Here is a 72,089-nt window from a genome sequence, read left to right on the forward strand (position 1 = left end):
TCCACACATCTACACAGGACAGCAGTGAAAGTATGGACACTTTTGTAATGGGTTTAAGGAAAAGAGCAAAATATTGTGATTTCGATAGATATTCAACGGATGAAGCAATAAAGTCCCAAACCATTGCTGGCTGCGCATCGTATGAGTTCAGAAAGAAACTACTTCAAAAAAGCAGGACACTAGAAGAGATATTGCAACTCGCACAAGCAGAACCTCAATCTCGCAGGAGGCAGTCGCCTGCAGCATCCAGACACCAACCGCAAAGCTCACCTCGCGACACGCCACGAGAGGAGAGAAGGCGGGAAGAGAGAAGAGACTACTCGAGCCGCACTAGCACCAGACATGATTCGCAAAGGAGACACTCCAGACAGAAGATCCGATATCTAGAAAATTCGCCTCGCAGAAGACAGGAATCACACTCATCCTCATCCAGCGGGGACAGGAAAAGGGGATATGTACATGCAATTGGAAACAGCATAGCCGCAGAATACAGTCCCACCCTGCTACTACAAATTAATGGGCAAAACAAAGAATTTCTAATTGACACGGGAGCAAAGGTAAATGTCATAAATGATGAGACTTATAAACTACTCAACTACAAGAAGTCACTGAAAGAAGCAGACACATTAATATATCCCTACGGCTCCAACAAGCCTCTCAACTGCCAAGGGGTGTTCACGGCACACTGTCAGTACAAAGACAAAAATCAAAAGATCAAAATATACGTCATAAAAGGGGGCGTGCCAGGCGGCAGCTTTCTGAGCTTCAAGTCTGCGATCCAAATGGGACTCATTCAAATCATGTATCAAATAATGTCGGCATACACGACCAGCCCGAAGGACATGATGAAAAAAATGTTTCCCTCTCTATTCAGGGGGCTGGTAAAATTAAAGGACAAACAAGTAAAGCTGCACATCAATCCCCAGATACCTCCGATAGCACAACACTACAGGGGCATACCTCTCAACATACAAAGACACGTGGAGGACGAGATTCAGTCATTATTACAGCAGGACATCATAGAGCCAGCATCGGGACCAACTCCCTGGGTGTCTCCCATTGTACCCGTACCGAAAAAGGACAACAAGGATAGCATTCGCATTTGCGTGGACATGAGGGCCCCAAATGTGGCCATAGAGCGGGAACGACACCTTGCCCCAAGAATGACTGATATGATGCACCTACTGCACGGATCCAAGGTGTTCTCGAAATTAGACTTAAATAAGGGATATCACCAACTAGAGCTACACCCTGCTTCAAGATATATCACCACTTTTTCAACCCACCTGGGTTTGTTCAGGTATAAAAGGCTCAATTTTGGGGTATCTTCGGCTACCGAAATTTTCCAAAATGAGATACATCAAGTGATAAGACACATCCCCAACTGTTTAAACTACTGGGACGACACATTAATTTTCGGCACCACACAAGACAGCCATGATGATACTCTGAGGAGAGTCTGCATGGCACTAGAAAATGCCCACCTCGCACTCAACCCGGACAAATGTGAGATCAGCAAATCCACTCTCAAATTCTTCGGACATATCTTCTCAAAAGATGGCCTGAAACCAGATCCGGAAAAGGTTCAAGTGCTGGTAGAGACTCCCACACCCACATCAGTTTCAGCAGTGCGCTCATTCCTGGGAATGGCGAGCTACTGCACTCGATATATACAAGATTTCACCTCTGTGAGCACGCCTCTTCGATTGCTAACTGGGAAGCATCAAGAATTCCAGTGGTCAGATACCTGTGAACAAGCATTTCAAGAAATCAAGAAAAGAATTGCAACGGCTTCATGCATGGCATACTACGACCCTGACCTTGACACGGAACTCACAGTAGACGCCAGCCCAGTTGGACTAGGAGAAATCCTAGCACAATCCAGGCGCAGTGCACCACCTGACTCTCCGAAGAGAATTGTAGCTTATGCAAGCCGCAGTCTCTCCAACACAGAATGTGCATACTCCCAACCCGAAAAAGAGAGCTTAGCGGTAGTATGGGCGTGTGAGCACTATCATCTATTTCTGTATGGACGACCGTTTACCATAGTTACGGATCACCAGGCTCTCACCACCATTTATCGAAAACCGACAGCCAAAATGCCACCACGAATCGCCAGATGGGGTTTAAGGTTACAAGAATACTCATTCAAGATAATCCATCGACCAGGCAAAGACAACAATCCCGCAGATTTTCTATCACGCTATCCACTTCCAGCTCAAGATGAGCGCCAATCACACAAAGCAAACCAATATCTACGGTACCTAGTCAGCAGTGCGCTACCCAAATCCATCACCAGAGCACAGCTGCTAGAAGCGACCCAAAAGGACATACTACTCCAGACAGTACAATCCTGCCTGAAGTCGAACCAATGGCAGAACAGACCAAAAGGGGAACCTTCCCTGTCCACGGAGGAGGAACAACACTTTTGCACATTCCAACTCGTCCGACATACCCTATCCACATCACCCGAAGGCCTGCTATTGAAAGAAAACAGAATAGTAATTCCGGCAACCCTGCAAGACCAGGTACTAGATATCGCTCATGCCGGACACAGAGGAATAGTGTCAACCAAGAGACAACTAAGAACGAAGGTATGGTTCCCATCCATAGACGAACGGGTGGAACAACTACTAAGGAAATGCTTACCCTGTCAGGAGGTGGCTCCGCGCACATTCCCCGAGCCACTTAAAACATCTGAGATGCCTCTGCAGGTGTGGGATGAGGTAGCAGTGGATATGTTTGGGCTGCTGGCAAACAGCAAATATGTGCTGGTGATCATCGATGAAATGTCGCGATTCCCAGAAGTACATTTGATTCACTCGACCAGTGCTCAAGCCGTCATACCTGCGCTTGACAAAACATTTGCTGACTACGGCATCCCCTCACGAGTCAAATCTGATAACAGGCTTCCCTTCACGAGCCATGACTTTGCTATGTTCGCAGAACACCTAGGTTTCCAACATCACAAGTTCACACCACTGTGGCCACAGGCAAATGGAATGGTGGAACGTTTCATGGGAACCCTTAAACGCACGCTCCAGATCTGTTCCATCACAAATGGGTCATTCATGCAAGCCATCTGCACGTTACTACGAGAATATCGGAATACACTGCATAGCTCAACCGGCGAATGCCCATCAATGCTAATGTTCGGACGTGTCAACAAGGCTTCCCCACTATGCACGAACCAAGGATGATTCCACGCACATACAGAATGCCAGAAGTAAGGACCAAGACAGCAAGGACAAAATGAAGGAATACGCAGATGCCAGAAGAAGGGCCAGACCTAGCACCATTCGCATTGGTGACCAGGTATTAGTACGACAAAACCAAGTCACTAAGGACATGTCTGCCTTCAAGCCAGACCCCATGACAGTGACTCACATCCAAGGGTCGATGGTAACGGCTGCTAGCCCCCATGGCACAATCACCAGGAATTCATCCTTTTACAAGGCTTTCAACAGCAGGGACACCCCTGTCAGCACCTCAATGACACTGACAGATGATTCGTCAGATAAGGACTCTGAATATCATGAACAGGAAAGAGACGCTGATGATAGTGGCAGTGACAGTGACGGCACTCCAGTGAAACTGGTCCCACCGGCGCGCAGCCCATCCAAGGGGGTCATCCGCAGACCCACGAGATGGATTGAAGAGTTCGATTGAACAGTGTTGAAGTATTTGTTCAAGGAGAGGGGAGATGTAATGTCCTACTTTTATTATCATTGTATTTGTTCAGAGGAGCAGTCCTCTGTTTATTGCAATTGCTTGTGGGCTGCGTCCCACGTGATTAAGGAGGCGGGGTTACTGCCAATTAGGCAGTTCACGTTTGATTAAAGACCCGTTAACACGCACCTGCCTTCGGTCCTGATTGATTGATTGCATTTATTATTGATCACGATTACATGCGATTGTATGCTGCTCTACAAAAGGTATTCAGTGAATATTCAACTAGGAGGAGGGCTGCCGCCCGGGGTGGAGCGCAGCTGTAGGACCAAGCAAGTCGCACCTTGCGGCCCAGCTGTGGACGCTCCCCGTGACAACATCAGACCGGCACTGGTGCCTCATGTGCCTGCTAGCAGCCTGTTGGCGTGCGCCTGCTGTGTCCCTGCATTTTGTTGGTGTCATCACGGCTGCTGAGGCCCCGGGGACTACAACATTTTGCTAAAGGACATCACAGTCAAGTGGCCCCCTGGTCTCTGCAAGAAAAACAGCAGCTGATTCAGCCCGGCTTAATCGGAGCCTGGGAAGCCCTTCAGCAAAGGCCACAGAGTCCTGGAAGCCACTGAAGCCAGGACCCCAGCGTATGATCAGGAGCAGCTCCAGACAGTGAGGCTGGAACCACCACTACCTACACTGACGCTGGTGAGCAAACAGCCAGCAGCTTCCCCTCTGCGGGAAGTCCTCTTACCCTCAGGCCCACACCTACAGAGGCAACCAGGGGGTAGGGGAGCCTTTCCCTTTAAAAAAAAAAAGAAAACTGGGACTAGACAAAGGATCCCAGTCAGCACTGCATAGACCGGTGAATAGTCGGCCCGAAGGTCCATAGCCAAGACTGAGATCCTGGTATAGCAACAACCAGCTGCTTCTGCCCCAGGCTAGCGGGAGCCAGGAAATACCCCTTGCACAGTACCTTGCAAACGCTAGAGGCCAATGCACCCACGCCTACCGCCTGCGTGGAAGGACATCCTCAAGTAACGCAGGCTGAATCTAGTGCCACCTACACTGCAACTGGCGCGGGGCAGAGGAGATCAGGAGGAACCTATGCCACTACAGCAGCCGTAGCCCCAATAAATAGTAACAAAGGGCCTTGCCGGCGTGGATATCGGGGCCCGGGGGCTGGTAGGGACACTGTTAGGCAGAATCCAGGGCAGTTCCCTTAGGGAGAACTACCCCAGATTAGGACTACAGGTGAGAGCAATAAATCCCCTTTGGTATCAGTCTGTACCACAAAGATTTAGTTGATAGCTGTGGCTGAGCAGTCAGACTTATCTCAAGAGGGAGATGCGCAGTATTCAGGGTTGACACAATAGGTAATACAGTACTATGGAGCAAGGAAACACTTACCAAAGTTTTGTATTAAAAAGAGAATATATATTTATTTCATACACGTCTAGGTCAACACATAGATCACAGTTAATAAAGTAAGTTAAGTTTAGTCAAAAGAAAAGCATATACAACTCCCTATTCAATTGTAGACAAGTTTGCGGTATAGTGAAAACTGAGCAAAATGGCACAGTGAAAACCTCTAACAATTCAACGAAAGGGAGGGAAAGTACAAGTTAAGTCGAAATATCCTCAGACACCCCCTAGCAACACTTCCCTGAAGTTTGGTGAACAAGTAATGCTCAGTAACACTTTAACCAAAAGATAAGTGAATGAAAACTGAGCAAAATGGCACTCCACAGGTTAAAACAGTAGGAAGGAAGAGGGGTTTAGAAGATTTCAGTGCATCAACACATTTCTCATTGAAAACTAATCTAGTGAGAGCAGATCTAACAAATCAGCCAAAGTCAATAGGCCTGAGCCAGAGTCAGTGGTACAGGACCAAGAGTTTAGGAGCAAAAATGTTCTTGTAGCTGCAGTCAAGTCTTTAGTAGAAACCTTTTGAAGAGGTAGATGCAAGGCGAAAGACAATGTTAAAAGAGAGGGCGGCTGACCCCACAAGTAGTTAAAGGATTTCAAACACCTTTAGGGCTACCACGGAGAAAGGGCGGCCTGGCAGAACAATGTACCTTAAACGTGGAGAAGTGGCTCCTGCGGTGGCGGTTGTTCCTGGTAGTTCCTGCAGGTCGAGGGATCCAACAGAGGAAGAGAGGCTCTCGTCGTGGAGGAAGGTTCGAGTCACTGCACTACTGAGGGATGAAACCAGCTGCGGTGCTGCCAAACGAAGTTTAAAAGGTACGCTCCTTTTAATCGCGGTCCGGGTCGATAGCTGCCTTCCTGTCCGGTCTCCAAGTGTGGGGCACTGTCGATTCGACCAAGGCAGGTCCGAGGATGCGATGGGCGAGCTGGTTGACCCCCACCAGCTCAAGGGAAGGAGGCACTTTGCTGAAGATCTCCTCTCGTCGTGTGGAATAAAAGTGGTGAGACGATCCGACAGGGCTTCACCGGTGGTGTAGATGCTGAAGATGTCTCTGGCTTCTCTGCCCTTCAGTTCCGTAGTTCCAGTGGCTACGTCTTGCTCTACCAGTCCTCAGGACCCTGCTTTTATGCAGAAAGAGACCCATTGATACAGCCTAGCTGTCACTCACACAGTGGAGTGGTCATCTTGGCGGGAGACCCTCCAGCCTATCAGGTTAGAGTGCGACCTGAGTGGCTGTGGCAACTCTGTCCAAGGGTTCTACTCCCCCTCCCAACCAACAGACCCACCCTAGACTCAGTGGCTCCGAAAGGAGGGCTTCTCGGCAGAAGCCTGCCAAAAGGACAAACAAAGGATCCCCGACCTGGGTTAGGAAAATGGAGTAAGACTCGAGAAAGAAGTTTTATCAAAGTTCTGGCAAATAAAACCTACCGGAGTAAAGTTAATAATAAAATAGACCGGCGGTATGTTAGAGGCTGTCAGTAAAAGTGGTAGCCTCGAACAATGGGAAAATCCCATAGAGAAATGTTTGCGGTCGAATATAAAAGGTAGTAACCACTGGCACCAGCCAGGAACTTTGTAGAGGGGTACTTTAAGGTACCCTCTCGAAAATGAACATAGGGGAAAAACAATTAACCCCTTCCAGTACTTCCATATTAAGATGGGGTGTACTGGTTAAGTTCATAAAAATTGACTAGTAAAGTCAATGGGGACCTTACATGCCCTCGGGGACAGTAGTCATTCAGGGTATGGAGTCTATGTTTGGGGTCGCTACGACACCCCTGTGTCACGGCACAGAGGGTGCTGTGTGACACATGTGCATAAAGATGGTTCCTATGGGTGAGAGAAAAGATCCCATAGGCATTAAAAACAAAAATAGCCTAGAACACACATAGCAAAAATGCCTAAGAGTGGGAAAAAGAGTCTCACTCTTAGCAGGTAAAAATAAATAAACCCTTCAAGTCCAGCAAAGCTGCTGGGGGACTCTATAGGTAAGGGAAATTAGCCATGAAATGAGAATTCTCCCTAACGGACACCTCGGGCCTCACTGTCATGATGCCTACCCCCGGAGCACCAGGCCAGGCCCAGCACCCCCGGGAGCAGGCATCATGCCCCCGGGTAAAAGCCCAGCGGCCCCTTATAGGGGCTCTTTGGACTCTGTCCTGGCGCCTTTGGCGCCAGGCTCATGTTGGACATCAGTCCTGGCGCCATAGGCACCAGGCTCATAAAGGAAAGTGTTTGGTGCACTTACCTGATGCAGACCATGCTGCATACTCACCTGATGCAGACCATGCTGCATGAAGACCCAAGCCAAATGAGGCTTAGGAGGGACTATTTTACTGAAGGGACTATTTTGTTACTTGGGTGGGGCTGTGGAAGAATACTTACCTAGGATTTCTTCCAAGGCTATTTAAGCCACGCCCGGACACGTGCTTCGCGTTGTTCTACATCCCAGCAGCTGAACGCTCACCGTGTCTGCTCCTGCACCTGGACACCAGCCATGCCCGCCTCGAACCTGGAACACCTGTAAGGAAAGAAGAGAAGAGAAAGGTGAAAACCAAGAACTTATTCAAACGTCTTACCTGCATCCGGAATCTTCACGCCAGCATTCTTGAAGAAAGACTTCCATTTAAAAGCATTGCGTTGCTCGCTGCAGCGCCGCGCTTCACTCACCTGTCCTCGAGACATCTCCCGGCTCCATCGCGGCTGTCAGCACCGGTCGCCACATCTCTGCACCTAGGGGAGAGAAGAAGAGACAAAAGGTGAGCAGAGGGAACACAGGAGGAAAGCCGAATTTTCAGCCATAATACTTACCGGCTTTTCTTGGTGAACCATTCCACATTTCGGGTCGGCGCCGCTTCGTTGGCAGGTACCGCACCCCGGCCCCTATGGGGAAAGGACAAAAGACATTACTGGGGAATTATAAAGACATTTAGAGGGGTCGCCCATATCACTAACTCACCTGATTTTATCATCGGCAATTTAACCCCTCAACGCATCGCCTTCGTTCTGCACCTGAAATAAAGGACAGATCACAGGTTAGGAAGACAACATAAAAAGAGGCTCACACTTGAACTTTTGAATCTTCATACTTACGGCGTATCGCTCAGAAAAGTCAAGTGGATTTTGCTAGCGCCATTCTGAAAACCAGTGAAGTAACTGGACGAACGCGCGCCCCTGCACCAGAAGCAGGATGGAGAGTTCATCCTTCCAGACCATAAGGTGAGCTTAAACCGGGGCTTTTGGAGGAAGTCAGAGAAGAACGAAGGGGCAAAGGGGGGAGCAAGCACACTATTCTGCAGACAGTTAATCCCCTTTCTCATCTGCAGAAGGATATTCCTACGGGCCAGACAAGCAAGATTTGGGGGTCCTGTTCAATCGGTGGTCCGAGTTCTGCGCATCACGCTTGAAGAGGCCACAGCAACCCAGACTAGACCAGCACCTCCGTGGGAGCCAGGTGAGCGTTACACTCACTCCTGTGGCTTCAGCCTGGCAGGAAGGACACAGAACCTTTGGGCCCATAGCTGGACGCATGTCCAAGGACTAAGGAGCGTTCCCCCCAAGAACTTGGCTACTAAGAGAAGGGGTACCAAGCCAATTCAGCGTACTCCCCTGGGAAGCGCACAGCGGAACAGCGAAGGTGGTGATATATGGCTAAGGGCAATCGGCAGCAATCCTGATTGCCTTTCTCCCAGAAAGAGGGTCTAAGCAGGGGAACGAGAAGATGTTGGCTCCCCGCGACAACCCTGACAGACCACCCCTCCCGGGACAGCATGAGGCCCCCAGGAAGTCGACAGGTGGAACCCCAACGTGGGAGCTCAGTCTGGTGCTGGCGGAAATGCACTCAGGGTTTGCGTCCATTAATATGAAATTGGGCGGAGTGGCATATAAGGTCGATCGTATGCAGGAGCGAATCGAGAAGGAGAGTGGATGGATATCCGAGGTGGAGCACCGAGTGGGGTCCCTGGAGGATTCCAGTGAGGAAGTAACACAAGCAATCCGCTCGCTCCAGAGGGAAGTCGCAGCCATCAGGAATAAAAATGAAGATCTGGAGGTGAGATCCCGGAGGAACAACATCCGTGTGGTGGGAGTCCCTGAGTCTATCCTGCAGAAAATCCTGGTGGTGTTTATGGAAACATGTATAAAGGACGTTCTGCAAGCACCCCCAGTGTCACAACAGTTTTTGGTGGAGAGGGCGCCTAGTGTGTCGCAGGCGGCCCTCAAGCCGGGCCAAAGCCCTTGTCTGATTATAGCTCGCCTATTGAACTACAGAGACCGGGATGCAATTTTTCTCAGAACTCAGGAGTTAGGAGACCTCACCTATGAGAATGCCAAGATCTCCTTCTATCTGGACTTCACCCCATCTGTCCAGAAGGCTTGCCTCTCTTTCTTGGTGGCAAAACGTGCCCTACATGATCGCGAACTTCAGTTTGCCATGCTATATCTGTCCAAATAGTGTGTGCAACATGGTGGCCAAACACACTTCTTTACGGATCCTGGGTAAGTACAAGACTTCCTTGAGACGCTGCTGAAGTGATGGGAGTTGACGTGAGACAGGGCTACACACCCGCATGAGAGTAATAGTTTGGGGCTGAATATTGCTACTGATCAGGGCGGGTGGACGACCCCTGGCTGAATATAATTGTTAATAATCCTGGGCCCCTCAATGTCCAGCACACAATGTTTTCCCTGGTGGGTTATATATATTCTGGCCCATGTAACGAATTAGTACAGTTGCTATGCAGTGTTTTTTATGTGAGGGCCTCCCCCTGAGGTCGGAAGCGGCGGGCAGGTATTTGGGCAGGGGAGTCCAGCGCCCCCGGGTTGTGACCCAAGGTAACTTGCTGGTTGGGGATGGGAGAATAGGTGGGACAATTCACTGCTAGTTGGGGGAGGGCAGTGTGGGTGGAGGAGGGCATGAAGGGTGTTGTTATTTCAAAATGTTTCACGTCTCCTGCGCTAAGACAGTAACTGGTGCGCAGCGTGAATGAGCACGAGGGCAGGTCTGCGCTACTCAAAATGATTGCTGGCCTATGGCGAGCTGTAAGGTGATCAGCTGGAACGTACAGGGATTTAATAATCCACGGGATGCCCTTAAGGTGATCCAATATTGTGAGAGACACAGTGCCACAGTGGCCCTTCTACAAGTAACTCACTTAGTGGGAAGGGGAAATGAGGGGGTCGCCAGGTCCTGGGGGGAATGCAAACACTACACCTCCTATTCTACATACTCGGCTGGGGTCATGACACTAGTGCACAAGTCCCTCCGGTTTTGCACCATGGAAACCATGATTGATCCGAAGGAGAGATTTGTGATTGTCTTGGGATGCTGGGGATCAACACTGGTGACATTCGTTAATATGTATGGCCCCAACGTGGACGGCCCCTCTTTCTTTGAGTCCTTGCTAAGTAAATGTCACACGTACCTTCATACCAACATCGTATGGGCGGGAGATCTCAATAGGAGGATGTCTCGGGAGGATAGCTCAGCGGCAACGTGCTTGCTTTGGAAGCAAGATGACACGGAGCAACACGGGTCCGATCCCCGAGTCTGCGCTTAGAAACCTCTGGGTATTAAGCGTATTATAAATAACCTATCATATCATATCAATATCACCTTGGACCCGGAAAGGAATAGGTCAATTGGGGTTTCACACCCATGGTCCCGAGCAGCGGAAGCGGTGCAGAGATGCCTGCATAAGCAGGAGCTGGGGGATGCGTGGAGGCTGATACGACCGGAGGGGAGGAATACTTGTTCCATTCAGCGGTTCATGGTATCTCTACATGTCTGGACTGTATCCTGGCGAGCCCATCCCTTGTACACAGAACGAGCGACTGGGTACTTCTCACCAGACCGTTGTCTGACCACTCGCCCGTCCTCGGATCCTGAAGGTGACTCTCAACCCTTCTGGAGATTTAAAGCCACGGCATTGTTGGACGTAGTATTTATAACCAAGGTGTTTAGCCTGGTCAAGTCATACTTTCAGGAGAATTTGGGCACAGTCTCCACGATGAGCTCCGTCTGCGAGGCATTCAATGTGGTTTTGCTCGGAGGGTGCCTGTCCCTAGAGCTGAAAATGTTGAAAACGATACACAGACAGCTGTCTGAAACAGAGCTTGAAATTAAAGGGCACAAGGGTAGGTAGAGGAGATAGGTGGGGTTGACTCTAGAGCCAAATAGAGGGAAGCACTAGACTGCTTTATTCTGAGCGCGCTGTGAAATACATGGCGCGCCCAGCAATGGCCCGACGGTATAGGGAGGAGGGCAGGCCAGGCAGATTACTGGCAGCAATGATCAAACGCGAGAAAGGGAGTACGGATATTACAGCTGTGCGGACATCAGACAGCAAAATGGTTGCACAGCCAGAGGGCATACTAGATGCCTTCCGCCAGTACTATGAGCGTCTGTATGCATCTATAGGGTCGTTGCCGACAGCGGATTTAGTGGGACACGTAACAGAAGCGTCCCTTCCGGTACTACAGCAGGAAGCAGTGGCAGCACTAGCTGAACCTATTACGGTTAATGACATCTGCTTGCAATACAAAGCCTTAACCTCCGCCAAAGCTCCTGGCACAGACGGGATAACCACTGAATTCTACAAAGTGCTGGGCCCTGAGGTGGCTCAACGCCTGCTGACGGTGTGGGAGGAAGGAATGAAGGTTGGTCAGCTTCCCCTAACTACACATGAATCCGTGATCACGCTGATCCCGAAACCTGAGAAGGACCCCCTGGACTGTTCCTCGTATCACCCTATCTCCCTGCTGAACCTAAATACTAAAAAACGGATTGCTCCCGTACATCTCGAGCATTATCCACATAGACCAGTCGAGCTTCATACCCGGAAGGTCAACCAAGCTAAACCTGCGCATGTTGTTCTGAATCGTGGTCCAAATTGATCCTAAAGTACAGGTGGTTGTGGCGTTAATCGACATGGAGAAAGTGTTCAACTCCCTAGAGTGGAGCTAGCTTTTTGAGATGCTTAGACAGGTGCATTCCAGAGTACTACCTGATGGCGGTGTGTCTGCTGTACGCCGGAGCGAATCCTCAAATTGGGCTTGGCAGCAGGTGATCACAGGCTTTCTTCCTGGGCCGTGGAACTACACAGGGAAGTCCGCTTTCACCATTACTATTTTGAATCGCGATTGAGCCACTGACGGCCCGGCTGCAGACATTTCACAGGTCAAGATGCCTGGCGTTGGGCCCGGCGTTGGGTGGGGCTAGAGAGCTGGTGTCGATTTACGTGGATGATGCAATGCTATATCTCAAAGACCCCACGTCCAATTTGCAACTACTACCGCAAGAGGTTGCATTGTTTGGGCAGGCCTCAGGGCTGAGGATAAATTGGTAAAAGTCTATTTTATACCCACTAAACGAGGTCACAGTTAAGCCCCCTCGTACCGGAGGATACAGGTGGGAGCAGAAGTCAGTTGGGTATCTGGGAGTACAGGTCAGTCGCGATGCTCGAACGTTGCTAGAGGAAAACCATATAGCGTATCTGAACGCTCTGAGGTCCAAGGTGGAGAGGTGGTGTAAACTTCCCCTCTTGCTGCTAGGTCAGATAGCGATCGCTAAAATGGTGGTGGTCCCCAAGCTACTTTACATTTTCCAAAACATTCCGGTGTGGCCAGGAGTCAGTTATTTTGTGGAGTTGAAGGCCCAGCTGGTCAGGCTAGCCTGACATCCACAGAACCCACAAGTTAGCTGGGATACCCTTGTTCTCCCCTGGGAAAATGAAGGCGTCGCTGCACCCGACGTTGAGTTATACTTCCTAACAGCACAAATATCCTTTGCATCCTACTGGATGCCGGAGCCTCAATTTTATCCTCATATGCTCATAGAGAAGTGTTCAGTATGTCCGTTCACCTTTCAGGGAGTTCTTGTGTCTTGGAGAGTGCTGGAGAAATGCACATTTGACCCAGTGGCATGTACAGTACATGCATCTAACAGTGTCCTGAAGCTGCTGCGGGTCGATATCCCCTTCGACCCGGGCCTTCAGCTATGGAATATAGAGTGCCTGCCATCAACATGTGATGAAGCCATGGTGCCAGAGTGGCGGGGTGCATGGATTGAACTCTTGGCGGACCTATATCCGGGGGGAACATTCGTGTCCCAGGACCTATTTTTAGAAGAAATGGGAGCGGGGTTTCAGCGCAGATGGCAATATTTCAGAATTAGAGCTGCCTTTAGGGAGTGGTCTCCATCGTTCCCCAATATGCTGCCCGCATTCACATTGTTGAAATTCACAATGGGCTCCACGACCACGAGAGGAGTGGTCTCTACATTGTATGGGTTAATTTAAGGTGACTCCCCCCGGGAGACCCTCAAGTGTAAATGAAGATGGAAGGAGGATGCATGGGTTTCCTTCACGGACAAGCAATGGGCAATGCTCTGCAAGCGAACACATAGTGGGGCATTCAGCACTCGCATACAATTGATCCAATTCAAGACCTTGCACAGAGCGTACCTAACCTCAGCTAGTAGACACCGGTTTGATTGCACCAGGGTGGGTAGCTGCCCAGAATGTAATGCTGAACCAGCTGGCTTTTTCCATATGATGTGGGCATGCCCTAAGCTGAGAGACTTCTGGGAAGGGGTGGCCGGGGTTGTCTACAAAATGCTGGGGTGCACTGTACCATTTGACCTAATGTGCTGTATGTTTGGTTGGCTTCCTGGTATCCCTAAACTGCATTGAAAACTGCTCACGACATGTATGATAGTCGCTAGGCAATATATTCTGATGAAATGGACTGTCTCATCCCCCGCAGGGATAAGGACTTGGCTCACAGATTTGGTTTGGCTTAGCGACACTGATAAAGAATATGGATAGTTGTGTGGTCAGCAAAACAGACCGAAGAGTATGTGGGGCCTATTGGTGGCCTACCTGCTATCGCAATGCCCGGATTCGGACACCTAGGGTGCGGGCACAGAACCTTAGGTAGTGATTTAGTACCTAATCCAAGCGGAATTAACTATCACTGTGCATAAGTGGGATCTTTGCCAATGCCCTGCCCTTAAATGTCATTTGCTGTTGGATCAGCTGTCAGCCTGTTAACAATCTGCATATGTCTTGCTTCTGCTGTCGCACCTTAACCTGATATTGTATTGTTAAAATGCCTTGAGATGTGAATCAATCAATCAATGAAGTTTAAACAAAAAAGAAAGTTTCACATCTTTGTGAGCCAGTCTTCCACTTTCAGTTAATATTGTGTTTTCCAATACAATGCTAATGAATTTTTCCCTATAAGAAACATCTGTAGTATCACACCCTTCATGGACAGTTCAGACTGAGCCACATTCCCCTTTGTCAGTCCCACTAAGGCTAGTTCGATTGAGCAAGTGAGCTTTGTACCCGTCATATCTCCTTCTACGTTAGTGTGTTTTTCCCAGTATTTCCCAAGTTTGGGGCAGTGCCACATAAATATGGATATATGTCCCTTCTCTACACCCCCGCAAGCACAATCATCTTTCTTTTTTGTTTGTGTTTTTTCTGCTCCGTGTAATACCATCTTGCAATAAATGTATATGCCGCCTCTGTGTATTGATCACTTAGTGCCATTTATTTTAGTATTATGCCAGCTCAGACTCCAAGATTATAGTTTTTGTTCTAATTCCTTATGCTATAATTTTACATACGTGGGAAGAGCCTCATCTATACATGTACTTAAAATCCTATGAAGCTTAGATATTAAGCCCCCTGAGGATCCTGATTCAAATATAGTTTCAAAATGGCCTTTGTTAGTGCTACTTTACTATTTTTATGCAGAGCCCAATGCCTCAATTGTCAATACCAAGGCTTTCCTGTTTGTGTATTCCAAAGGTTTGTTTAAAATGTTCAGAATATTTAATTTCTTCCTCCTGGAACTAGTGGGTAAGAAATACACCCTCCTCTTGACCGTCTGTTAAAAGCATCTTCGTTATATGCTGGTGTAAAGTCAGATTAAGTTAAATTTTACAGGGCCAGGAAACGTCAATTTTTGTTTCACTCGTCCAAAGTACTCAAGTTTCATTTAAGAGTTGGAAGCTCGTACATAGCTCTCTGCCTATCTTTTTTGGGTAACCAAATCATATATCGTAATAGTCTCCCTACTATTTCCTCCTCGATTAATTTCCAGCTCTTTTCCCATACCATAATAGAGCATGAGTCTCCCAGCACTTAATTCCATGCATATGTCAACCCACACTTTAGGATAGTACAGTTTATATGGAACTACGTTGGATGACCCCAGGGTTATCCCAACATATTTTATACTTTGTCCCCTCCATTTGAAGGGCAAATCTTGGGATATTGTGTGTATCCGTTCCTTGTCTAACGTCAGATTTGACACCTCATAATTATAAACCATGATGGTTTTTCGAAGACATCCAACAGCGAGATCAATGGTGGGATCAATGGCAGTAAGGAGTAATTTGGGGAGCTCACATATTAAAAAATTAAACATAGACAGCCCCTTTGATCTTGTCATCTGCCTTCATTGATACGGCTTGTGGCTCCATGAGAATTTCATGCAATTTCATGCAATAAGGAAGGGCAGGTAACAATGGGCCTCATTACGAGTTTGCCGGTAAAAAAAGAAAATTACCGGCATGCCGGTGCTACTGTGTCCGTGTAGCACTGCTGCCGGAATCTACGGTAGATTCTGAATCAGCGTACACGCGCATTCTGGCATGCCGGAAAAAGTAGCACCGGCATGCCTGTAACGCCCCCAAAACCCTGATACCGGCATTGTTGCTGCCGCAGACACCGACTCCGGCACTGAGGAGTCTGTAATTACCGGCACTGGAAATAACGTAATTGCACCGCAACAGGAAATGCACTGGTGGCCATCATTAAAACACAATTCATTCCACACAAGTGTTACTCAAAACGCGAGCACCAACTGCCACAGAGGAACATGTCTCAAGGCAACCTGTTGCTCATCGCCGCAAATCCCGGTTCAGTGAACAGGAACTGAACATGCTGGCAGACACCCTTGTGGAGCATGCAGATGAGGTATATTGTGCAGATCTGCAGTGCCAAGCCCAAATACGGAAAAAGGCCATTTGAGAGGATGTGGCCCGCAAAGTCTCGGCAGGTTGGGACAACACCCCGGACCGTCGGAAGAGGTGGGACGACCTACGTCTCCGGGTCCACAACCTCCTTGCCACAGAGCACAGTCAGGGCCTGGCCACAGGTGGTAGAGCACCATCCCCATCAAACTGCAGGCGAGGGAGGAGATGTACAGCACCGTCCTGCACATGGAGGCCATAGAGGGAGTTGGAGATGCAGAGGCGGTAGCTGCGACATCCGATGATCCGTTTCACAATCAAACTTTACATGTCACACCGCTCCTGTGGCCTGCCCAAACACCCAAACCACTGAACACCAGTACCCCAGGCAACAGACACTGCACACTCAATGGCCGCATTACAAACATGCTCTCACACTGCATCCTCCCCACATTCATGTGTGCACCATACCATGCCCTCCACCATGTCCATGACAATGCACATGAATCAGAATGTACTAGCATTGTTGTCTGTCAGATGGATCTACACCCATTACTAATGCCCTGCCTCACTGTCCCCCACAGGCACATCATCTGACAGCGAAGGGGAACATTCTACCACACCCAGGTCCACTGGGGCACGGCGCCACCGCAGGAAATTCACCACCTCAAGCCAGGAGCCAAGCACATCCACCACAAGACCGGACCGTGCCACAACACCTTTGGGCCAGCCCCCCCACCCCACCAGCAGGAAACACCTGCAGCCCAGCAGCCCCAGCAGCAACCAACACCCTCTGCCAAGCAGCCCCAGCAGCCACCAACACCTGCTGCCAAGCAGCCCCGGCAGCCTCCAACACCTGCTGCCAAGCAGCCCAGGCAGCCTCCAACACCGGCTGCCAAGCAGCCCCGACAGCCTCCAACACCTGCTGCAAAGCAGCCTCGGCAGCCACCAACACCTGCCGCAAAGCAGCCCAACAGCAAGAAGAGCCTGTTTCCCCTGACCACAACCAGTGGGAAGAGCCTGTTAACCCGGACCCCAGCCAGCAGGAAGAGCCCGTCACCCCAGACCCCAGCCAGCAGGAAGAACCTGTCTCCCCCGACCCCAGCCAGCTGGAAGAGCCTGTCTCCCCGGCCCCAGCCAGCCAGATGAACCTGATACACCAACACAAGGGTCTGGAGCACACAGCATTGTGGAGGCCAGTGTACACGGCACACTGAGCGATGGTATCCATGAGCATGAACAGCTTTAACTCCCCCAGGCCCTCGGAGCCCACCACCCATGCCACTACCTGGACTCTGTCACATTCGAGATATTGAGGGGTGCCTCACCCAGATGGAGGAAAGGCAGCAGGCAATGCACACAGTACCTTATAGAGGCACAACTGACGTGGCAGACCATGCAGGACACCTCGCGTAACACGGCACAAATGCTGGGCAGGCCACAGAGGGGGTGTACCACCTGGCGAGGCATGTGAGAGAGGGGAATGGAGTAATGTCTACAATGGCGGAGTCAATCAATCTGTTGGTCAACGCTATAGTGGAACAACACCACATCACCACCCCACTCGGCCCATCCTCCAGCACAACACCAACCAGTTCTATTCAAAGTAGCCCTGTGCGTCGGTCACATGGCCTGCCAGAGGCTCACCCCCATCCACCAAAAAGGGGGTGTAAATAGACCAAGGTTCATGTGCATGTGGAGAGGGAGTAGTTGGGACAGGGTTGTGGGGGTAGTGGGGAGGGTGTGTGGGGGTAGTGAGGGAGGGGCTGCGGGAGTAATAGGGGAAGGAGAGTGGGTGTATTAGGGGAGGGTGTTGTGGGGGAGGGTGGGCGGGGGTGTTGGGAGAGGGGGTGATGTCAATACAACGGGATAGTAGTTTTAGGCAATGTAATTCACATCTGTACATAGTTATCCTTATGCAATACACCTGGTGTTTCAAACAAACATGACTGGACATTGCTTATTCAGTGAGCATTAATTTAATCATGTACAGTGTGATCCATGTCCGGTGCTCAGTGTGACCCATGCCCAGTGCTGTGTCCATCAGAAGTAGTGTTCAATTAATTCTTGCTGAGTGGCACGTCCATCATTGCAATTTTGGCGCAGAGCATTTCCTATATCTACTTCACCATCATCCTCATCCTCTGGTGGCATCATGTCCGTGTCAGGAGGCAGGGGGACGTTGTGCCGGATGCATATGATGTGCAGCATGATTTTGCCCACCTTCTCTGGCCCCTAAATGAGGGCTCCCCCTGATCTTCTGAGGCAGTGTAACCTGGCCTTCAACAGGCCAAATGTCTGCTCGATGGTGCAGTGAGTGCGTACATGTGCATGTTGTAGGCCTCTTCGTGCCTGTTGACTGGTTGTCTGATGGGCGGTCAGGAGCCATGCCATCAGGGGATACCCAGCATCACCCGCATGGGAGCAAGAGATAGTGTACTTGTGATTTATTTGGTCATCCCATGTTGGCCCAGGCTGCACAGTGTTCATTGGAAAAGTCAACTAAGCACAGGGTTTCAGAACTGTACATGGCATGTGTTATTGGCATTGAACCCGGTAAGTGCACTCAGGGCTGATGCATGGGTGTAGGGGTGTGGGGGGGATAGGTGTTGTTGCTGTCACATGGACCATTCACTGTGAAGCTGCACTCTCACAAATAAAGTACAGCTGACAACAATGGACTCAGATCTCATTTATGTGTTACCAATGAAAGGTCCATACAGTGGCAACGTACACATTTGCCTCATTTGCATTAGTAATACAGTGGTCTTCACGATATGCATTCTACATATATAGGTCTTCATGTACATATCCATCTACACCTTTACCCAAATGACTAGGTCAGATATCCATTGGTAGTATGTGTCGCAGGTGAAGGGTTACGTAACAAACATGACTGGACATTGCTTATTCAGTGTGCGTGTATTTAATCACGTACAGTGTCCAGTGCTCAGTGTGATCATGTCCAGTGCTCAGTGTGATCCATGTCCAGTGCTCAGTGTGACCCATGTCCAGTGCTGTGTCTCTAACAGTCCATCAGAAGTAGTGTTCTATTAATTCATAGCGAGTGGCACGTCCATCCATCAGGTCCATCCCATCCCACGGTTTCTTATGCTGATGACACCAAACTCATTTTCAGGCTTCCCTCAGACACCTCTTCTCCTTCCCTCATCTCCAATTGCCTAATTGCTATTCAAAATTGGTGTTCAACCAACGATCTTTGTCTAAATGCCAACAAGACTGAGATCCTCCTCATTGGGACACCTTCACCATCCTTTCCCCTCACTCTCTGTCCAGTCTCCGTTGGGCCGCTTCCTACCCCTACCTGCGAGGCTACGAATCTCAGGGTCATCTTTGACTCCACACTTTCCTTCTCCGCACACATCTCTGACATCTCTAAAATGTCAAACTTCTTACTGCACCTCCTTAGAGGTACTCTGCCTTTCCTCTCCTTCCCTCAGAAGATCACTGTCTCCCAACCTCTGGTTCTCTCTAGGTTGGACTATTTTAACAGCCTCTTTCTTAATCTACCTGCTTCCACTCTCAACCCTTTACAACAAATTCAGAACAGGACTGCGAGACTTGTCCTTGGCCTCAAGCCCTGCGATCATATCTCTCCAGCTCTGAAATCCCTCCGTTGGCTCCCAGTGTTTGCAAGGATTACATTTTAAACCCTCTGCATTGTCCACAAGGCCTTCTGAGGCCTGGGTCCAAAATACCTTCAACTATCCCTCCGTAAATACCTCCCCTCGCGAGCCCTTTACTCCTCTACTTCTACCTCCCTTAGGGTCAGTCATTTCTCAAAGAAACAAGCTGGGGGGAGATCTCTGTTTTCGGCTGGGGCCTCCCTTTGGAACAGCCTTCTGGCCACCTTGAAACTTGAGGAGAACCATCTCCGGTTCCGGAAGCACCTCAAGACCTTCCTCTTCCTTTCTGCCTTTGCCCCTCTTCTCCCCTGCTGATCTGTTTTCTCTATTGGCACCATGCACCTGGCCACACTCTGTCCTTTGGGCCCAGGTACCTGCTCACCCTGCCTCCCTCCTACACTGCCTCTGGGCAACCCCTTGCACTAGGTTCTGTATCTGTACCCATACAGTTCCCCACTTTTCTTCTGCACTTATCTGATTTACCCTATCTGACATACACTTGCCACCTACTGGCTGCACTTCCACTTTTCATTGCCTGTATTTATTTATTTATTTCACTTATTATTTATTCTGCTCTCCTCTGTTACGCACTTTTCATTTCTCCCCCTTCCTCGCACTCCCCCCCTTTTCCCTTTTCCATGCACTTGCACGTTCTTAATGTCACTGTGCCTAGTAAGTTCGTTGTTTTTGTTCTCCCTTGTTCAGTCCCTTTGCTTGGTCACGCTCTGAAACACATGTGTATGAGTGTGATATAAAATAATATCATATCATATCATATAACAAGATTACGGCTGGGTGGGTGTTTGCATGATTGAATGAAGCTACATTGGTTGAGGTGGGCACCTCTCAGTCATGTATTGGTGATAGTCAAGATTTGTAGTATTTTTGCATTTTGGACTTCACGCATTCTACTTGAAGGTGTCCCTTAAGGTGACATGACAGGCGTACTGACCAGCGGTGTACCTGTGGAATGTGAGTGCAGTCACTATTATTTTCAGTGTGGCAGATTGTTTTCTTCCTGGCTGGCTGAGAATTACTTTACTGCATCTATGAATGCCGTTCATTGACACTACAGAGTGGTGCATTGTGGTACATGTGGTTTCTCTTTTGTTAGGATCCTAATACATGTGCTACTGTGAGCACTGTGTCTGTTGAATGCATGGAGACACGGCTTGGAAGGCCTTGCATTTCATGATGTATTTACTGCGTTGCACGTTCTGTTATATTAACAAAAGTTCAAGTTGAAGGCACTCAGTAGGCTGTGTACGGTCATGTCCAATGATGTTGTGCAGGTTGGGAATGATGAGATTTCTTGGTGTTATTCCTCATCTACCTTAGCCTTCTATGTGCCTATCCAGTCTCTGTGCACTTCAATTGATACTTGGTAATGGTTACGGGAAATTGCAGGAGGAGTGATGATGGATTCATGCATGCAATGTGCATGTCTGCTCTTTATGCATGCCATGCTGTGCTATGTTCAAACACTCCTCATGGCCCTGTGGTTAGACTCACCCAGCAGACAGGTTGCCTATGCTGTTAATTGCCCCCCCAATTCAACACTCCTCGTGGCCCTGTGGTTGGACTCACCCAGCAGACAGGTTGCCTATGCTGTTAACTGCCCCCTCCACCCCAATTCAACACTCCTCATGGCCCTGTGGTTAGACTCACCCAGCCCGACAGGTTGCCTATGCTGCTAAATGCCCCCCGCCCCCAATTCAACACTCCTCATGGCCCTGTGATTAGACTCCCCCAGCAGCCAGGTACGATGTCCAGCATGTCGTGCCATTTAGTGGGGCAGGGTGGAATTGTGCAGGGCAATGGAGTCATGTGTGGAGCCATGGAATCTTGCGCAACAATGTGTGATTATTTTCCGGCCATCGCACACCATCTGTACATTGAGCGAATGGTACAACTTCCTGTTGCAGTACACTACCTCCACAGCATGCCGGACTACCAGCTCCACATGTGTGCAGTAGACCGCACATATTACATTAGGCATGCCTGCAAGTTCATGGAATGCTATTTTAGTTGCATTCACCGCCTCCACAGTCCGTGGTAAGCTAATGTGGGTGCTCGCGTACAGGAGTGCATCTAGTACCTGGGTGAGCACACGAGAGAAACAGGGTTGGGAGATGCCATGTAGCTGACCCACTGTGTGCTGATAAGTCCTTGTGGCAAGGAAGTGTAGCACAAACACTACCTTCAGCAAGTGGGGGATGGCTGTCCGGATATTTATTAGGCTCACCAGGTCATCATGTATGAGGTCCACTATAGTGGTGATGGTGTCCCTGTCCAGCCGGCACAGGGTGTGGATCTGAGAGGGGGTGAGATTGAATGTGGTGGCCCTTAGGCGAGGGATTGTTTGCTGCCCGTGGAGTACAACCGGCTGTACATTGGGTATCTGCTGGGCCATAATGGCCCTCCTTCCCCTCATGCGCCTCTGCTGCATCCTGTGGCTCACTGCCTCCTCAATGAGTAGCTGTGCAGGCATGTCCTCCAGCTCCAGTACTGCTAGTGCTAATGGTAGCATTGTAGATTTGGAAGGGGTGTGGTGTGAGGGAGTGGTCTTTTTGTGCTGCGCCATAGTCCATTGCCTCCATCTGTGCTGATTGTGAGCACCTGTGGCAGTTTTCTACACACCAGATTCCTATTAACGCCTGGTTTGCTAAGCCAGTGTTTCCGGCATCATTGTATCCGTTATTATCGGCATGTCCATGCCGGTGGTTACATGTCCGTACACCTCTTAATGTGGACTTACTTACGCCATGCCGGTATCACTGGCATGGCTGGCGCGTATCAACGCTGATACTGGCAAGGGTGTGGCCGGCCACGGCGGGTCCCTGCCTATGCCGGTGACACCGGCATCGCGACTTGGACTACACTGCTCTGGTAAAGGATGCTGGTACAGTAATAACAGCATCCCTATTTCCGGACCGGCATACTTGTAATGAGGCCCATTGTCTCATTCCTCTAGTTAGGCTGACTCTATTCAAAACTGAGCCATTAACCAGTTGGGTTTGAGTATAGAGAAAGTAAACCCCTAATAAAGTGTCTTCCTAAAATAAAATACCCATCACCTCTCTTAGAAAACCCCATTCAAACCCGTCTAAGGCCTTTTTCTGTGCATAACGCTAATAAGAACACTGACTTTTTTTCTTGTAGGCAATTTCAAAACCTTGCCTATCTGCCACAAAACCGGATTGCTCCCTTGCATACATATTTGCATCTATTTTTAACACTGCTCTGGAACGGTGGGATGCACATTGCTCTGCATTCCGTCCTTTCTTTTGGATCACTATCATTCTTGCTTCCCCCATAGAGACTGACGATTTCCTGCCCTCCCAAAGGTGTGTAAACAGTTCTAGGATCAGAGAGGGAAGTGTTGTAATAAAGGTCCTACAAAATGCAGCTGTGAAGCTGTGCTCTAACACATTGCAGCGTCTGTTTGTGCTAGATGGAATTACAATAATGATCTTGGACCAAATAATCAGACAGACTCAAAGAATATGGCAAATAACAACTACTTTATTGTCATTTAATAAAGTAGGGAGATCTTGCAGACATCGGACTGATGCATGCACACTCACATAACAGCTTGATTACATTAAGGTATTATACTCCAATATGCATGACGTCATTCTATGTGGCAAAATACAAAACCTATCAATGGAAGGATTGGTTTAAGAGGACAAATCTACTTATAGAACATGTAAGGATTAGTACATCATTGGCTACCCTTTATCTGTAGGACACGCCTTGAACTACCTCTAAATAGCAGAACAAATATCAGTGGATTAGTCTATGCTACGTTGCAAGTTAGGTTGTCCCTCAACTCCACTAATTTGTTGGCATACTATCCCAACCTTGGACTTTTGACTCCTTAGCAGCACGTACGTGAAGCAAAACTTAGGGGTTTGAATCCTGTCAGACTGCTCCCCGTTTTCCCAATTAGTCCATCATCTCTCAATGGTAGGCCATAAACCAATGTCTTCCGTTTGTAGTTGAACTTGTAGCTTGTTCACTGTCCTGGAACATTCAAGGTAGTGTGAGCACACCACTAACTTAACTTGAAACTCTAATGAATAGCCTTTGTTTTCGACTTCTGAGTCACTTGTGAAGAGACCACGAATTTGTCAAATTCAGCCTTCTATTTACTGCTATTTGATTTGGTAGAGCATATTCTTGTCTTGATTATGTCTTCACTGATTATGATACCGGTACGCGATGTAGTGACCTAACTATACAGCATACTAGGCATAGTGACCATGCAGTTACAAAGTGGTCTATATGTCTGGACAAGCCCAGTTCCAATAGAAGTATTGGTTACAAGGTCACAATAAACACTCAAGGTAACTGCATTATCTAGTTAGAATTGATTCTGAAAAGCTTACTAAATATATTGATGAAACTGAATCTACCCACTTAGTCTGGCTTGAATGCCATGGTTGGGATTTTGGTGAGATGATCAAGGCACTGGGCAAACAGCTTGGGTTAGATAAAATCATAGCTAGTAGCGGTGCTCTTCATCATGGTCTTTTTGTCACCATAGTACAAAATCAAAGAAGGGAATATCACCGTGCAAGATCTAGGGTTAAGAGAGACAGGCTCTTTCAGCGACTGAAAAAAGGAGACTAATGTCAAATCTGACTACACGCTACAAAAACTGTCTCAGGGCGCATAAGGTCTCATTGACTAATGCTAATTGGATGCTTCTCTTCAAATTACTACAGGGAAATGATAACAAAACATTTTGGTCATTAATTAGGAGATTCGCTATATCCCGGACAGCACAGGAAGATAATACGATCTTGGGTGCGACCTGGACTGAATCAATAAAAGCTCTGTATTATGATACTAACATTAAACCTGACCCTGTTGGATTGTTGCCATCTTCCTCGGTTGAGACTTTGTCATTTGATACAGACGATTTATTACTAATTATTAAGAGACTTAAAAACTCCCGAGCACCCGGACCTTATGGTCTAGCGAATGCTGTAATTAAGGCTAACCCCTTGTTTTGGGTGACCGCCTTGGCACAACCTTTCCATAATATCGTGATTACGGGTGTTATTCCTGATAATTGGCGGATGGCTATACTTGTCCTGACTGCTCGTAAAGTAATGAAAAATAAGACGATTGTATTGGATATTAACTCAAGTCTCTGCTATTTGCATCTGAAAAAAAACCTGCTATATTTGCTAGCCATGGGTTCTGTTTTACTCAACCTGGCACTTATTAAGTCAAGGCTTGTAGTATGCAATTAAAACGTTTCATAATATACCTGAGATTTAACACACTTTCGACTAAAGAGTATATTGGTGGTTAGACTGGGATACCATATGAAGAAAGATATTATCGCTTGTGTATATCATCTATTAAATCTTGCCGGCATATTCATACAGCTTGTGTGACTTTATATAAATCCTATGAAAAAGGATATGCTACACTGGCACCCAGTATGGATTTTATCACTTCTGACCAATTTTGGAACTCAATATATTGTGCTCAATCGATTTCTCCACCTCTACCTTTTTTATTTGGAATGAGGCCCTCCGCATAATGGAATAGATTTTAATGTTTCACTTTTGGTGACATTGGGCCTCCTTACGAGTTGGGGGGTAAAAAAAGCAAATTACTGGCATGCCGGTGCAACCGTGTCCGTGTTGCTCTGCTGCCAGAATCAACGGTTGATTCCGAGTCAGCATGCATGTGCATTTCGGCATGCCGGAAACGGCTGCACCGGCATGCCGGTAAGGCCCTCCAAACCCCTGATAGCGGCATCATCGATGCTGCAGACACCGGCACCAGCATCCTCGATGCCATAAGAAGCGGTAACGTAAATACCGGTACCGCAAGAAACGTCATCGCGCTGTAACAGGAAATGCTCTGGCGGCCCTCTTTACAAACACAATCCATTGCAATCCTACAGCACCTGGACCACATAACTATGCAGTGTGTCAGCAAGCTGATGACCATAGCTACGTGGAAAGGCACAGTGTGGCAGTGAAAGCCACGTTTCAGTGACGAGGAGCTCAACATGCTTACGGACACCCTGGTGGAGCATGCTGACATAGTTTTCTGCGCAGACCTGCGCGGTGCAGCTCAAATCCGTAAGAAAACTGTATGGGAGGAGGTGGCGCAGAAGGTCTCTGTGGTGGTACACATCGTACGTGACTGCCAAAAGCAGTAGGACGATCTACAGCTGCGTGTCCGCAACATCCTCTCTGTGAATCGCAGCAAGGGCCTGGCCACAGGTGGAGGAGCTCCATCCCCGATTAAGCTTGCACGATGGGAGGAGACGTGCAGCACAGTCATGGATATGGAGTCGATCGAGGGTGTTGGCCATGCAGAGTTGGGAGTCCCATCATCGGCCGATGACGGCGAGTGAAACCTCAAAGTCCCTGCCATGAACACACCTAACAAACCACATGAGTCCCCAATTGCAAACACATGCACCATCTGCATGTGCGCACACACATATAAAACTTGAGGAGAACCATCTACGGTTCCGGAAGCACCTCAAGACCTTCCTCTTTTCTTCTGCCTTCGCTCCCCCTCTCCCTTGCTGATCTGTTCTCTCTTGGCACCGTGCACCTGGCCACCCTCTGTCCTCCGGGCCCAGGTACCTGTTCACCCTGCCACCCTCCCGCACTGCCTCCGGGCCACCCCTTGCACTGGGGTCTGTGTCTGTACCCATACAGCCCCCCCTTTTTCTTCCTGTACTTATCAGACCTACTCTGTCTGCTGCCTTAAACCTAGCACTTGCAAATTGCTGGCTCCACTACCACTGTTTGGTGCCTTTATTATGTATTTATTGTTATTTATCTGTTTCTACTCTGCTTCGCACTTTCCACTTCTCCCCCCTTCCATGCACTTTTCCTCTCCCCCTCCCATGCACTTGTGCGTTCTCAATGTCACTGGGCCTAGTAAGATCGCTATTTTGTTCTCCCCTGTTCCCCTCCCTTGCCTTGTTGCGCTCTGAACACTTGTGTACGAGTGCAATAGAAATCAAATATCAATATCAATATGCACCACCGTACAGATCCAGGCCTGACCACTGTGCCAACCCATTGCATGGTGCACACATCACCACTACCGATTGCACACTTGACGCACCCACCATGACCACGCATGCAGTGTAAACATCAATGCAACTACGCACATACTGCAGGCACATCTGACCCACATCTAAACAACACATGGCACACAGCCCCTAGGCATGGTTACAACACGCAAACCACAAGACACCTGTAGGCCACCCAACAGACACCATGCACATCATGGCTGCACCAGAAGGATGCTCAAACACTGCACCCCCCTCCCCCAACTCCTGTAAGCATCATGCCTGCCCCTCCAACATGTCCACGAGAATGCACAGGACTATGAATGTACTAGCATCGATGCATGTAGGATTTACGTTGACCCATGACTAATGCCCTGCCTCACACTCCCCCACAGGTACAGGATCAGACAGCGAGGCGGAACACACCCCGACACCAAAGAAAGCACCTGCACATCTGAGCCGAGGGGACGACGACGCCTCCAGCCAGAGGCCATCTACATCAAGGGCTGCCCAGAAGCGTCACACAGCTCCCAACCCACAGCACCCCAGCCAACAGGACACACAGACTGGACAGCAAGCCGAGCAGCAACAACCGACAACCAGAAAGGAGCCCCAGCAAAGACCCACTGCTGGCATCAAGGCACACCAGCCAAAGGGCACCTCTGGCACAAAGGTCCCAACCCTAACAACAACATCTGGGGCACAGGAACCACCTCAGGTTGAAGAGGTGGGATCCCCAGTGGCCAGTGACGTGGAAGCGCCACAGTCAATGGCCACCAGTGATCTGGGTGAGGCGGCACAGTCTGCACAACACAGTGCGGAGGAGGAGGAAGTGGAGGAAGCAGACACCGGAGGCAATGGCATGCTTGAAGACATGCCAAAAACTCCACCCATGCTGCCTACCCCATGGTTTTCACCACAACCTGGCTCAGGTTGCCACAGCTCTGTGGATGACATGGTCGTAGATGCATGCAGCCCCAGAAGCACACACACACCACCTCCCGTGCAAACACCTGCAGCACAAACCATCAGGGACCTGGAGGGGCGGCTGACCCGCATGGAGGAGCGCCAGCAGGCCATGCATGACATGGTCAGGCAGTATGTGGCGGACGGTGAAGCCACAGGCCGGGCTATGCAGGAGAATTCCAGTGCTGTGTACCGTGTGGCCAGGCGCATGCGGGAAGGAATGGCAGCCATGACACAGGCTGTCACCCAGTTGGTTGCCACCATGGCCCAACAGCGGAATGCAGACCCAGACCCACAACCCGCACCATCAACCAGCACAACCCCGGCAAGTTCAACGCAGACAGGCCCGGTGCCTAGGTCACTGCGTAGTATGCACCGCACAGACTAACAACCCCCTCCAGCTAAAAGGGGGCATCAGTAGCCTGACACACATGTACATGTCATGAGGGAGTCAAATTGAACTTGCAATGGGGGGGTCTGGGGGTTTTGGGGAGTGGGGGGTGGGGGTGTGGGCGTGTGGGTTGTTGGGGGTGTGGGCATGTTGGGGTGTGTGGGGGTGTTGGGGGTGTGGGTGTGTGGGGGTGTTGGGGGGTGGGTAGTTTTGTATTTGTATTTATTGAGGTTATATAGCCCTTTAATCCAAAGTGCTTTACATAAGCACAGGCAAAATACAACAAGCATAAAATGGTAATTGAATCATAACACGAAAACAGTTTAAAGAACAATTTACAACATTGCAGAGATGAGGAGGGGGTAGGGAGGGGCAGGGTGAGCAAAGGAAGGAAGGAGTTATTGGGGGTTTGAGCGGGAGAAGAGGGAATGTAAGAGTGAATGAGGAAGAGGAGAGGAAAGAGTGGGATTATATGAGAGCACAGGATGGGGAGGAGGAGGTAGAAAGGGATGGGAAGAGCAGTGGTAGGAGGTGAGGAATGAAGGTGATGGAGAAGGATGAGAAGAAACAAAGGGTTCTAGGGAGGTGAGTGAAAGAGGTAAGATTTGAGAGAAGAGCAAAAGGAAGGGAAGGAGGTGGAAGAGCAGATGTGAAGGGGGAGACGGTTCCAGTGGAAGGGGGCAAGGAGTTGGAAAGATCGGAAACGGGAGGGGGCACAGGGATGTGGAGGAGGAGAGAGTAGGAAACGATTAGCAGAACGGAGAGAATGAGAAGGGGTATAGAAAGTTAAAAGGGAGGAGAGATAGGGGGCAAGACCATAGAGGGATTTGAAGACAAGACAGAGGAACTTGAATTTGAGATGGGAGTGAAATGGGAGCCAACATAAAGAGGAGAGAGAAGAGGAGATGGAATCGAGAGGTGAGAGAAGGCAGAGAGAGCGGATGGCAGAGTGGTAGATGGATTTGAGCGGGGAGAGATGAGAGGAGGGGAGTCCAAAGAGAAGGGAGGAACAGTAGAAGAGTCTGGAGAAGATGAGGGAGGTAATTAAAAGTTTAGTAGCATGAAAGGTAAGGAGGGGTCGAATTTTACGAATGTTGTAGAGGTGGAAGCGACAAGATTTGGCAGTAAGAGAAATGTGGTGAGATAGAGAGAGGTGAGAGTCAATATGGAGACCAAGGTTACGGGCATGGAGAGAGAAGGAGAGGGGGGAAAGAGAATGGAAGCAGGAGGGCAGGGTGGAGGAAGAGAATTGGCAGTGAAGAAGAGGAGTTCAGTTTTTTCAGTATTAAGAGTAAGGAAGTGAGAGGACATCCAGGATTTTATAGCAGAAAGGCAAGAAGATAGTTTATCATGAATGTCGGGAGAGAAAGAGGAAAAGGAGAGGAAAAGCTGGGTATCATCCGCATAGAAATGGTGCAAGATACCAAAGGAGGAGATGATAGGAGCTAAGAAGGAAGTGTAGAGAGAGAAGAGAAAGGGGCCTAAGACAGAACCTGGGGGAACTCCATGGTTAAGAGGCGGAGTAAGAGCCAACCCAGGATACTGAAAAAGAACGGTTGGAGAGATAAGAGGAGAGCCAGTTAAGAACAGAGTCCTTGAAGCCAAATGAGGAGAGGGAGTTGAGAAGAAGAGGATGGTCAACAGTATCAAAAGCGGCGGGAAGATGAAGGAGAATAAGAATGGAGGAGTGTTTTGATTAACGTGCTGAGAAGAGATAGTTAAGAACAGAGGTGAGAGCAGTTTCAGTGGAGTGCAGTGGGCGGAAGCCAGATTGGGTAGCGGGAAGGAGGGAGTGGTTAGAGATGAAGGAAGACAGTTGAGAATAGACAATGCGTTCAAGAGGTTTGGAGAGGAAGGGTAGGAGAGAGATGGGGTGATAATTGGAGGCAAGACTGGCATTAGCAGAAGGTTCTTTGAGAATAGGGATGATGGTCGCGTGTTTAAAAGGGTAGCAAAAGTGAAATTTGAGAGACAGATGTTGAAGAAGGAGGTAAGGTAAGGAAACAGGAGGGGGTACATTGTAGGGATGAGGGAGGTAGGAATGGGGTCCGCAGGGGAAGCAGTGGGATGAGTGCGGGTGAGGAGGAGAGTGATATCAGAATGAGTGACGGGAGAGAAGGTTGTTCGTTGTATATTAAAGTATAGAGATGTACGTTGCTTCATGTTCAATGTACATAGTTCTCATTTAATTAATACACCTGGTGTGCATAAGAAAAACACATCACTGGACATTGCTTTTTGAGTGGCTGTCCATTTATTTCTTTACAGTGCCCAGTGTCCCCCATTCCCAGTGCTTTGTGTTACCCAGTCCATCAAAAGTATTGTGCAATCAGATTTTGAGGTACAGCACGTCCTTCATTCACATTGTGCCGTGGGCGATATGCAGCATCTTCACCATCATCCTTCTCATCTTCAGGTGGAATCAGGTCCATGTCAGGGAGCAGGGGTACGTTGTGCCGGATGCACATGTTGTGTAGCGTGGCACATGCCAACACTATCTTGCTCACCTTCTCAGGCCTGTATATGAGTGCCCCACCCGACCTGCTGAGGCAGCGAAAACGGGCCTTCAACAGGCCAAAAGTCTGCTCAATCGTGACACAAGTGTGTGCATGTGCATGGTTGTAGTCCTCTTCGTGCCTGTGACTGGTTGCCTGATGGGGGCCTCGAGCCACGGCTTCAGGGGATACCCAGCATCACCTGCACAGAAGCAATGGAAAGTGTATTTGTGTACATTGTTGTCATTCCTTGTGTGCACTGCATGTACGGTGTTCATGGTCACATGCCATGGATTCTTCATGACTGCACTTGACATTTCCTTACAGTAAGACCCAGGTAAGTGTACTTAGGGATGATCCATGGTTGGGGGGTATGTGTGCCATTCATCGTCTTAGGGACCGTTCCATCAGAAATAGCACTCACACAAATGAGGTGAGAAGGTCCATGATGTGCTGACATCTGATGGGTGTGTTGCATAAGAAAAATGTACTATACATATGGAGTGCATTATGACACATTTGCCCGATGTGCTTCATGATACACAGTGGTTGGCTATTCATGCTTTCGACTACTTGATATCACCATGTACTTGTCCATCAACGCCTTCCCCCATATGACCAAGGCACAATGGCATTGGTGGTATGGTCCACCAGTCAAGGCAAACGTTTCTGTGATGGGGCTGGGTGTGTACTGGCATGGTGGAACTGAGGTACTGTGGATGGGTCCTGCACCACTCGCTCATATATTAGTGGTCGTAACTGATTGGTGATTACTTTAGTTTCCTTGCTTGCACCATTGCATTTGGAAGTAGTCCCTTAAGGTGCCTGGGCCGGTATACTGGTCTGCAGTGTACCTGTGGGTGGGTGCAGTGACAGAGATTTTCATGTGGGGCAATTGGATTTGGCTCAGACATGGCTGCATACCCAGTGATGTACTTTGCTGCGCTCATGTGTTTAATGCATTGTGCTTGCAGGGTGGTGCATCGTGGTACCTGTGGTTCATGTCTGATGGTGTTCCAGGTGCATATGCTGGGGTGGGCGCTGTGTATGTTGATTACATTTCCGCACAGCTGTGTAGGCATGCCACATCTGCATCCATTGGCTGTGTCCCACATTCTGTTGAGGTAATTGGGGACACAGTTTTTGCCACCCAAGTCGCTGTGGTCCCCACCACCAAACAACACCTCTCATACCCCAGCCAGCAGACAGGTTGCCTATGCTTGTGGTCCCCACCCCAGGCAACACCCCTCATACCTCAGCCAGCAGACAGGTTGCCTATGCTTGTGGTCCCCACCACAGGCAACACCCCTCATACCTCAGCCAGCAGACAGGTTGCCTATGTTTGTGGTCCCCCCCACACAACAACCCTCATACCCCAGCCATCAATCAGGGTGCCTATGCTTGTGGTCCTCCCCCAGGCAACACCCCTCATTGCCCTGTAGTCAGACTAACCCAGCAGCCACGTACGTTGTGCAGCGTGTCGTGCCATGTAGCGGGAAAGCATGGAGTTGCGCAGCAACATGGCATCATGTGTGGATCCTGGGAATCTTGCACAGCAATGCGTTATTATTTTGCTTGCATCGCACATCATCTGGACATTCAGGGAATGGTAGAGCTTCCTGCTGCGGTACACTACCTCCACGGCATGCCGGACTACCAGCTCCACATGGGTGCAGTCAAGGACACCAATTATGTTTGGCATGCCTGTCAGTGCATGGAATGCTATTTTGGAAGCATTCTCCTCCTCCGCAGTCTGTGGTAAATATATGTGGTCCCTTCCATGTTTCAGGAGGGCATCTAGCACCTGGTTGAGCACACAGGAGAAACATGGTTGTGAGATGCCATGCAGCTTTCACACTGTGTGCTGGTAGGTGCCTGTGGCAAGGAAGTGTAGCACAGACACTACCTTCAGCAAGGGGGGGATGCCTGTCAGGATGTTGATGAGGCTTACCAGGTCATCACGGATGAGGTCCACTATTGTGCATATGGTGTCCCTGTCCAGGCGGTACAGGATGTGGATCTGTGCAGGGGTTAGGTCAAATGGACTGGCCCTTATGCGAGGGATTGGTGGCTGCCTGCAGGGTACAACTGCCTGCACTGGTGGCATGTGCTGGCCCGGTCTCACCGTCCTCCTCCGCTGCATTACCTGGTTCAATGCCTGCTGGAGTAGTAGCAGTGCAGGCATGTCCTCCAGCCCCAGTATTGCAACTGCTAATGGTAGCATTTTGGGTTTGGAACGGGTGTGGTGTGTGGGTGTGCTCCTTTTGTGCTGTGCCAGACTCCATTGCCTCCACCTGTGCTGATTTTGTGCACCCGCGGCAGGTTTCAACACAGCAGATTGCTATTAACGGCTGACCCGCAATACTGGTGTTGACAGCATCATGGTAACCGTTCTTACCGGCATCTGGATGCCAGTAAGTGCATGTCTGTGCACCTCGTAATGTTCACTTCCTTGCGGCATGCCGGTGTTACTGCCACAGCTGCCGCATGCCCGCGCTTATTCTGGGAAGGTGCTACCCAGTCTCAACGGGTCCCTGCAGATGCTGGTAACACCGGCATCGCGGGTTGTAATGCACCGGTCCAGTAGACAATGCCGGAATTCCTGTACCGGTATCGTTATTGTAATGAGGCTCATTATGTTCTTGTTGCTAGGTAACGAAAGTAATTTTAAAATTACATTATGTATTATTGTAACTGTTCAGCTATGTATTTATGATGTATTTTACTTCTTTTTTATGATGAATTCTTAATGTTTACTATGTGCTTAAAGTTTTTATTAATTAACCAAATGCACAATAAATAAATAAATATGCAGAGTGTTGTTGCTCCTCTTGACCTCTAGAGACTTGTTCACTCTATTTCACATGAAATTTGTATACTTTTAATTGACCAGCAGTTTGGCTCTTACTGATGTTTTTTTCCATCTATGAAGAATGTCCCACATTCAGAGCTTCTTCTCATACTCCCTTTGTGCTTTGGGCTTGTCCTTTAAAAATAGCATCCTTAACTCTGGGGCAACCTTGACTCATCGTCTGCTCTGCACATAGAGCTGTTTTTCTGCATCTCCTGATTCTACAGCCTCAGCCTGTATCTGAGGTAGCTTGGTTGAATTCGACATGAGCCAGGGTCCATCTTCCTGCTATAGCTGTCCTTGCCATGTTATATATTCCTCTATAGCAAGCTTCTGTACGTTTTCATTCTACCATGCATTACTGAGTATTTAAAGTTATTGGTCAGTAAGTTACTTCATCTTCTTTAGATCCATGGTTACTTTAGTTTTAGGTATTTGTTACTCTTAGTGCTTCAGTTACATCATTACTTCTAAGTATTTTCATATTGTTTCAGCATAGGTTCATATATCTTCTTTATGATATCCCTTTGTCCTCGTCAGATTTCACTTTAACGTCTGCCCATAATATCCATTGATGCATTCTGGCATTTTGTTAGGCGACATTCTTCCATGTAGCATTCTCCCGTTTGAAACCCTTACACACTTTCAGTGTGAGGGTACGTTATGTATGGCTGTCTGAGTGCATATAACGTCTCTCAACACTCGATGCGGTATGGGAACAATGCTGGAGGTCCCATTTATTTTTCACTGACTGTTCCAGTATAACGGCAGTGAGGGGGAGCAGGAACTGGCAAGATAGCATCTACCTGCTCCTGTACATTCACTCCTCTGGTCGAATTCTTTCCCAAATTCTCTTCTTCCATGGTCTTTATCTCCTCTTCATCATTCATCAGCATCTTCTCTTCTCTTCATCCTGCTTCTTCTTTGGGATCCGAATCCTTGTCACCCCCCTCAGGTGACCTACATTTTTATGTGTTCATCCACACTCCAGGTCATGTGGCAGCATTCTCCAGATGGTGAACAGAATATCCACTCTCCTACATATCTTTTCCGATCCTTGGGATAATAGAACTTTGTTCCTGGACTTGCAAGGGTACTTTTCTTTATATTCTCACAGGTAATACTGGCTTCATTTTGCACCTGCTCATCCATTCCGGAATCAATGTCAGTCATTATCTTCATCCCTTTCTTAGCTGTCTTCTGGCACTGTCTTAAGATGATCGTTATAAGACACAATCCTAGCAATACCAACACGAGTATTGCTCTGTATTGCTCCAAGTATTTTGAAAGCATTGGCCATACAGGTTGGAATCCATGACAAAAGGAATGAGAACCAGTCATCTCCTGCTGTCTCATCAGCTTCATCTTCCATCTTTGTATGCAGAGTCATCAGCATAGTTATTGCTTCTGTGAGGGTTCCATTTTCTCCATGGGATGGTATGAATGTACAGCAAGAAGACCTGACCTTGACGCACATGCCTCCTTCCTTTGCTGTAATTAAGTCCAGGACATACCTGTTCTGGAGAGTCATCAGCCGGATGGCTCTTAGTTCTTCTGTGATTGCATTCAATCCTTTTATTGTTGCATTGATTGTAACAGCTCCCATCTGGTGATCTGCAGCCACTTGGTGTTTACTGCAGTCTTGATCCTTGTTATGAATATAGATGTCATTATCATTGCGGTCTTGCTGAACAGTTTTTGTTCATCTGGAATGTCTTCATAGGCCTTTATTGATTTTGACAAATAATAGTTGTCCCTTTTCAGGCGGCGAAGAATAAGCAACCTCTTCCTTCTCTGATGTTAATTCATTTTTGGAAATTCATCAATATTGAGATCACTAGCATATTCCTCCCCAATTCGTAGGCAATTTCATGTAAGCACTGGATCCACAGGCCCAATATCGTTCCATCCGTACGGCAGTTCATTCATTCCTGGGACCCTGATTGTCTGTCCACATCCTGTGTTCTCTCCAACCAGAACCAAGCCTCAATTCTTGAAGCATGTTGTTGCATTCTTCAATGGTCTTATAGATACTGGTCCTGCTTTGTTGTTGGCCCATGTTAGTAACTTAGAATACTTGGCCCATGATTCTAGGCATCCATCATTCACTATTTGCACTGTACCTACTGGTTCCTTCTTCAGTAGGTGTGCAGGGTAAGATAATAGTCCTTCTTCCCATCCAGCACTGGTGGCAACACGCCCATATACCTATAGCTGAGGTGTCTCCCAGCATCCTCTTCTTAGCAACAATTTTTATTTATTCTCCAATCTGGGATGGATACATTGATATTGATATTTTATTTCTATCGCGCTCGTACACAAGTGTTTCAGAATGCGACAAGGCAAGGGAGGGGAACAGGGGAGAACAAAACAGCGATCTTACTAGGCCCAGTGACATTGAGAAAGCGCAAGTGCATGGGAGAGGGGAAGGGGAAAAGTGCATGGAAGGGGGGAGAAGTGGAAAGTGTGAAGCAGAGGAGAAACAGATAAATAACAATAAATAAATAATAAAGGCAACAAACAGTGGTAGTGCAGCCAGCAATTTGCAAGTGCCAGGTTTAAGGCAGCAGACAAGGTAGGTCTGATAAGTGCAGGAAGAAAAAGGTGGGGGCTGTATGGGTACAGATACAGACCCCAGTGCAAGGGGTGGCCCGGAGACAGTGAGGGAGGGTGGCAGGGTGAGCAGGTACCTGGGCCCGGAGGACAGAGGGTGGCCAGGTGCACGGTGCCAAGAGAGAACAGATCAGCAGGGGAGAGGGAGAGCGAAGGCAGAAGAAAAGAGGAAGGTCTTGAGGTGCTTCCGGAACCAGAGATGGTTCTCCTCAAGTTTTAGAGTGGCAGGGAGGCTGTTTCAGAGGGAGGCCCCAGCCGAAGACAGAGATCTACCCCCACCCCGTTTCTTTGAAAAACGACTGACTCTGAGGGAGTTGGAGGTAGAGGAGCAGAGAGCTCGAGAGGGGAGGTATTTGCGGAGGGATAGTTGAAGGTATTTTGGACCCAGGCCCCAGAAAGCCTTGTGGACAATGCAGAGGGTTTTGAATTTAATCATGGCATCCACTGGGAGCCAATGGAGAGATTTCAGAGCTGGAGAGATACAATCTCAGGGCTTGAGGCCAAGGACAAGCTTGCAGTCCTGTTCTGCATTAGTTGCAGAGGGCGGAGAGTAGAGGCAGGTAGATTTAAAAAGAGGCTGTTACAATAGTCCAAGCTAGAGAGAACCAGAGCTTGGGATACCATGAGCTTCTGGGGGAAGGAGAGGAAAGGCAGAGTACCACTGAGGAGGTGCAGTCGGAAATTTGACTTTTTAGACACCTCAGAGATTTGGGCAGAGAAGGAAAGATGACCCGAGGTTCTTAGCCTCGCAGGTGAGGGTAGGAGGAGGGCCATGGGAGGCCGGCCAGAGAGTGAGGGGAAAGGATGGTGAAGGTGTGCCGATGAGGAGGATCTCCGTCTTGCCGGCATTCAGACAAAGATCATTGGCGGCACACCAATCTTGAATGGCAGTTAGGCAATCAGAGATGAGAGAGGGAGAGGAGGTGGCAGAGGACAGCCTGAAAATGAGTTGAATCTCGTCAGCGTAGCACTGGAAATTTGAGCAGAAAGTGGCAATGCAGTGGGCGTGAGTTGCCAGGTATTGGTTGAAAAGCCAGGGCGAGAGGTTAAACCCCTGGGGAACACCATAGGCAGAGAGGAAGATAGATGAAAGGAAGGACCCAAGTTGGACCTCGGAGAGTCGATCTGAGAGGAAAGAGGTCAGCCAGGCCAGAGCCTGATCAGTGATACCCAGGTTTTCACAGAGACGGTTGAGCAGGATGGTATGGTTGACCGTGTCGAAGGCAGAAGAGAGATCGAGGAGGATGAGGACAGAGGGAATGTTAGAGTCAAGGTTGGAGAGCAGATCTTCACGGATGTTCAGGAGAGCAGTTTCCGTGCTTCTGGCAGCTCTGAAGCTAGACTGGTGGTCATGGAGACAGCCAACAGAATTGGAATGAAGGTTAAGCTGAGAGATGGCCACCTTTTCCAGGAGTTTGCCAAGAAAGGGAGTAATGGAAATTGGGCGATAGTAAGCTGGACAAGAAGGATCAGCTGTGGCTTTCTTGAGAAGAGGATGCACAAAGGAGTGCTTTATAGGGGAGGGAAAGGATCCCGAGGCAAAGGGGTGGTTGCAAAAATCAGCACGGGCCGGAGCAAGGGTGTCAATGTGATCCTTTATGGTTTTAGAGAAACAGGGATGAACCTGTTTTGGCGAGGATTTCATAGATCGGACTTGTCTAGCGACCTTGTTAGGTGAGAAAAGAGGAAATGACGAGAAGGATGGTGGGGGGGTGGCTAAATGAGGGTCAGCAAGCACAGATGGAGGGGGGAGAGGAGAGGTGTGGGTGGAGAGGGTGGACAGGATGTCCTGGTTTTTTTAAATGAAGTGAGAGGGAAGGGCATTCCAAAGAGCCTGGGAGGCAACAGGAGGGGTATAGACTGCCGCAGGGTTGGCCAGCTCCTTGCAGATTTTAAAGAGTTCGGCCGAGTTGTTAGATGCCAGAGAGACACGAGCTTGAATGTGGACTCTCTTCTTGGTGAGGACAGAGAGTCGGTATTGCCTTTGTAGCAGGCGACAGGCCAGTTTGTCAGAGGATGAACAGGAAGTCCTCCATTTCTTCTCAGCCGCCCTACACTTACGTTTAAGTGTAGAGCTAGGTCAGAGTCATACCAGGAATTGCACTTGGCTTTGGACTTCAAACGGATCCTCATGACACGGGCAAGAGCATCAAGCGTATCAGAAATTGAAGAGTAGAGCAGAGACAGGGCTGTGGCAGGATGTGAGACAGCCAAAGGTGGAGGGGGTGGGGGGAGAAAGTGGTGGCAAAAGCCTCAACTGACACACGCTTCATGGGCCGGATGTCTGAGAAGGTAGGTGGCAGCGTTGGGGTAGACTTGGCTTTGGGAGAAGAGAGGGAGAGATGAGAGAAGAGGAGGGAGTGAGCGCTCCAGGAGAGAGGAGTGGTCAGAGGGATGGGGAGGGGGAGGTCAGAGGAGATCAAGACATTGAGTGTGTGCCCTGCAGAGTGAGACGGGCCAGAGGGGAGGATGGACAGGGACAGGGAGAGGGAGTCGTAGTGGTCACGGAAGAGTACAGAGGTGGAGCAAGGAGAGTCTAAATGTATATCGAGGTCACCAAGGAGGAGGAGTTGAGTGGTAGAGGCCAGGAGGGAGGAGGAGAGGTCTGCTCACTCAGAGAAATGAGGTGATTTGACCAGGAGGCCGGTAGATGTTAACCACAGTAAGAGAATGGGTAGGCAAGAGAGAAAGCCTACAGACAAGGCATTCAAAAGAGTCTGAGTGGGAATGATAGAGGCAGGAATCCACTCAGGAAAGGTCAGGGCTACCCCCCCACCAGACCGAGAGGATCTGGGTGCTGAGAGGATCTTGTAGCCATCAGGGAGGAGAGTATCAAAGCTTGTGACAGAGCTGGCCGTGAACCATGTCTCAGTAAAACCAAGGAGGTCTAGTTCTAGTACATATGTATTTTGCTTGTCCACCCCAAGCCACTTTCCATCCTTTTTCCCTTCACCTAGGTATCTTCTTATGGAAATGTTCCTCTTGATCGCCATCGCAAAGTTGCCCATTTTCCTTCGAATTATTCTCTGGCTGTACACGCTGCTAGATGACTGATACATATTGCATCATGTGCAGGCATCTCTTTGGCAATAAATGTCCTTTCTGCATTCATGGCATACAGTATTAAGGAACAGACATAGCAGCTTTCATCTGACGTTCTCTCTCCCACTTCTTTCATGTGCTCATAGCATAGGTTATTTTTTAAATGAGCCGAATTATCAAGATATGTATTTATATCTTCATGGTTCTCCTCAACATCCCTTTTAAATCAAAATAGACTCCTAGATATATTGTAAAACAGGCTGTCTGTACCTTTAGTAGAGATAATAATAGATGTTTCATTGACACCCTCCATATCTGTACTACCTTTTTGCTTTCTTGATGGCAATGAATCTCTGAAATTGTGAAGCCTCTCCATTTTGTATATACTTTAATATACACAATTGTTATCTCCTTTTGAATCACTTTTATATCAGAAACGGGAGTATTATTACAGTTATCACTGTGCAAACAATACAGTTCTTCTTGGGGTCTTTCAGAAACGTGATAATGCGTATTCCTCCTTCGTATTACGGCTTGATAAATCTGCAATATATAAGGAAAATAACAGTCAAGATTTTGTATACTATTGCCTTAAAAGGTATCATAAACGATGGTCGATACTCTTTTATCGTCTTCAAATTTTGAACTCTTCTCACATTGTTCCTTGAAGCCCGTCTAAAAAGAATTCCAAGGCAGCGTGAGAAACCTGAAGGTGTCTCCCTGACTAGTCCCCAGGGATCTGTCATCCAGGTGGCCAGGACACGGCCATTGCTATTGGATCTAGTTCCTAGGGGTGGACCAGTAAGGGAGGATCACCTGGATGGGGGTCCTCGGGGAGTGGAAGTGGGCCACCAACAGACGAGATGCAGTATCCCCCTTTTCATAACACCTTTTCCCCATCCTACCAGGTAGGATACTCAAACACTCTACCCCACACATTTCCGACTTGAACACTTCCGCAAACCACGAAAGACGACTGACAAACACAAGAGCCATTTACCTGACATGTTCCAACACAAGGATCAGGCAAGTCAGGCAATTGACCAGAATCACACACACCTGACAGCCCTTTCCCTTTCCCACTGGGATAAAAGGTGGAGTACGAGAGCACAAAATGAGCAAGGCAGACCGCACAAAGATAGAGCTAACTCAGCACGGCAGTTCAAGAGGAGGAAAAAGATGGTGTGGACTGAGAAGGTGACAAGGAGAGAAGCAACCTTGCGCTTTCTGAGCCAGGCCCGTGAAACCTCCACGGAAGGAATCGTAAGACCACGAACAATAGCCAGCGTATGTTGCAGCAGATGTCAACAGTATACCCGGGGCCCTCTTCCTTTGCTTATAACCAAGCCGAGGAGAGATGCTTGGTACCGGCCTTGACTCCAGAGATAAGAAAAGCCAAGCGGTTCATCAGACCCAGTGAGTCGAGGGGAGAGCCAATAAGAAACCGAACTTTGTTGAACAATAGTAACAAACGGCTAATTGAAGAAAGTGCAAAGAGGGAAAACCAGTGACAGAAGAGTCAGGCACAACATGGGGGCTCACCATCGAGAAACGCTGGGCAATGACCCGATTGTTGAAACTATCGTTACTAGAAGGCATTGGGAAAGGCATGAGAAGAGGGTCAAAGTGGTCATACGGGGGTCTAGCAAAATCTTATGTACAGTTGAAAGTCTTTGACCAGCAAATGAAGGTAAAGCTAAGGGAAGTGAATAATGTGGTCCCTCAAAGTGAGGTGTACTCATGTGCGTATATGTTAGGGAGAATTCTCCAAAATGGCTTAATTTCCCTTACCCACTGAGTCCCTTAGCAGCTTTGCTGGATTTCTAGGATTTATTTTTTTTCAGCTGGTCTGAGTGGGAGCCTTTTTTTTCCCACTGTTACATGTGTTTTGCTGTGGGTGTTTAACATTTACTTGTGTTCATAGACTATGGAGCCTCACCTACTCCATAGGCATCATCTTTTTACTGTGTGTTACACACCACCTTCAGTGAAGTGACACAAGGTTGTCTTTTTCAGACTTCCCAACTCAGGCTCCATTTTCTGGGACTGACTACTTTCTCCCAGAACATGTAAAGTTGCCATTGACTTTATTAGTCTTTTTAAATCTCACAGACCCAGTACAAACTATCTTACATAGAGTTCTGGAAAGGGTTAATAATTATCCCTTTTCGTCTGTTTCTCGTGGAACATTGTTTCATTCCCTTTTCATTAAGATTTAGCTGGTGGCAGTGGTAACTACCCTATTTTTCCTACCGCGGTTATTTTAAATAGCCGTGGTATTGTTTTAGGCTATCTTGGTAGCCTGAAACTTAAACCCGCTGGACCATATATGTTTTTATATGGTTCCGGCTGGGTTTATTCGCCATTTCTTCTTGTAAAAGTCTTTCTCGTGTTTTACTCTGCATGCCAAACCAGGTTTGGTTCCTTTTTTTGCCGTCCATTTGTGGGCTTCTACACAGAAGCCCTACTTAGGCGCCTGAATGTCTGAGGGGGACAGGATGTGAGGGAGGGGTTTGAGACTCCCTGCACAGGGTCTCCTTGGAGACCCATGTCGCACTCTGATATGATTGGCTGTGGTGACGGTACCGGCGATACAGCCACCCTGCTGTGTGAATGGGGGAAAACTGTATACAAAGCAGGTCTCTGGGGCCGGAAATGCAGAGTCGCCACTGGATCGAGAGAACTGAAGAGAAGCTGACAGAAAAGGACCTCTACCACAACTGAACCGCCCGGTGAAGCCCTGCTGCGAGTCCGAATCTTCAAACTTCGATGACAGGGAAGATCTGCAAGGAATCTTCTCCCCTTGAGCTGGTGGGAACAACCAGTTTGCCAAACTGCAAGCCAGGCCTCCCTCCTCTGGTCAAATTTGCTGTACAGAGCTACAGTGAACCGGATAGCCAGGAGGGATGGCCCCTGCTTGGGTTTTAAGCACACCTTTTATTTCACGCTTTGCTCCACTGCTGGTTTCTTCCCTGAGCAGTGCAGGACCCTCCAGTCTTCCTCCTTCTTGTCAGTCCGACAGTTGCTTCAGGAACCGTGAGCCTGCAGGATTGCCAGGAACGTCTGCCTCAGCTACAGCATTCTTCTGCTCTAAAGGTACTGTACTAACCCGGTTGTTCGTTTCGTCTGACCGCAGTGAAAGTGTGTGAAATCTTTCGCCAACTCGAGGGCTTGTCCTTCTCTATTCTTTAAAGTAACTTTCGAAGGGATTGTGTCCTCTGACATATTCCTTATCTTGATAGATTTACTTCCAGCTTGCTGGCCTCGGAAATTTCTTTCAGTAGAGGGTGCTGCGCGTCAACATCCCTCAAGTTGGTGTACCTCGACAGCCTCCATATCGGCGCCAACGTCATCATGCGTATAAATAGACGTGCGCAGCGTCCGTTGCTCAGTTCCGTTTTTCCGCGCTTCGTGGGCCTCGGAATCGTGTTGCTCAGTTCGTTCTTCAAGTAGATTCTACTTATTCCTCGAGTATATCTTACTCTTTTCGATGGCTTCCTCATCTGAACCGTCAACCCCACGGTCCGGCTTCAAAAAGTGTCCAGATTGTGGAAAGAAAATGTCATTGACGGATCCTCACAGGATCTGTTTGTGGTGCCTGGGATCGGAGCAAAAGTGTTCAGAATTCGAGGACTGCATGTCCATGACAGCGAAAGCCTTGAAGGAGCGTAAGGGGAAGCTCGAAAGAGGTAAGACTGTTAAAACTTCTACTCCTTCGAAAGTTTCCTCGGCAGAGTGGAGACATTTGTCTCCTCGTCCTCACAGGAAACATTCTCGTTCGAGGTCTCGAAGCAGTTCCCGTCATTCTTCGAGATCCAAACATTCGAAAAAGAGGCGTTGAAGATCTCCCTCTTCTTCGTCTTCTTCTGTTTCCCTGGAAAGGGTCACCTGCCCCACAAAACACAGCTCTCCAGCTAAGTGGGAGGAATTCCGTAAAAAGATGCTTAGGGTCTTCGAGATAGTGGCCTCGAACCCCTCAGAGACAGCTAAAGGTGATACCCTGGGTGAAAGACCCAAAAAATCGAAACACCGCGAGTCGTTGCACCCGGCAAAAGAAACTGCCCAAGAGCGTCACGAACCCTCGAGCAAAGGCAGTAAGACCGCGTTAGACGCCATTCGCCGAAGGTCCCTTCGACTCATAAATCTGCATCATCGACGCCATTATCGAAGGGCCCATCGACGCATAGATCGGTCGAATCGACACCCTCTTCGACGCCGATAAAGGATAAACCTACGGCTGTCACTACTTCGCAGTCAGTAGTCATACCGAGGGCTTCCACCGTGACCTCGAGAAAGTCATCGATAACCTTGACGACTCCGAGTAGGATTCCGATTCTCTCTAGTTCTTCGAGGTCTCTTCATACCTTTTCAACGCCTTTTTCGGTTTCTTCGAAGCCTTTGACTTCTGCGTCGACAACGTCGACGTTTTCTCAACCGGTTACTACAAGCTTGGCCCCTTCTGCTTTAGAAATGGGTTTTAAGCCATTTCCAAGGTCAGATTATTTCAGAGCCTTGTCCTCTATTTATGAAGAAGGGGAGGATTCTGATCAGGGAAGACCTTTTGGGTTGCAGAGAACTACAACAACTGTACCAGAGGAATTTATCTCTGAAGAAAATAGGTTGAAGGACCTTAAAGAATCCTTGCATGATGCAAGTGGGTTAGATACTTCCCCAGAAGTAGAATTTGCCAAACCAGACCCAGGGGAACATGCTGAGACCCCTTATAGAACTTTAATGTCCAGAATAATAGAATTCATGGGTTGGTCTACACCTTCACCTGCTTTTCAACAAGATGATCTTACAGACATTTTAATTAAAGGCCCACAGGAAGATCCTGTCGTTCCATTTCATACTTCATTACAGAGGAAAATATCGGCCAACTGGAAAACTCCTGAGGTTATCCCGGCAGTTAACAAAAAACTATCTGCCAAATATAGGGTATCTGCTTCTGACCCTGAATATTTGTCCAAACATCCAACTCCAGAGAGTCTGGTTGTTCAAGCAGCAACTTCATCGAACAGTAGATCTGCATACCCTACTGTCCCACAAGACAGGGATGATAAGAGATTTGACGCTATGTCAAAAAAGGTCTTACCTGCGTGTAGCATGGCACTTAAATCCATTAATGCTACTTGTACGCTCGCAAGATTCAGCCATACACTTTGGGAGTGTGCTTCATCAGCGGCTGACTGCCTCCCGGAAGGGGAAGAACGAGAAGCTTTTCTGAACATCATTAAAGATGGTAAAGACGCAATGTGCGAATCCCTTCAAACTGCCATTGATTCTGCTGACAGTATCAGCAGGGCCCTGTCGGCAAGTACTACAATTCTCAGACTTGCGTGGTTGCAAAAGTCTGGTTTTGCTCCAGATGTACAGGCCAGACTTTTGAATATGCCCTTTGACGGCTCTTCTTTATTTGGTAAGAAGGCTGATGACAGCCTAGAGAAGTTACAAACATCCAAGGCAGCAGCAAAATCCCTTGGAGCTGCAATCCGTCAAACTCCCTGTCGCCCCTGAGGAACCTCTTGGAGAGGTAGGTCCTTTCGTTTTTATTCCGCATTCGGAAAAGGCAGAGGACAGCCGGCTCAAAGAGGCCAAAAGAAATTCACCCGAGGTGGACGGGTTAAAAGTACAAAAGCCGCAGCAGGTGCCCCTCTTTACCCTCGGCATCTGCATCAGCCGCCTCTAAACCACTCTGAGGATTCTCCTCACAAGACACCAGTAGGGGGCATGTTAACTCAACATCTGACGGAATAGCAGGCTATTACGTCAGATGCTTGGGCATTGGAGACAGTTGCCCAAGGTTACTGCCTGCCTTTTCTACGCACCTCTCAGAGTCATCCACCGGGGAACAACTCTTTGAAGTTTCCAGATCTGCTCCTTTTGCAGGAGATTCTAGACCTGCTGGAGAAAGATGCCATAGAACCGGTATCTGTAGCGGAGAGGAACAAGGGTTGGTATTCCCCCTACTTCTTGATACCGAAAAAGGACGGGGGACTGAGACCCATCTTGGACTTAGGAGAATTGAACAAATTCCTCAGGAAGGACAAGTTCAAGATAGTAACTCTCTCTCAGATCCTTCAGGCCCTCCAGCTTCAGGACTGGCTGGTATCTCTAGACCTTCAGGATGCTTATTTCCATGTGCCAATCCATCTCAAACACAGGAAATACCTGAGGTTCGCAATTGGCAACTCTCACTATCAATTTCGAGTTCTGCCATTTGGGCTGACCTCCGCCCGAGGGTTTCACCAAGCTAATGTCGGTAGTGGCTGCAAGTCTAAGGAGGGAAGTGATCCACGTCTACCCCTACCTAGACGATTGGTTGATCAGAGCAGTATGTTCGGAACAAGCTCAGATCCAACTAGATTATGTCTGCCACTTCCTTCACAAACTGGGCTTCTCCCTCAATTTAAAGAAGTCACAGATGAGACCATCACAGAGACTCCAGTTCATCAGAGCGGTTCTGGGCACTTCCCTGGGGAAAGCCTCACCACCAGAGGTGAGGGCTCAAGATATTCTGCAGATGGTCACCAAGTTTCAAAATGCCCAACGTCTCCCAGCCTTCGACTTTTTGAGGTTGCTAGGCCTCATGGCATCCTGCATCTTCCTTGTGCCAGAGGCTCGCCTGAGAATGAGATCTCTCCAGTGGGCACTAAGAACTCAGAGGTCACAATTCTCAGGAAGAATGACAGATTCCGGACAAAGTGGCTCGAGACCTTCAGTGGTGGGCCTGTCAGGAGAACTGTTTTGGCAACCGTGGCCGGAGATAACAATAGTCACGGATGGCTCACTCACGGGGTGGGGAGCCCATGCCAACGACTTGACCATCAGCGGTCGTTGGTCTCCATCGGAGTCCAGACTACATATCAACCTGTTGGAACTGAGAGCTATCAGACTAGCGCTGAAGGCTTTTCTGCCATCTGTACAAGGGAAAAATGTCCTAATAATGACGACAATACAGTGGCCATGCACTACCTCAACAAAAGAGGAAGCGTAGGGTCACTGCCACTGAGCAGAGAGGCAATGCAGCTCTGTTTTTGCGCAATTCAGGAAGGAATCTCTCTATCGGCAGTTCACTTAGCCGGAGAGAAGAACTTGACAGCGGACGCTCTGAGCAGGCAGAGCACAGTCTCTCACGAGTGGGAGATAGCTCAGGAAGTCCTTCAAGAGATCTTCGCCCTTTGGGGAACCCCTCAAGTGGATCTGTTTGCCACCAGTATCAACAGGAAGTGCGATCAGTTTTGTTCAAGGGAATTTCCCCCGAGAGGAGCTCCAGGGGACATGTTTGTGGTAGACTGGGAGTTTCCACTTCTGTACGCATTTCCTCCAGTCCCTGTCATTCCTTAGAGGTTGAGAAGATTCCGGAAGACTATGATCCTAATTGCCCCAGACTGGGCCAGGAGAACATGGTATCCGGACCTTCTGGACATGTCCATCTGCCCTCCGATTCGTCTTCCACACAGGGAGGATCTTCTCTCGCAGAAGGGAGGTCAGGTTCTCCATCCAGACATCAGAACCCTCAACCTTCACGCTTGGTTTCTGAAAGGTTGTGATACAAGGATTGGGATCTCCCAGATGACGTCATGGAGGTGTTGCTTTCGGCCAGAAGGCCAGCAACAAAGACTTTGTACCGCTGCCGTTGGAACAAATTTTGCAGCTGGTGTAGAGAAAAGAATATTGAACCCTTTTCATGCGGTACACCAATGGTGTTATCCTTTCTACTCTATTTGGCGAATTCAGGTCTTAAAGCTGGTACGATTAAGGGCTACCTCGCAGCGCTATCGATCTTCAAGCGTACTGCATAAGAGCCATCATATTTCAAATTACGCTTAGTAATACAATTTCTGAAGGGGTTAACTAATGCCTATCCCCCGAGACCATTCCAAGTTCCCTTATGGGACTTAAATTTAGTCTTACATTTCCTGATGGGTACTCCTTTTGAACCACTCCATCTTGTTCGTTAAGATTTCTCACCCTTAAAACTGTCTTATTAGTGGCTTTGACATCTGCCAGGAGGGTGAGCGAATTACAAGCCCTATCTTATAAACCCCCTCATACAATTTTTCACAAAAAGTTGTCCTACAAGTGAAGCCTAATTTCCTCCCAAAGGTGGTTTCTGAACTCCACAACACTCAAAAAATAACCTTACCCTCATTCTATCCTCCTCTCCATCCAGGGAAAGAGGAAGAGAGGCAACATAGGCTAGATCCAAGGCGAGCCTTGAGTTTTTATATCAGCAGACTTGCTAGGATTAGGCAAGCAGACCAACTGTTCATAGGTTACACAGGGCACAAATTAGGATTGCCAATCACAAAACAGACCATTTCCAGATGGATTATTTTAGCCATTCTAGAATGTTACAAACTGGCAGGGAAAGAGCCCCCTCAAAATCTTAGGGCTCATTCAACCAGGGGTATCGCAGCCTCTTCGGCCCTCCAAAGAGGGGTACCGATTCGAGACATATGTGCGGCTGCCACATGGTCGTCCGCGCATACCTTTACAAAATTCTACAATTTGGATTCCTCCTCTAGCCAAGAGACTAGATTTGGCAAAGCTGTGTTGCACTCTGTTCATTCTTAAAGGGGAATATGGAAATTGTACTCCCACCTCCATTTACACACACCACTGCTATGGGAGTCTATCAAGATAAGGAATACGTCGGAGGACACAATCCCTTCGAAGAACAAGTTACTTCTTAGCTGGTAACGTTTTTTCGATGAGATGTTCCTCCGACGTATTCCTTATCGCCCCTCCCATCCATCCCCTCAGTAAAACTTCCCTTGTGGTTGCAGTTTATGCTCCTTCAAGGTCAATAACCAATTCATGCACAGCTACTCTTAAACTTCAAAAAGGAACTGAGCAACAGACGCTGCGCGAGTCTATTTATACGCATGATGGCGTCGGCGCCGATACGAAGGCTGTCGAGGGACACCAACTCGAGGGACGTCGACGCGCAGCGCTCTCTACTGAAAAATATTTCCGAGGCCAGCAAGCTGGAAGTAAATCTATCAAGATAAGGAATACGTTGGAGGAACATCCCATCGAAAGAACGTTACCAGGTAAGAAGTAACTTGTTCTTTTGTCCGACCAACTTCGTTCTGAACTCTTGGCAAAGACTTAACCGCGAACCTCCCTGAACTGTGTGATCCTCTGCAAAGACTGTGGTCCATTAACTTTGGCCCTGGCCTCTTGATTTGATTTCCTCACTGTAGTTCCTTTTTCTAGATTGCCCTGCTTACTAACTTGTTGGTGCTGCTCAACTTCTGTCTAACTTTGTCTTTCCCTCCCTTTTTAAATTACTGGAGTGCCATTTTCTCACACTTCATTTTGAGCTTAACTTGTCCAGAATCTATTGGGTATGATGTAGTGTATTAGAATCGTGATTTTTCAACTGCTTAATAATATTGAAACGTTTAATAACTGATGTGTAAATAAATGTATATTCTTTTACTCAGAAACCTTGAGTCAGTGTTTGTTTGAATCATAGTAATTGCTGTGCTTCGTGTAGCTATTGATACTGCTCACTTACTCTTGAGATAAGTCTGGCTGCTCAGCCATCGCTAACACTTTACTGTGTAGTACAGGCTTGTACCAAAGGTATATTTGTACTTTCACTTGTAGTCTTAATTGTGTGTGGTGTTCCCAAAGTGTACTGCATATAATTCTGCCTAACAGTATATATTTGCGCACTAGCACCTGGTCGCTTGGATATAAACTTGGAGGTTTCAGAAAATCTTCTGTTTCACAAGGACTTTATCACTTCTTTTTGACCCCTCCCTCCTGTTCTTGATCTGTTGAGACATGAAAGAAAGGATGCAATCATTGTTGGTAGGTAATCGTGCATCTCGTCACCTAATGCCTTTGCTATACTGTGGGCATCAGTTCTCATCCTAGTTGGAGGTGTTAGGGGGCTTCTCGTACAGCATCCAGTCACCATCTCATGAGGAGTTAGATGGTGATCTGAACCAGGCTGAATTCTCAGAGCATATAAGGAAATGGGCAGGCAATGTAGCCATCCCTTTTTCAGTGTGATTTTTAACTTGGCGATGTGCTCCTTTAACTATCTGGTTAATCTCTCACAGACACCATTCGCCTGTGGGTGATAAAAGTAGAACAATCAAAATGTTTTAGACCTAACAGAAGTACTCTGTTGAAATAGTTAATTTCCAAAATTCGGTCCATTGACAGTCTGTAAAACCTTGCACATCCCCCACCTGGGGAACACCTCACACACAAGGAATTTGGCAACACACAGAGAATCAGGGTGTGTGCATGGACCTGCCTCTATCCATCTAGAAAAAGGACATACTTCAAGCAGCATACATCTGTAGCTGTTGCATATCTACATAATCTATATGTAGATGCTGAAATGGGCCACTGGGTCTAGGGATTGCTCCTCTCACTGTTCGCTAAGTGTGCCCTGGAGTATATTTCTGGCAGACTATGCAATTCACAATTAACTGTGCCACATGTTCCAATAGATTGGGTGAGAACCACTCTTCTGCAATTGTTGCAGCTAGACTCTCTCTCTCATCATATCTGCTGAGTAGTGAAGCTGCTCCAGCGCTGCTCTCAATAATGCTAGAGACATAACTGGATTTCCAGTGCTTTCTTGTCTCCAAATTGCCTCATTAGCCTGCAACTGGCCCATAGTCGAGCAATAATGTATGGATTCTGGGTAGGGAGCATTGGAATCGGTTTATATAGAGTAGGATATCAGCGGCATATAGGGAGACTATGCTCTGCATCCCCCTTCCAGATCCCAAATGCAGACATAGCTTTACAGCTAGGGGTTCAATCGCAAGCGCATACAATAGGGGTGATAAGGGGTAGCCCTGTTGCGTGCCAGTGTGGAGTGGAAAAGGTGCAGAGATATGTATATTGGTCGCAACTGTGGCGTGGGGTGCGTCATAAAGAAGATGGATCATGCGTAACACCCGACCCAAGAAGCCAAAGTGTTGGGATGACCACAAACATATAATCCCATGTCACTCTGTCAAAGGCCTTCTCTGCATCATGTTTATAATGATGTATTGATGTTCACAATAAGTTGCAATTGGTTTTTCTTGCGTCAATATGCAAATGATGATGGCTTAACTTCACTGATTAGCCAGGACAGTCTGCCAATTCAGCTGTATGGAGACAAGGGCAACGTGATTTACTGTTTGGAGACTTTTGGAGCTGGAGCAGATTGGCTGGTACTGACACCTCGCCCCCCCTGGGAGAACCCAGAGTGACTGCTGTTTGCCGCTCCATCGCGCATTGCGCACTGCATTTAATTGCATTTTTGGTGACTTAAAAAAACGAAGTGAAGTGAATCCTGAAAAAAGGGCTGTGACCCTTTAATTGACTTCCTCCTCCCCTGAGGCTTCGTGCCGAAGGCGTGTCACGTGATTAATCATGTGTGGAGGAAGCACATTGAAAAACAACTGCACTTCACCCTTGTGGCGAGAAGCCCAGCGTGGAGACAAGGGCGACGTGATTTACTGTTTGGAGACTGTTGGAGCTGGAGCAGATTGGCTGGTACTGACTCCTCGCCCCCCCCCCCGGGAGAACCCAGAGTGACTGCTGTTTGCCGCTCCATCGCGCATTGCACACTGCATTTAATTGCATTTTTGGTGACTTAAAAAAACGAAGTGAAGTGAATCCTGAAAAAAGAGCCGTGACCCTTTAATTGACTTCCTCCTCCCCTGAGGCTTTGTGCCAAAGGTGTGTCACGTGATTAATCACGTGTGGAGGAAGCACATTGAAAAACAACTGCACTTCACCCTTGTGGCGAGAAGCCCAGCGTGGAGACAAGGGCGACGTGATTTACTGTTTGGAGACTGTTGGAGCTGGGAGGAGCGTAAAGGAATCCACGCACCTGAAGGATACGAGCTCCAAGGCAGAAGAAATCACTCGCCGCCACTGCGACAGCTGATCCCAGCTGAACACTCGCCTCGCCTGCTGGAAGCCGGCGCTGAAGTCGGACACGGTCTCTTGTAGGGCACACGACAAAACGTGAAGCCTGCGTCAGTAAAGGGCGCAAGTTAAAGACTTTGGCCTGTGGCTGTGTGCTGTGAGCTGGGCGGAGTCATGCGCAGAGTCAGTCTGTGTCAGTCCGCAACTGGCAGCCACCTGCCCACAATGACTGCACAAACAGAAAATGGGGGGCCGCATACACGTAGGAAAACCATCCAACAACGTCGGATGCAAAACCCCTGGACTGCCTTAAAAGCCGACTCACTTCCTGAAACTGTAAAGGTAAGCGCTGCTAAACGTGTTCGACATCCTATCGAACTAGCTTTTCCTACTGACTCTTCGTCTGATCTATCATCAGTTTCTGCACTACCGCCCATTCAACCATTGAAAACGTGTGCTGTCAACTCGCCCCTCATAACATCAGCATTGCGCACCCCAACATCTATGCTTGCAACCTCCAATCTAATAGATGACAGGGGTGAGATGAACAATGCTCCCCTACCTGGTAGCAGTCGCATCGCTCCTGATCAGGCCCTATCGCTTCCAGAAGTAATCATTTGTCAGCTTGCGGGAGCCAGTGAGCTGGATACACCCGCCCGTGCAGAGGCTGCAGTTCCCGCCGAAGTCCCTGCCGAGTGTGAACCAATTATCGCGACTGCCAACGATTCGATGTATTTCAAAACCCTACCCCCATGTCACTTACTAACGTTGACTGATTTACCTTGTGTACCTGCAAGCCCATCAGGTTTGACTCTATCAGCCAACTGTAAACGAACTGATCTTAACTTGACAATTTCCGCAACAGCTGATGAATTTTTCTCTCCCTTTGACTGCACCGATGCAGAGTTAATGGAAGCCTCTCAAGATGATGACGAAAACACGAGTATCAACAAGAGTGTGTACACCTCTGATCAAAACACACGTGAAACCCAGTGCCCAAATAATAAAGTTGTAATTGGCTGTGACACTGAAACTGACACCATGAATTCTCATGATGTCAGCCGTAGTGGGCATGAAATGAATAACTCTCGATCCCTGGAAGGTGAGGCAACTGAAAAGCTACCAAAGAAACATCGAAATGTCACCACTTTACCCCAGTCCCCCTGCACAGAGCCTCAAGATCGGTTGGGCATGTCAAAGCTTCCTCAGTTATGTCTTCCGACTAACTCTGTTATGAATACTCAAAATATTTTCCAACATGATGCTGGTTTGGACAACCTGCCTTTCTTCGCAAGTGACAGTCTACGTAATTTACGAAATTCAAAATTGACCCTTCTTCGCCCTAGTGCGAATTCAGTCGACGGTGTAAATCCCAGAGGTCTGGCAGGTCTTAGCGTGAAAGAAACTCCACCGAAATCTCACACGCATACAATCCACAAAGACATTCTCAGCACATCTAGGAGTGCGAGTTCACGCACCAAAGTTGCACAGCCACTGCGTGACAGTCTAGTCCTGCCAGCTGTCAACACCTCTGGTCTCAGCAATGTTCACTCTGATTCTGTCAACCACTCGCAGTCAAGCACTGGCGAAAAATCCAGCGCTAATTCTAAACCAAGTCTCTCGACTGCTGCAGCGATGCAGATTTACAATAAGGTCTTAGCTGCCTCTTCCACTGCATTGTTACCTTTCCTAAAAGTGTATGAATCACTTCATGAAGCCTTCAAAGACCAGACCTCTGTAATTATTACCCTAAAAGAAAAGATGGACAAATTTGAAGCTGTGACCAATTTTTTACAATCTCAGTTGTCTCGGGAGGCTGAACAGACTCTGCCATGGCAAGAGCGGCTAAGTGATCTTGCCGCACGGCACCATTGCCAAAACGATACCCTATCAGATGGCCTTCTTGAAGCTGTAAAGTCGATGCGCCATTCAACACAAATGATGAATTCAAATTTGGCGCCAGTCAAGGATCCCCCAAGGCCTGCCATCGATGCCAACATAATGCCTCCATTAAAACCACCAGTCCTTGTCCTTGTCTCTACGCCCTCCCTTGATTGCGCAAACAATCCACACTTACCTGTTATTTCTCCTGAGAGCGAGCATACCGAAAAAGGCACTGGTGGTCCATTCGATGAAGTCGGAATAATTAATTTGGACACAGAACCTCAAGATGTTATTCCAAACACCACATCAAAGGAACAATTAAAATGCCCACCTCCACTTGCCATTCCATTGAATCCAACGGTTTCCTTTGGCATCTTTGGTGGTCCTGCCAAATCAATAGTGGTCACCTCTAAGCCGGTTCAAGAATTTCCAGCAAAAAAAGTTCTCAACGACGGCACCCCGGCAGGCACGAAAGAACCAAAAAATCATCAACAGAAAACGAAGCAAAGAAAATATATCAGAAATGCTGTACCTCCAATTAAACCAGGTTTAATCTCTCGGTCTGAATTGCCATCCTCTTCCCCCCAAAATGGTATTTCGTTGGAAGAAACCTCGGTGCCCAAACACTCAAATTCTGTGGCGCCTGCAAAAAAAAGACAACGTTTGGAATCAGACCATGAAAGTCTTGTGAGCAACCCATCAGGATCTGAGATCGATCTTTGTGATCTCTCAACATATTCAGATGGTTCTCTTACCGACCAGCAAACTGGTCAATTCCACACAATCCCTAAAGTTGCTGGTGCGGCACCCTTGTCTAGTTCTAAACCAGAACCCTGGCGGAATAAGAACTTGGACCACAGAACGAAAGTTCCTGAATGAGGACAGCAAACATCTGGGTTCTTGAACCCCAAGCAACCGAGACTCCAGTCAAAAAAACAACCTCGGTTTATTTCACGAGTCCATGCTGCTGTGAAATCTAGACCTGGAAACCCGAATTGCAAACTCCGTTTGCAAAATGTTCACCACAAAGACTGTAAACTTAATTTGAATCGCCACAACATGATGAAACTTTTTACCTGTATTCCATCACTCCGCACTATTCGATCCGAATACATTAGAATCGTGGAGTATGCCACAGAGAAATGTTGTGACCAAGTTCTTTTACACATAACCTCAGCTTCAGTCAGAAACACCCTTCTGAATGCCGCAGAAGATCTGCTCGTCTTTGGGTTCGATATCTCAATCGAACCGTTATGCCTCAGGCCTAACCTGCCACCATCAACCCAAGAAGTAGTCTCCAAGGAAGCAACGAACAACGACGTGCGGATCTTCGTCAAGAATTGTCAATTCCAAACAACTTAAGGCCTCTTTCCACCGAGGCGCAAAAAAGTGTCAATCGACACGCTGCTGCATTTCAGCGTTAGCCATCAATTATCCCTGCTGAATGCAAATGGGAATTCTTATCCTGGAATACCCGTGGATTCACCCATCTATTCAACTCGTGTGATTTTGAACTGGACAAAGTATTCGTTATCTGTCTCCAAGAGTCATGGCTAACCGATCCACCAATTAGAGCTGGCTTTGTCTCCTTATTAAATCCGGCTATCAAAAGCCCAATGGGGCATCCATCGTCCGGGCTCCTGATGCTGATTAAAATCAATCCTTGGTGGAGTCTTGTGGATTCATTCAACCCGAATCCATTTGTACAAGGAGCCTTACTAAAAACTGCCAAAACAAGAACTTCTGTGAGAAAACATTTGTTAGTCCTGAATGGATACTGGAATCCAGGCAAAATAAGCACAAAGACCTTCATAGACACGGTCACAACAATTATCGACAAGACACTTTTGATTCACAAAAATCTGACAATAATATGTGCCGGTGATTTGAATTGTTCCTGGTTCACCTATGATTCCAGCACCGGAAATTACAAACTATTGCTAGTTGACGATCTATCTACAAGGAGCCATCATTGGAGTCTCTCTCTTGAAAATCGTAATTGCATGATGGCAAATGGAAATGTCCCAGGAGATCAACCGCCGCGACCAACCTGGTCAAATCAAAAGGTACATTCAATAATTGACTATTTCTGGGTCTCATGTAACTTACTAGAGGAGGAGACAACTTTGACAGTAATTGAGATGTCATCCAGCGATAATCTTCTGCGTCTATCTTGTATCGTGGAATGGCAAACAGATTGTAACCAATTTAAATCCTCAATCTCTGTCAACGCGGGAGGAAACCGCCTGCGGATTGACGGTCCAAAGATCGAGAAAATAGGCCAAAAATTCCTCCACGACATAGGGCCTCATCACGAATTGGCCGGTAAATGTGGCGGATTATCCGCCGGACCTAAATAGCGCTAACGCCAAGGCACCCGGCGGATAATCCGCCAGATCACGAGTCATCGTGCACGTGCCCCGGTCCCTGGCGTTAGCGCGATTAGCGCGAACCCTTAAATCCGGCGCACCGGGCGCTACCGCCACGTCGCGCTTATAGCGCTCGGGAAAAGCGTCACCGCCGGAACGGGAAAGAAAGCAGCGGCCATCTTGGAAATCACAATCCGTCGGATATCACAGCTACTGGAAGCCATCCACGCAATCCAAGGCTGGAAAATGAGTCAAGAGCGCACTAGGGGTAAGTCTGCACTGGACAGGGTCAGGAAACCCAAGTTCAGTGACCAGGAGCTTGAGGTACTTGTGGAGGAGGCACTGACATACCATAATGAGCTGCAGCAGCGGAAAACCAGTGCCCATCGTAGAGGCCAAATATGGCGATCCGTCGCCCAAAGGGATGGGGAGGACTGCCGCAAGCGGCTGAATGACCTGCGCGTGCGAGTGCGAGGCATCCTGTCCCAGCACAGGAGTGCAAGCAGGAGTGCAAGCAGGGCCACAGGTGGAGGGCCACCATCACCCCCACCCGACCTCACGCCATGGGAGGAGAAATTGACGGGCCTGATCGACGTCGGAACCATCTAGGGCATTGGTGGAGCGGAGACAGGGACTGGCATCGACCCAACGGCAGGTGAGTCCCATCCCCAAATACATGCATCTGAATGAGAGTGAAGACATGTGTCTGAGGCGCTGCATACACCCGTAAGTGAGGCCCACATCCCTAGAACGGTAGTGCTGCCTAGACGACCCCGTACGTGCAGTGCATGTATGACAGGGGCAGGGGATAGACTCCCATAGCCATAGGACAGCTACGTAGAGTGGTACTGTGCATCAACACAACCACAAAAGCCTGAGCGCAGTCCACCCCAACCACGCGTTCCCATGCAGTGTACCTCCATGCACATCCTCAACAAGCACCACATGGTGACTGAACAGAATGCAAGTTGAGTGCGTCATTGGTGCTGTTTTCAATCACACTTGTTGGCATGACCTGCATCATACAAATGTATGTAGCATTGTACTCAAACCACCCCCTATGTACCCCACAGGCACACGTCGATCCCAACAGCCCGGTGATGATGGGGATGAGGCCACACCGACAACGCGCCCACAACACTGTGCCTCCACCAGCACCCCACAAAGTCGCCGCACCCAAGGGAGACAACCCAGGGGAACACCCACCTCACCCCAACGCAGCCCCGCCAGACAGCAGCAGCAGCCACATGGCCGCAGGGAGGCAACCGGCAGCTCACCCCAAGCCACCATCCACAGCCCCGATGCCGAGAGAGAGGTCTGAATTGGAGCCCGACGTGGGAGCAACACCTCCACGTGGGCATCATGCCGCTGCACTACACTCTCACAGTAGTAGTGATGGAGAAGGGGTGTCAACACCCCAGGGAAGCCCAAGCCCAGGCAGACAGCAGGCAGGGACTCGCCATGTGCCTGTGCGTCGCTGCAGCACACCGCAGCCAGATGTGGACACACCGTCCTATGGGAGGCCAGAGGACCAGCAATCTGAGCCAGGCAGCCCAGTCCAGGCTGGTGGCTTCTTGCCATGCAGCCCCCCCCCCCGACAGCACCCAATTCGCGGTCCACCACGTGACGCACCAGGGGAGCCCTTTGTCACTGGGGCAGCAGTCATGGGCCGACTGGACATCATCGAGGCCAAACAGGCCCGGGTTGAAGCCATAGCAAAGGTGCAGAGCAGGCACATAAAGACTGTCAGTCATTCCATCAGGCATGGGTGCAGATACGTGGCGCGGGACAATGCGCGTACACGGCAAGTCGTACAACAATGCACCGCTGCTCTGACAGGCTTTGGGCAACAAGTCCGTGAGTTCACAGAGGCAGTGTCAGCACTTGCAGAACAGCAACGCGAGGCCAATAACCTCATGCGTCAGCACATGATGGCCAGCGCTTCTGTACCCTCTACTTCCACCACACCCACAGAGGGTTCACTAGAGCCATCTCCGAGGCGCCGGTCCATGCGCCACCTGAGGTCACGCACACCGGAGGGGCCTGGGAGAGGGAAGCGCCCGCGCCCATCCTAGTGGTGCATGGCATCATTGTTGTTGGCCTGATGAGGCAACTGCACAGTTGGGGCTTGTACACTGGGGGGAGGGGGGATTGTTGGGTGTTCACTGGGGGGAAGGGGGATTGTGTGCTGGGTGTTTACTGGGGGGAGGGGGGTTCGTTGGACGGAAAATAAATCACGTTACAAAAATCACAATGCATGGACAGTAGTGATTGTTACAAAATGGCACATGTCAGTACAATTTTTCCAACTTATTCTGGTGCATACATCATTGCCCCTCCCGTGCGGTCGAGACACCGGAAGCGTGCCTTCAGCAGTCCAAATGCCCTCTCCAAGCAGATCAGTGTACGGGCATGGCCGCTGTGATGGTGACGCACAGGGGTCGTGAGCCACGTGTACTGGGGATATCCAGAATCACCTGCAGGGGAGAGAAAGCCGGTATGGGGACAAGGTAAGTCCAGTGGGTGTACAGTGCCCTGTCATCAGTGTGATTTTGCCATATTTGTCATTTGGCCTATAACATTGTGGAGTGTGCTGTCCTACGGGCACGATTGAATCAATGGGGTACTCTCCACTTGGTACGCCTATGTTTCTGTATGTAACAGTACTCATTCACTTGTCACAGGATAAGGGGGCCCTTCATCTACTTCTGCTTGACAGAAGTGGCTGTCTCATGTGTCATTGCAAATCAATTTGGCTACAGTTGCATTTGCTGCTCTTCACTATTCTGTACTGTTCTCCATGCATTTCCATGGCCATTTTGGGGACAGTGTTTGTGGGATGTGCATTGTCATTACTCGGCCTACTTATGTGTGGAGCATTCGTGGATGTGCCAGCTCATGGTTTGGAATTTCATTACTGTCGGATGGCCAGGGTGGGATTTCTGTACTGTGTCAGTGTTGGGAGCCATGGTGCTAGTCACACTGGAGGCTTTGTTGTGGTGGTGCTTCCATATGTCACTGTGCCGCCACATGTCTTACATCCTGCATGGGTGTGTTCTGCTGTGTCCAAGGTTCATCGTGCAAGGTGCTTGAATGTGTATGCTGCAGTGATGCTGCTGCCTATTGGGAATGATGGATTCTGTGTGACAGGCACCATCAGTTGTGGATTGACATGCTTTGTGGTATACATTTGTACTCACCCAGTAGCCATGTGTTTTGGCCTCGGTGCCTTTCCATGTACGCTGGCAGGGTACTGTTGCGTAGGACCATTGAGTCGTGGGTGGATCCTGGGTAGCGGGCGCAGCAGTGGCTGAAGGTGAGGTCAGGAGCACATGTCATCTGCACGTTGAGGGAATGGTACTGTTTACGGTTTCTGTAGGCAGCCTCATGTGCCTGGGGTGGTACAAGTGCCACATGTGTGCAGTCCAGGGCTGCTATTACATTCGGGACTTGGGCAATGGCATAGAATTGATCCTTAAACCGGTGCACCTGTGCCTGTGTGGATGGCAATGCAATGTGTCCGTTCACATGATTCAACAGTGCATCAAGCACCTGTCCCAGCATGGCACTAAATGTGGACTGGGCCATTCCATGCATCATGGCAACGGTATGTTGGTAGCTGCCAGTCCCAAGAAATTGAAGCAGAGACACAAGCTTCACTAGGGGAGGTACTGCCATGCTGGTGGCTATGCGGCTGCATATGTCACCCTGGATTGTGTCCAGCAACTGGGTGATGGTTGCCCTGTCCAGCCGATATATTCTGTCACCAACTGACCATCAGTCAGGGCCCAGGGTGTTGGCCTGACCCTGGGGATGGCTGGCTGCCTTGCTGGTGCTGCTCTCCTCCTCCTTCTCCTCATCCCTACTGCTCCCTGCACTCCCAGGACCCTGGCCTGGTTGACTGGCCTCTGTAGCTCCAGGTGCAGCAGGTAGAAGTCGACATCAAGGCTTCCGGCTCCAAATTGCAGCATGGTGTTGGGGAGGGTGTGTTGTGCATGGGTGGGTCCTTTGTAGGCCTCTGATTTGCATTGGTTCCACCTGGGCCCTCATTGCTGTCTCCTCCCTGCTCATGCTGGTGTAATGGTGTTAGGGAGGGTGTGTTGTGCATGGGTGGGTCCTTTGTAGGCCTCTGATTGGTTCCACCTGGGCCCTCATTGCTGTCTCCTCCCTGCTCCTGCTGGTGTAATGGTGTTGGGGAAGGTGTGTTGTGCATGGGTGGGTCCTTTGTAGGCCTTTGATTTGCATTGGTTCCACCTGGGCCCTCATTGCTGTCTCCTCCCTGTTCCTGCTGGTGTAATGGTGTTGGGGAGGGTGTGTTGTGCATGGGTGGGTCCTTTGTAGGCCTCTGATTTGCATTGGTTCCACCTGGGCCCTCATTGCTGTCTCCTCCCTGTTCCTGCTGGTGTAATGGTGTTGGGGAGGGTGTGTTGTGCATGGGTGGGTCCTTTGTAGGCCTCTGATTTGCATTGGTTCCACCTGGGCCCTTATTGCTGTGGCCTGTGTTCTGTTACCTCCAGCTTTTTGCTGGAGGTATTTTCGGCGGATTATCCGCCACTTTTCTGGCGCTAATAGCCTTACGCCGGACTCGTGATTGCTGATGTTTTAGCGCTAATGGTTCCTGGCGCTGTTATGGCCGGCGCTTTTACAGCCGGCTGTCCTTGCACCGGCTGTAATGGCGCCGGCGGTATTTGGAGTCGTGATCCGACGGACCCTTAAAATCGGCGCTAAGAGCGTTACCGCCGATTTTAAGGGTTACCGCCCGAGTCGTGATGAGGCCCATAGCATTGTCTATGAACTACGCTCCTTTATTATATGACTTTGTCACCCCTAAATCCCATTTTTCTGGGTATTAAGTACAAACACATATTTTCTGTGACAATGTCGCAAGAAAAAAGGCCATGAGACGTGATATTCGCGCAATTAAAAAATCTAGTTCCGCGACCAGCAATAACATCTCGATTCAAACAAAAATTCGCCAGCGGCGTCGAACATATTGTAATTGGTTAAAATCTCAAAAAACAATCATCGAACAAGAACAAGCTGAGGTACTAATGAAGGAATTGATTACAAAGAATTCCCGTGAAATCTGGGCAATCCTGACACAGGTAATGTCCGGCATTCTTCCATGATGTCAAATGTAATTGATGCTGGAAAATGGGAACAACACTTCTCAAACATCTTCAGTGATCTATCCCTGGAAACATCAACAGTCTCTGACCCTGGTCTGACTTCATGGGATCTAAGCATTAACAAAGAGGACATTGAGTTAGCAATACAAGCCTTAAAAAGATCACATGCTGCAGGTCCGAATCTAATTTCTAACATGATGCTCAAGGAAAATGTCGAACAGTGGGCAACGTTCATTGAAATGCTGTTCCTGCGATTGTCTGCATCGACGTCGATCCCAGATTCTTGGCGTGAAGCGATAATTGTGCCAATATATAAAAAGGGCAATCGGGCTTATCCAGCCAACTATCGCCCTATTGCTCTGTTGGGCACAATAGGAAAAATCTTCGCCTCATTTCTGTGCCAAAAACTAGCAACATGGTCTGTGTCTAACCACATCTTTGACATCAGACAAACTGGCTTCACCAAAGGTGTGGGCGTGGAAGTAAATCTCCTACTATTAAACATACTAAAGCTGGAAACTCTCAAGTCCAAGACCCATCTCTACTTGGCCTTCATCGACCTGAAGGGTGCCTTTGACAGCATTAATCGAGACAAATTGTGGCAAAAATTGAATAACTGGAAATGTCCCCGCAATTTAATCGACCCTATAAAAGCTCTTCATTCTCAAACTGCCATCCGCATCAGGCTGAACGATCATGGCGCTTTATCAAACCAAATACCCACCAGCAAAGGAGTAAAACAAGGGTGTCCGTTGGCAGCCGACCTGTTTAAAATGTTCATTTGTGATCTACCAGATTTCAGAAAAAATGTAAGATGCTTTCCTCCCAAAGTAAACCAGATTGAAATCGGTTGTATAATCTATGCCGACGACGTGGTGCTCCTGGACCGTACCCAAATTGGTCTCCAGCGGCAGTTAGCGAATTTACAAGAATATTTAAGCATCAATGACCTGACATTGAACGTCGACAAGACAAAGGTTGTCATAATTGGCGAACGGGAGTCCAAAAAACGGAAAGCTTTCTCATGGAGAGTCGATGGGAAAGCTCTCGGGATCGTCAACTCTATTCGCTACCTGGGAATCACTTTTAACAAGTCCCTACATGAACACCACTGGAAACTCGACATAGAAAACAGAATGACACAATTTACCATCCAAGCGAGGCTGCTGAACAGAAATTACGGCAAATTCACCCTTACTCCAGTTCTAACCTTCTACGCCTTAAAGGTTGTTCCAGCAATCACCTTCGGATCAGAAGCCGCATGGAATATTGACATCCTATTTTGGCAGAAGATGGAAGGGCTCTTTTGGCGGCGAGTTCTGAGGCTACCTTCATACATTTCGATGGTCCAAATAAGATACGAACTGTCCTTGAACTCGCTCCATACCTGTGTTCTGTGGAAATCACTAATGGCTTTGCGCAAGATGTGTCTGACTCCAGTGACACCAGCTTTTTAAATCTTTTGCACACAACCGGGCCAGAGTTCATCGAAGTTACTAGAAGAGTGGAAGGAGATGATGATCTCAACTCTAACTGCTGCCGATCTAAATCTGAATGACCTGATCATGCGTCCCCAAGTAACAAAAAAGAAGTTCGAACTCTGGTGCTGGATTCAGAACACCGACCGTTGTCACCAAATGCCGACTACTCTAGACTCCGGACCTGGCGCCCATAAATTAAATGTGCCAAGCACGTATTTGACAAACTGCCCCTCTCGTCATCACAGGGCCCAATTTTTGAGACTCCGCTTAAAGGCGCTCAAAACAAAAGAGATGCTGTGGCGACAACACATTAATGAAGGAAAAGATAATATGTGTCACTTCTGTAATAGCGATACAAAAACAACCGAACATCTGTTAACAATGTGCGAGCGGCTCGTAGCACAACGGACACAGCATCTAGGTGAATTTATGCCTGCAACAGAAGGAAATCGAGATTGGTGGACTTATGCCAGTGCCGGTCACGGCATAAAATTGAGTTGTGCTGTAGTTGACTTTTTAGATTCACTATGGCTTGACAAACTGTGATTATCTAGCGATATATATAATTACTTTTTTATGAATATGGATTTTTGTGAATATTGATACTCCTCCCTGAAAGGGAGGACACTCAAGAAGGGTTGTCGATTTCCCCGACGAGGAACGCTACAACGCCAGGTACTTTGGGGTTGCAAAACTATTGGAAAGTCTAGTGTGAACAATATATGGACTGGGCTTGTATCTTTCTTCTACAGGTTGCCCAGGTGGGGGGATCTCCATACAGAACTGTGTCTAGGTATTGGGGCCAGTATTTTGCCTATTGCTCAACCATCTTGCTTTCCTTCCTCTCTCTACTGCTGGTTTCCTCTTTATTTTGATCTGTGTTTCATTCTGACCGTATGCACTTTAAGGAGATCTAATAACGTTAGTGGTACCACTTTAGAATTGTATATATTTACCATTGTTGATTTTCGGAGTACAAAGTGAGTTATCGTGATATTGTATATACCCTTGAACATTAATTATATAAAGACTGTGTTTTAACCGATACAGTGTGTGGACATTCCTTTGTGGGTGCTTGGGGACTACACTGTACTTAAGACCCAGCTCGCAACACCTCCTGAGAAGCTGGGCCTTGATTGCTCGACCACACCTACCAATAGTAGAGAATCTTGGCAGGGGTCTCTGGGCCTCCCCTCTACCATACAGAGAGTGGAAGTGCAGTCCCCCCCCCTCCGGTCTTTACATTACCTCACAACAATATTTTCTCGGTTGCTAGCTATTCCCTATATGATTATGTTCAAATGTACATTTACATTTTTTCACAATCACTGTTTAATTGTTGAAATAATAGCAAGTTGCTCTATTTTATTTGGCTTTTATATCACTTTTTGATTTATCGGCGCTATAATAAGCCGGGATGTCTATTTCATGAATCTCAGACAATTTTCTTTTGCACTAAAAAAATTCAAAAACAATTTTTTGTACACGCTGTTTACTTTTTCTTTTCTTTTTTTTCCGATTTTGGCATCATTGAGACCCTGAATACTCACAGGGCTTATGTTACAATATATATATACAGGTACCATAGATCTGTAAAAATATGTGATTTAATCACCACTTAAGGCAACATCTAAATAGCATAAATTGTACTTACAAAGTTAACTAATTTCATACATGGGAACACCTTTTTGATTTCTCTGCATCTAGAGACAGGATTATATCCTCTGGGTCGGATGGGCCCTCTATGATGTGGAGCAATCCCTGTAGGTTGTCTGAGGAATGGCAGTGTAGTATGAAGCTAGTCTGGTCCTGGTGGATCAAAGCAGGCACCAGCCTCTCAAGGCGTTTTGCATCTGTTGATCAGTGAAATCTGCCTATATGCACGGCAATGTATAGGATCACGCCCTTTCTTGTGAAATACTACGATTATTGCTCTGAGTAAGGATTTAGGGAGGTGTCCTGACTCAGCTGCCTCTCTAAACATTTGTCCCAACTTGGGGGTTATGACCTTACTCAAACGCTTATAAATGTTGATTGGTAAGACGTCCACCCCAGAGGCTTTTCCGGCGGCCAATGCCCTAGTGGCATTTAGGACTTCTTCATCTATGATCGGCTTATTAAGCAGGGCGAGATGTTGTAGAGATACTTTAGGAAGGGTCAAGGGCGGCAAGGATTCATGGACTATGCCGATATCCCTATCTGGGGGTGGGGCATACAAGGCCATATGGTACTCTGTGAAAAGACGATTCATAACTGTATCACCGGTTAACAGATTACCAGCACCATCGCGTATGGTAGCGATTATCTGTGCACGCTGCTTCTCACGCAGTGCTAATGCAAGCGGGCAATCTCGTTCAGTATAAAGCATGTGGGCCCATTAACTAAATGCTTTCTGAGCCCCAAACGTAGATATTCGGGTACGTTTCGGTCCTAATACTAACAATACAAGTGTAAACGGTCAGATGCCGAGATTTTTTGTGCTGGCGTTCATCACTTATCAGCTCTTCAGTGAGCGACTTTCCCACCTTTTCCAGGAGTTCAGTTTAAATGCTCATTGTGAGATGCATTGTCCCTGCAGGTATTATTTAATTGCATCCCAGCCGTGCAGTGCAGGATAGTCATCAGAGGTTGTCCCGCCAGAAGCCCATTGCATCGTCTGTGAAATTGTGTACAAAGTTACTGTGTGTGAGAGTCATCAGATTCAGGCACCAAGACGGAGTGCGCCGTACTGCATCAGATATGGTAAGTTGTAACAGCATAGGTGCATAGTCAAAGAGTGTAATGGGTATAATAGAGCAGTTTGTAACTATGTGTACAAAATTGCATGGAAGGAGCCTATAATCTAACCTGGAGGAGCTTCTATGTTGGTGCAAGAAGAATGTGTAATCCCTAGTCCCTTTGTGGGTGTGGCGCCACACATCAGTCAGCCGAAGCTCAGTCAGTGCTTTTTTTGACAGGGATGATATAGTATTTGCTAGTATGTCTGACCAGCAATGGATCAAGAATAACATTAAGATTGCCACTGATGAGTGATAGGTGGCCTAGGAAAGGGTCACAGAGAGCCATTGTGTGAATGAAGAGGCCTGGCTGTCAGTGGTTGGGGCGTTTCCGGTCTGCTTTGCCTCCCGACTCTGTTTTTACTTGAAATCCCTAGCTGCCGAACTCAGACTGGGTCTGGACTGCTTTGCCGCTTGTTCCTGTTTAACGAAAGAACATCAGTCATTCCGCTCACGTTTCCACTTGTGTGTTGCCTGTATCACGTTACTCGCAAACAACGTGCTAACCTCGGTAACATCCACATTCATTTGCATGACTGTAATAGTGGAAACTTATCCCATCACTTTCAGAGCATTATATTGTGGAACAATCATCCTTGCTTAAAACATCTGAACCAAAAGCATTCTTCAGCATTACACTTTCTGCCTCGTCACGAGTTAGTGGCAACCCTTAAATGCAGTGGTAACGCTATTACCGCCACATTTAAGTGTCCGCCAGATCATGGGCTTGGCGGATCAGCCCCCAGCTCTGACCTGGGGCAAATCCGCAGTGATTTCGCTGATTTTTGGCACTAATACCACTGGCGGTAATACCGCCAGTGGTAATATCGCTGAGGATTCCCCATTGGGCCCAATGGAGCATGGGGAATTCCTGAATGGGAACTTACCGTTCCGCAAAAACCTGTGATATGGCGCTAATAGCGCCGGGGGTTTGGCGGTAACGCTAATAGCCCTGGCAGTAATACCGCCGGGGATACCGTTCAACTCTTGATGAGGCAGTCTGTATTGGACTACCTTTGAACTATCTGCAGAACAACAGCAACACATGCACTTACGAACGCTTTTCTGCCTAGTGCAGTAACTAGTGCATCCCTCGTGTGGCCCGGGGTATTCCACCTATACTAACCTCCCTTTTTTTATTTTATCCCTACGTATTTTCTGTCTGGACTAGCTTAACAACCTTCTAACCCAGCTCATATCTTTTTTGGTAAGATCTTTCACCATATTCAGTAGTTCAATAGTGGATATTAGGTTACCTATTTCAAGGGGTTGTTGGTTGTTGTTGGTTTTACTTTATAGGTTCTGATTCTACACGCCCTATCAAGCCATATATAACAGGTATTACTGTATTTGGGTCTAGGGTTCTTTGAATCATCAACTCTGTACCGGCATTCATTTTCTGTGTGGTTTCTTGCAGCATTGGTTTGGCGGTGCGTGTGTTTGTACGATCAACACCTCTGTCTGTCTATACTATAACAGTTTATGGGTATATCGTAAAGAAGAGTTCCCTCATTTTGAGGAGGCCTGAATTTGTGTGCTCTAAGTGAATTCCGGCTGACTGGTGACTTGGAAAGAATCTACCCGCTGTTCTACTCATTGACCCACATGTCTAATCAATGCCGCAAGCTGATTCGGTGTGGTAAGTAACACCTTACCCACCCCCAGATGGTGTCGGAGCGATGGGGATATAAAACGGGAGCGGGCAACGCCCTGTATATTTATATGTCTGATCGCTTATGAGTGTGCTATTAAGGAGGAAGCAGGCTGGGAAAACCATAAGTAACCTAATCCCCTCAATATTTCCTGATGGGTTGTGCGCTACCAATGTTATGGCCAGTAGAGCAGCCACAGGGAGTATACAAGATAGCGCTGCAGGATCCCAGAGGGCCCCTGCCATCAAAAAAGTAAGTCGGGTATGCAATCAAATAAAACAGCAGCAAGAGGTGTCGCTTTACATCAGTTCGACCTACTTCATACTTAGATTTCGAGGGGATTGGGTCCTCCGACGTATTCTATATCTATGACAGTAATCACCACAGCTGTGCTGCTTCAGAAAAATGTTCTGCTTCCTGCATCAATGACGTCGATACGCTGTCCTCGAGGGCCTCTGTCGAGCCGACGTCACCGGATGTTATAAATAGGACGCACGACGCCCATAGCCTCAGTTCCGTTTTTTCCGCGAACGTGTTCGCTTCGGAGATCTCAGCGCACCTCGGTTCTACTGAATCCTGTTCTTTCGGTTCTTCGAACCTGTTTGTTTGTTTATTGAAATAATGTCTTCGGCTTCTTCCACCCCGCGGTCGGGTTTTAAGAAGTGTCGGGTGGGCACGTCCAAGATGTCGTTGACGGACACGGACGACGCTTGCCTCTGGTGCCTCGGGGAGGACCACGTACGGATGACTGTGTCGACTGCCAGTCGCTTACATCGAAGGCCTTGCGGGAGCGTAAGAAGAAGCTGTCGGTGGGTAAGGTGGCCAAGCCCTGGAAGTCGCGATCCACTGGACTTTCGACGGACGATTCGAGGGGCGACTCTCCGTGTCGTCGTCGTGAGTCTCGGGGGTCTCAGTCCAGGAGTCGGTCTCGCCATTCCTCTGCCTCTTCGAGGCACTCACGGAAGCACCGTCACAGGTCGCCTTCCCCGTCCTCATTCGAGGACTCCGCCCATCGGCAGGTTGCTTGTCCCAACCAGCATTCCACTCGTGAGGAATGGGATTCCTTCCAAAAGGAGATGATGGCGATTTTCCAATCGCGGGGCTCCGGTCCATCCACGCCGTCGAAGGACGCCGGCCGTGATCCTGCTAGAGACACCGCTCGTACGCCTTCACGCTCGAGCAGTCGTCTCGACCACCGGGTGCCTTCGAGGTCCCGGTCGGACAAGGATGGTCGCTCTAAACATGCCCGTTCCAGGTCCCAGTCCTCGAGACCGTGTGAGCCTGTGAAGTCTTCGAGGAAGACATCGATGCCATCGGCGCCCATGCTGTCGAAGGACACACTCGGGGCTCCGCTCTCAAAGCCTGTGTCGACGCCGTCAAAGTTATCGGTGCCTCGCTCGACGTCGACGCTGATTCCGTCGACGCCCTCAACGCCTTTCGAGGCTGCTTTGTCGGAAGTACCCCGTGGCACGGTGGAACCCCCCAGAAAGGCTCTGGCCAAGGCTAAGAATGTCTTTGTCCCTTTTTCTGTGCCCTCTTTCCGAACTCTGTATTTTATTTCTGAGGGGGATGGGGGATCTGAGGAAGGTTTGGTGCCTGACAAGATTTTGTCTGGTCACAGCCAGATTGAAGACTTGCGTCAGTCACTGCACGACGCTAGTGGTCTGGACACCTCTCCAGAGGTGGAGTTCTGTCGGCCTGAGCCTGGCAACCATGCCGAGTCCTCGTACCAGCGCCTTATGTCGAGGGTCATGGAATACTTGGGATGGTCTGCGCCACCTGTGGATTTTCTGCAGGATGACCTGACGGACATCCTCGACTAAGGTCCTCCAACTGACCCGGTACTGCCATTCCATATGGCTTTGCAAAGAAGGGTGGCTGCAGCTTGTACTGCTCCAGAGAGTCTCCCGGCAGTAAGCAAGTCTTTGCCGCGAAAATACCGTCCAGCCAGTAGTGACCCCAGCTACTTGACCACGCACCCACTCCAGAGAGTTTGGTGGTGCAGGCGGCCACGGCCCCAGCAAAGCAGGCGTGGTACCCTACCATCCCTCCTGATAGGGACGACAAGCGTTTTGATGGCTGGGAGAAGAAAGTGTTTTCTTTGGGGGGTATGGCTTTACAGGCAGCCAACTCCGTGTGTGCCTTGTCACGTTTCATGCACACTCTGTGGAACTGTATTTCCTTGGCGGCTGAACATATTCCCCAAGGGGAGGAACGGGATGGTTTTCTTGCTATTGTACAGGATGGCAAGGATGCCATGTGTGAAGCCGTTCAGTCGGGTTTGGACATGGCAGATTGTGTCAGCCGGTCCATGGCGGCGAGCACCGTAATACGCAAGTTTGCATGGTTGCGGAAGTCGGGGTTTGCTCCTGATGTGCAGGCCCGGCTCCTCAACATGCCCTTTGATGGTGAACATCTTTTTGGCAGCAAGGCTGACGAGAGCCTTGAGAGGTTGCAGACTTCCAAAGCTGCAGCAAAGTCGTTGAGTGCTGCAGTTCGCCAATCTCCGCTTTTCGTCTTAGGGGACAGCAATGGAGGGGAGGTTCCTTTCGATATTACTCATCCTTTAGTAAATCGAGAGGAGCTGCGAGTCAGAGGGGCCACCGTAGGAGTGCCAGAGGTGGAAATCAGGGTACTCGAGGTGCCAAGGCCACTCGGGCAGTTGCCTCTTTGCCCTCGGGCACTGCCGCAGCCGCTTCAGCTCAGTCATGAGGCCATGCCCCATGGTTCGCCGGTTGGGGGAAGGCTGGCGCAGCATCTTGTAGAGTGGTGTGGCATTACTTCAGATGTGTGGGTTCTGGAGATCATGGCCCACAGCTACTGTCTTCCTTTCCGGCAGAAGCCTCACGACAATCCACCAGGGAATCTCTCTTTGAAGAGTCTGGATCCGCTCCTTGCGCAGGAAATTCAATCCCTGCTGGAGAAAGGCACCATAGAACTGGTTTATAACACATGTGTAACAGAAGGCTAGGTGATTACAAAAGTTATTCCTGACGCTGAGTCCCTAGCACAAAGTTAAATGACCCTACATGTACAAAATCTCGTATCCGATGTGGAATGGCCCTAGTGAGTGCTGCTGAGCCGACTACAAAGGATGTTGAGATCCTGACCCTATCCTCTCTAAAACACTTTCCTAATATCTACAAGTGCACGCAAAACATGGAGGTCGGTATTTTGTTTTTAATCTTTCCGCCCCCACAACGCGTGTCTTATCGTTAAAATAACAAAGGTCCTCACTGACAGTTAGTCACTAGAGAAATTAAAAGACCCTATTACCTCCCCACTAAATTGTAGTGGAGCTAGAGTATGTAATGATAACTTCAGTAATTTCTTTGTGCAACCCCTTTCTCTATAAATAAGGGTATTGGAGTCTGGGTTATCAACCAGTACTCTTAAACCAACAGTCAACCGGTTTCAGCGGGATTCTTGGCTGGCCGCTTTCATCAGGACGAATACTTTTTTGTTTTTAGTATTCTCAAATTGCATTCAATTTTTTGAGGAGTTTAGGGGTATCTTTCGTTGTCCAGAGTGGGTATAATGGAAAGATCCCTGATCCTATAAGGACAAAGACAAGAAAAGACAAGTGGGACCGTTGTCAGTCTCAAAGTACTTATTTAAAAACCTTTTTAAACTATAGGTTATGAAGTGTTGTCTTTACCTATATCTGTCGAGGTACTGGATCGTGTATTAATCCCGATCTCTGTCTTCGACTTTCTGTTCGGGGAGGGAGGTGTTGAGTCCTCTCTTCTCTCCCGGATTGTTCTCACAATATTTTAACGATAAGACACGCTTTGTGGGGGCGGAAAGATTAAAAACAAAATACCGACCTCCATGTTTTGCGTGCACTTGTAGATATTAGGAAAGTGTTTTAGAGAGAATAGGCTCAGGATCTCAACATCCTTTGTAGTCAGCTCAGCAGCACTCACTAGGGCCATTCCACATCGGATACGAGATTTTGTACATGTAGGGTCATTTAACTTTGTGCTAGGGACTCAGTGTCAGGAATAACTTTTGTAATCACCTAGCCTTCTGTTACACATGTGTTATAATACTGAGGTATAAACAGGAGGCGACTGCCTCCAAACTTCAATTTGTAGTTACTTTACCTTCTGGCGGTGTCAAAAACCGCGAGTTAGTGCCCCAATAGGGCACTTTAAAAAATATAAAATAATCAACAAGAAGAGATGTGGGCTGTGAACTCAAGTACTTTTTAAATTGACGATACACTCATAAGATGGCAGAAGCAACCTATTTGGCATTTGCAGAGGACCTAATAGAAGGAATTCTTGCCAACCCCTCTATACTTGGCGCAGAACAACAGGCCGCCATATCGACAAAAGGTGATGACTGGAACGAACTGGAGGCACTGCGAAAGAAACTAATTAGAACTGAACTCCATGGGGCCATCATGACTGAATACTTACGGGCACATATAGCCCCCAACGGACTGATTATCAGAATTGAACCTAGAATCTTTCTTGAGGAACTCAAATTTAGGAAAGATTGGAGCTTTATCTCCAATAAATGCACAAGGGACTGGATTATACTTATTATTAACACAGCCAAAACTGTGTCTGAGAGGTTAATGAATGAAATCATCACAAAACAAGACACCATAACAACAAAAATGATTGTGGGCGATTACCTCAAAAGTATGGCAGTTTTGGATGCGACAATAAAAGAGTTCAAAGATCTAAACCTTAACAAAAAAGTGATTAAACTCAAGAAGGACATTGCGTCGTTCTCTCACGAAAAAAAGTATTCATATACTACAGACGCATACTATGAAGAACAGGAGAGAAACGTAAATATACCAAACGCAGGACCAATGAGGGGCAGACAACAAAGGAACAGACCGAGACCCGGCAACTGGAACTTTTCCAGTGGTAGCTCCGATGAGGACTCAGGCAGAACAGGCGGAAATGTCATATTTGACAATCAACAGAATAGAGGTGGAAACGCTCGTGGTTTTCAGGCCCCAAGAGGACGTGGCAGAGCCAGAGGCTGGTGGCCGGACCAATCACCCAGGGTCACCAGGAACAGAGGGAAAGGATGGTACCAACAGAATGCCGCCCCACAGTACGATCCCTAATACCCGAAAAAGAATCTCTGGTGGTCAATTTATCAACCTTTACCCCTTCAAGTATACAATTAAATGTACTACAAAAGGACCTTTCATTTGTACCGACATCCCCACATGATCCATTCCAAACAAGAATCGAGATCACTCAACTGATGAGGAAAATACGGCTCAAACAATTCTTTGCTAAGAATACCCACACAGGATCAACAGATGTAACGGGATTACACAATAAATCTACGTATAATCCCCCACCACATACTATTAGTGTGGAATCCCAAACCTTTGAAAAATTGATCCTCAAAAAACTCGAAGAAATCGAGTCAGAGGATACTCAAGGGGTGTTCCATAATATGACCAAAATGGAAAGTATAGCCTTAAAAGAACTAAAAACAAACAAAGATATAATCATAAAACCCGCAGACAAAGGGGGAGCCATTGTTATTATGAACAAAATGGATTACGACGGGATGGTAAATACATTGATAAATGATCAGACCACATACAGAAAACTTGAAGGCGATCCTACTGAACGACTCAGAAAACTGATCAATCCGATTGTTGAAGAAGCAGAGGCGGAAGGACATATAAGCAGCAAAGAAGCAGCTTTTCTGACTCCACAATACCCCAGGCGACCTGCCTTCTATGCATTGCCGAAAATACACAAGGGTGTCA

The sequence above is a fragment of the Ambystoma mexicanum genome, chromosome 10, assembly GCF_040938575.1.
Source record: "Ambystoma mexicanum isolate Mex_15411 chromosome 10, UKY_AmexF1_1, whole genome shotgun sequence".
Lineage (NCBI taxonomy): Eukaryota > Metazoa > Chordata > Amphibia > Caudata > Ambystomatidae > Ambystoma > Ambystoma mexicanum.